The sequence below is a fragment of the Oncorhynchus mykiss genome, chromosome 15 (assembly GCF_057628025.1).
Source record: "Oncorhynchus mykiss isolate SJ-2025 chromosome 15, ASM5762802v1, whole genome shotgun sequence".
Taxonomy (NCBI): domain Eukaryota; kingdom Metazoa; phylum Chordata; class Actinopteri; order Salmoniformes; family Salmonidae; genus Oncorhynchus; species Oncorhynchus mykiss.
In genome coordinates this window covers 48,886,330-48,958,418 of record NC_143036.1, presented here as the reverse complement: position 1 = coordinate 48,958,418, position 72,089 = coordinate 48,886,330, and the positions used below count along the sequence as shown (strand labels likewise).

General features: G+C 41.9%; 1 protein-coding gene and 1 long non-coding RNA gene across 3 annotated transcripts in view; both read left to right on the top strand.

Annotated features, from left to right (window-relative positions):
• Window positions 1-15,075: 15,075 nt before the first annotated feature.
• Window positions 15,076-48,334, top strand: LOC110490142 (uncharacterized). Of its 2 annotated transcripts, XR_002468665.3 has the most exons (5): window positions 15,121-15,658; window positions 16,664-16,762; window positions 40,869-40,975; window positions 45,213-45,267; window positions 48,141-48,334. It is a non-coding gene; the product is annotated as an uncharacterized LOC110490142 (long non-coding RNA). The 2 variants fall into 2 exon arrangements; XR_016486722.1 differs by lacking the exon at window positions 48,141-48,334 and having other exon boundaries at window positions 15,076-15,658; window positions 45,213-46,487.
• Window positions 48,335-72,065: 23,731 nt separating this feature from the next.
• The window catches only part of pparaa (peroxisome proliferator-activated receptor alpha a), a 4,377-nt gene continuing 4,353 nt past the window's right edge, over window positions 72,066-72,089 (top strand). The window contains exon 1 of the mRNA XM_036945541.2: window positions 72,066-72,089. This exon is cut by the window's right edge and continues 909 nt beyond it. The gene's annotated coding sequence lies outside the window, so the exon portion shown is untranslated.

The following is a 72,089-nucleotide window of genomic DNA, read 5'->3' as shown; positions in this document are numbered from 1 at the left end:
ACCTCTCACTCAATGTCGACAAAACAAAGGAGCTGATCGTGGACTTCAGGAAACAGCAGAGGGTGCACGCCCCTATCTACATCGACGGAACCGCAGTGGAGCAGGTGGAAAGCTTCAAGTTCCTCTGCGTACACATCACTGACGACCTGAAATGGTCCACCCACACAGACAGTGTGGTGAAGAAGGCGCAACATAGTTTCTTCAACCTCATTCGGCTGAAGAAATTTGTCTTGGCACCTTAAAACCCTCACAAACATTTGCAGATGCACAATTGAGAGCATCCTGTCAGGCTGTATCATAGCCTGATACAGCATCTGCACCACCCGCAACCACAGGGCTCTCCAGAGGGTGGTGCGGTCTGCACAACGCATCACCGGGGGCAAACTACCTGCCCTCCAGAACACCTACAGCACCTGATGTCACAGGAAGACCGAAAACATCATCAAGGACAACAACCACCCGAGCCACTGCCTGTTCACCCCACTATCATCCAGAAGGCAAGGTCAGTACAGGTGCATCAAAGCTGGGACCGAGAGACTGAAAAACAGCTTCTATGTCAAGGCCATCAGACTGTTAAACAGCCATCACTAGGCGGCTTCCACCCGGTTACGTAACCCTGCACCTTAGAGGCTGCTGCCCCATATACATAGACTTGAAATCACTGCCCACTTAATAACGGAACACTAGTCACTTTAATAATGTTTACACATTTTTGCTTTACTCGTCTCATATGTATATACTGTATTCTATTCTACTGTATTTTAGTCTATGCCACTCCTACATTGCTCATCCTAATAGTTATATTTTCCTTAAAACTTCTTTGGGACTGGGGGGCAGTATTGAGTAGCTTGGATAAAAAGGTGCCCAGCGTAAACTGCCTGCTACTCAGGCCTAAAAGCTAGAAAATGCATATTATTATTAGTATTGGATAGAAAAGACTCTGAAGTTTCTAAAAATGTTTGAATAATGTCTGTGAGTATAACAGAACTCATATGGCAGGCAAAAACCTGAGAAAAAATCCAACCAGGAAGTGGGAAATCTGATGTTTGTAGTTATTCAAGTCATTGCCTATCGAATATACAGTGTCTATGGGGTCATAATGCACTTCCTAAGGCTTCCACTAGATGTCAACAGAACCTTGTTTGAGTTCTCTACAGTGAAGAGGGGGGAATGAGAGCTGATTTAACCAGATGTCTGCCAGAGTGGCATGAACTGATCACGTGTGCACACATGAGAGCGACCTGCGTTCCATTGCATTTCTGAAGACAAAGGAATTCTCTGGTTGGAACATTATTGAAGATGTATGTTAAAAACATCGTAAAGATTGATTCTATACATCGTTTGACATGTTTCTACGGACTGTAACGGAACTTTTGACTTTTCGTCTGGACCTAGTGATCGCGCCTTATGAATTTGGATTACTGGGCTAAACGCGTGAACAAAAAGGAGGTATTTGGACATAAATTATGGTCTTTATCGAACAAACCAAACATTTATTGTGGAACTGGGATTCCTGGGAGTGCATTCTGATGAAGATCATCAAAGGTATGTGAATATTTATGATACTATTTCTTACTTCTGTTGACTCCACAACATGGCGGATATCTGTATGGCTTGTTTCTGTGTCTGAGCGCTGTACTCAGAATATTGCATGGTGTGCTTTTTCCGTAAAAAAAATTTGAAATCTGACACAGCGGTTGCATTAAGGAGAAGTGAATCTAAAATTCCATGCACAACACTTGTATCTTTTAGCAATGTTTATTATGAGTATTTCTGTAAATTGATGTGGATCTCTGCAAAATCCCAGAATGTTTAGGAACTATTGAACAAAACACGGCAATGTAAACTGAGATTTTTGGATATAAATATGAACTTTATCGAACAAAACATACATGTATTGTGTAACATGAAGTCCTATGAGTGTCATCTGATGAAGATCATCATAGGTTAGTAATTAATTTTATCTCTATTTCTGCTTTTTGTGACTCCTCTCTTTCGATGGAAAAATGGCTGTGTTTTTCTGTGACTAGGTGCTGACCTAACACAATCGTTTGGTGTGCTTTCGTCGTAAAGCCTTTTTGAAATCGGACACTGTGGCTGGGTTTACAACAAGTGTATCTTTAAAATGGTGTAAAATACTTGTATGTTTGAGGAATTGTAATTATGGGATTTCTGTTGTTTTGAATTTGGCGCCCTGCAATTTCACTAGCTGTTGGGACGCTACCGTCCCACATATCCCAGAGAGGTTAATTCCATTATTTTAGGTTGTGTGTATTGCGTGAATTGTTATATATTACTGCACTGTTGGAGCTAGAAACACAAGCATTTCTCTACACCCACAATAAGATCTGCAAAACATGTACACTACCGTTCAACAGTTTGGGTACACATAGAAATGTCCTTGTTTTTGAAATAAATGCACATTTTTGGTCCATTTAAATAACATCAAATCGATCAGAAATACAGTGTAGACATTGTTAATGTTGTAAATCAATTTGATGTTATTCTAATGGACCAAAAAAATGACATTTCTAAGTGACCCCAAACTTTTGAACGGTAGTGTATATGTGAATTTTTTTTACATTTAGGCCCTATGACTGGGAATACAGACTGGGAATACAGATATGCATAGGGGTGTGGATCAGAAAACAAGTCAGTATCTGGTGTGACCGCCATTTATGTTATGCAGCGTCACACATCTTCGCATGGAGTTGATCAGGATGTTGATTTTGGCCTGTGGAATGTTGTCCCACTCCTCTTCAATGACTATACGAAGTTGCTGGATATTGTCGGGAACTGGAACATGTTGTCATACACGTCGATTCAGAGCATCCCAAACATGCTCAATGGGTGACATGTCTGGTGAGTATGCAGGCCATTGAAGAACTGGGACATTTTCAGGTTCCAGGAATTGTGTATGGATCCTTGCAACATGGGGGCATGCATTATCATGCTGTCACATGAGGTGATGGTGGAGGATGAATGGCACGAAAATTGGCCTCAGGAACTCATCACTGTATCTCTATGCATTCAAATTGCCATCGATAAAATGCAATTTTGTTAGTCGTCAGTAGCTTATGCCTGCCCATACCATAACCCCACCACCACAATGATGCACTCTGTTCACAACATTGACATCTGAAAACCGCTCTCCCACACGACGCCATACACGCTGTCTGCAATCTGCCCGGTACAGGGATTCATCTGTGAAGAGCACATTTTTCCAGCGTGCCAGTGGCCATCAAAGGTGAATATTTGCTCACTGAAGTTGGTTACGACGCCGAACTGCAGTCAGGTCAAGACCCTGGTGAGGACAACGAAGATTCAGATGAGCTTACCTGAGATGGTTTCTGACAGTTGGTGTATAAATTCTTCAGTTGTGCAAACCCACAGTTTCATCAGCTCTCCGGGTAGCTGGTCTCAGACGATGTCGCAGGTGAAGAAGGCAGATGTGGAGGTCCTGGCCTGCCATGGTTTCATGTGGTCTGCAGTTGTGAGGCCCGGTTGGACGTATACCAAATTCTCTAAAAGACATTGGCGGCTTATGGTAGAGAAATTAACATTACATTCTCTGGTAACAGATCTGGTGGACATTCCTGCAGTCAGCAATCCAATATGCACTTTGCATTAGGCCTTCCTCAACTTTAAAGCATAACTTATGTATATCCTATAGTCAATCACACATTGTTTGTGTGTGTGCGAGCGAGTTAGTTTGTGGTGATATTGTTATAATAATGGGTTGGAGAGTTTTGTTGATGTGAGTGAACTTTTTTATTTATTTGTACCTAACTTTATTTAACTAGAATAAAAATCTTATTTACAATGATGGCCTACCGGGGAACAGTGGGTTAATTTCCTTGTTCAGGGGCAGAATGACAGATTTTTACCTTGTCAGCTCGGGGATTGGATCCAGCAACCTTTCGGTTTCTCCCCCTTCCATCTGTGGAGCCAGGGCAACCGCCACGTAGTTGATTGAAGTCCCGAACCGGTCTCGAATCCAGGATGTCCCGGGCAGGCAACTCCTCGGGGCCGTAGCCCTCCCAGTCCACCAGGTACTGCAGGGTGCCTCGGACCCGATGAGCCTCCAACAGACACCAAACAGTGTAGGCCGGGGGGCCACCAACAAGTCGAGGAGGCAGAGCGCAGGTATAGGGCGAGAGAAGGGACTGGTCCTTACCAGCTTGAGATGGGAGACATGGAAGGAAGGACAGACCCTCATAGACCTGGGAAGCTGGAGACGATAGGTGACCGGGTTGATGCAACTCAAGATATTGAATGGTCCTATGTAGTGTGGAGGGTGCTTCCGTGAGTCCACCTTTAAGGGAAGATAACGGGTGAACAGCCACACCCGGTGACCAGGTTGGAGGAGGTCTTTAGTGCCGGTTTGCCTGGTTTGGTGACGGGCAGAGGAGCGGAGCAAGGAGGATCCCGCTCTGATCCAGGTGCGGCGACATCGTCAAATGAAAGCCTCGGCAAATGACACCCCCGTTTCAGCCTTTTGTTCAGGATACAAGGGAGGGGGTGAACCCGAACTGATACTCGAACGGCAACAGTCTAGTCGACGAGTTTGGCAGTGTGTTGTGAGCATACTCCACCCAGACGAGGAACTTGCTCCAGTTGCTGGCCTGGGTGGAGACAAAACAGCGGAGGAACTTCTCCAGCTCTTGGTTGGCCCGCTCCGTTTGCCCATTTGACTGTGGGTGGAATCCCGAGGAGAGACTCACTGACGCCTCCAAAAGGGAGCAGAAGGTTTTCCAATACCGTGCGACAAACTGGGGCCCACGATCCGAGACAATGTCCTGGGAAAGTCTGTGTAGTCGATAGACATGGGTAATCATGAGATCCACGATCTCCTTTGCTGAGGTCAACTTGGGTAAGGAGAACCGATCAACGACCACCAGGATAGTGGTAAGCCCTTTCGATGGAGGTAACCCTGTGACAAAGTCTATGGACAGGTGGGACCAGGGCCGGCTGGAGATGGGCAGAGGTTGGAGCAACCCAGCCAGTCGCTGTTGTGAGGACTTTCTTTAGGCACAGGTGGAACAGGCCGCAACAAAGGATTTCACATCCTCAATCATGTTGGGCCTCCAGAATTTCCGCCTCAGGAACTCCAGTGTCTGATTAACTTGTTATGGCTGCAATCCCCCTATCAGGATAAGTGTCATCAACAACCGCTGAATAGCATAGCGCTACATTCAATAAATATTACTATAAATATTTATATTCATGAAATCACAAGTGCAATATAGGAAAACACAGTTTAGCCTTTTGTTAATCCACCAGTCGTGTCAGATTTTGAAATTATGCTTTACAGCGAAAGCAATCCAAGCGTTTGTGTAAGTTTATCGATCGCACGACAAAACATTAAGTACACTTAGCATCGGGAAGCTTGGTCACGAAAATCAGAAAAGCAATCAAATTAATTGTTTACCTTTGATGATCTTCAGATGTTTTCACTCACGAGACTCCCAGATACACAACAAATGTTCCTTTTGTTCCATAAAGATTACCTTTATATCCAAAATACCTCCGTTTGTTTGTCGCGTTATGTTCAGAAATCCACAGGAAAGAGCGGTCACGACAACGCAGACGAAAATTCCAAATAGTTTCCATAATGTCCACAGAAACATGTCAAACGTTTTTTATAATCAATCCTCATGTTTTTAAAATATATAATCGATAATATATCAACCGCAAATGTCTTTCACAGTAGGAATATTTTGACAGTTTTGGAAATACTACTAATAATATGCATATATTAGCAGCTGAGACTGAGGAACTGGCTGTTTACAATGGGCACCTTTTCATCCAAGCTACTCAATACTGCCCCTGCAGCCATAAAAAGTTAACCCCTGGATGCCCAGTTAAGTTAGAGTGGTGTCCCCATTGTAGTACTCAGGAATGGGCTGATCGTGGAATGTAAAGTCTGCTAGTGGGTCCCCCGCCGGGGTCAGGTTCACGGGCTTGTCGGACCATGGTCTCAATACTCCATATGACAGGGGCCAAAATGCGGGAGCTGGGGATGATGGGCTCGGAGTCCCTCACCTTATAAAAGACATCGTGTTGGCGGGACAGTGCTTCTGCTTCTGATTCTTGGATCCCGGGCGATAGGCTAGTCTGACATCAGACCTGTTAAAAAACAGAGCCCACCTAGCTTGGCGAGCATTCAATTTCTTGGCTTCTTGAATGGAGACCAAGTTTTTATGTTCTGTCCAGATCACGAAAGGATGAAGTGCACCCGCCAACCAGTGTCTCCACCCCTCAAGGGCCCACTTACCTGCCAAGAACTCCCGGTTGCCTACATCGTAGTTGCGTTCCGCTGGCGAGAACCGCTGGGAGAGAAAGGCGCTTGGGTGCAGTTTCTTGTCCTCCTCATTCCGCTGTGAAAGGACCGCCCCTGCTCCAGTGTCAGAGGCGTCCACCTCTACCATAAAGGGATGAGTAGGATCAGGATGAACGAGGATGCGTCCAGAGGTGAAACGTCCTTTGAGCTCCATGAATGACCTCCCTGTTAGCTCAGGAGTCCAGCAAAAACGGGTCTGGGACTTGCGGGTTAGGACCATGAGAGGCGCTGCCACTGCACAAAAGTTGCCTATAAAGGACCTGCTTGAGTGTGGTGGGACGGGGGCAAACGGCATCCATCTCAACCTTTATGGGATCCATTCGCATGCTTGCGGTAGAGATAATGTGACCCAGGAAAGACACTTGGGATACGTGGAACTCTTTTCTATCTTGACATATAGTTGGCTCTGCAGGAGGCGTCTCAGGATTTGGCGGACTTGCAGTATGTGTTCTGGAAGGATTTTGGAGAAGATCAGGATGTAGTCGAGGTAAACAAAGACGGACCAATTCAACAAATCCCTAAGAGTGTCATTGACCAATGCTTGAAAGACTGCTGGTGAGTTTGATAATCTGAAGGGCATGACTAAATATTTATAGTGACCACTAGGGTTGTTAAAGGCAGTATTCCACTCATCTCCCTCAATGATTCTCACCAGATTGTAAGCGTTGCGGAGGTCCAGTATGGTGAAGAATTGGGACCCTAGGGCTAATTCGAAGGCGGTGGACATCAGGGATAAGGCGTAACGATTCTTGATCGTAATCCCTTTCAACGCTGTATAATCGATGCAAGGACGCAGGCCTCCATCCTTCTTACCCACAAAGAAGAAGCCTGCACCAGCTGGGGATGTAGAGGGGCGAATGAAACCTGTCGCTAGAGTGACTCCCGGATGTAATTGTCCATGACTGCTGCTTCAGGGGTCGAGAGGGAGTACAGACGGCCCCGATGATGTGTGAAGCCGGGTAGGAGATCTATGGCACAGTCGTATGGACGATGGTGGGAAGGATGATGGCTTGCCTCCTAATGAAGGCCTCCCAGAGGTTGAAGTATTCAAGAGGGAGAGTGGAGAAGTCTTGGTCTTCAATGGATGCAGGAGGACACGACGAGGCTCTTGGTGGGGGTCTTAGAACGTTTAGTCTGTCAGTCCTTATCCCAGTCTAGTAGGTGTCCTGTGAACCAGGAGAATAGTGGGTTATGTAACGCTAGCCAGGGGTACCCTAAGATACGGGGATTCTCGGGATCAGTGATCAAAAGAAAACTAAGAGTCTCTTAGTAGTTCACCCCAACCTGCAGTAGAAAGGGCTTGGTCTGATATTCCACCTTTCCGGAGCCAATGGATGGAGTCCATCGAGGGCTTGAATCTGTAAAGGGATGGGACACTTCACGCAGGGGATTTGAAATTCTCTGGCAAAGTCCCGATCAATGAAATTATCTGCGGCCCAAAGTCCACGAAGGCTTGAATCTGGTGCTGATGGTTGTCCCAGTGGAGGTTAGTGACAGACGATGACTGGGTAGCCGGGTGGTAACTGCACAGCTCTTCAGGGTCTCCACTTGTCCTGGCGAGCCTTGTCGTTTCCCGTCAGCTCTGGGCATGTAACACGGAGATGGCCGAGACCTCCGCAGTAGAGGCAGCAGCAATGCACATGAGCATTGGCGCTCTCACTCGTTCTGGGAAGCTGTTGTCGATCCTGATTGCCAGCATTATCAGGGACTCGAGGTCCTCTACCAGTTCCCGAGAGGCCAGTTCATCCTTAATGGAGTTAGACAAACCCTGGTGGAAAGCGGTGACCAGGGCCTCCTTATTCCACCCACTCTTGGCGGTGAGGGTGTGGAACTCAATGGCAAAGTCAGCCACTGGTCTGGCCCCTCAAAGTGGAATTATGTTTTTTTCAATGTTTACAAATTCATTAAAAATCAAAAGATAAAATGTCTTGAGTCAATAAGTATTCAACCACTTTGTTATGGCAAGGCTAAATACGTCCAGGAGTAAAAATGTGCTCAACAAGTCACATAATACTCACTCAGTGTGCAATAATAGTGTTTAACATAATTTTTTTATGACTACCTCATCTCTGTATCCCAAACATACAGTTATATGCAAGGTCCCTCAGTCGAGCAGTGAATTTCCAACACAGATTCAACCACAAAGACCAGGGAGGTTTTCCAATGCCTTGCAAAGAAGGGAACCTATTGGTAGGTGGGTAAAACATATAAAAAGAAGGCATTGAATATCCCTTTAAACATGATGAAGTTATTAATTACACTTTGGATGGTGTATCAATACACCCAGTCACTACAAAGATACAGGCATCGTTCCTATCTCCGTTGCTGGAGAGGAAGGTTTTCACCGTGAGGCCAATTTGAATGGGTGTGATAGTAGAAAACTGTGGATGGATTAACAACATTGTAGTTGCTCCACAATACTAACCTAATTGACAGAGTGAAAAGAAGGAAGACTGTACAGAATACAAATATTCCAAAACATGCATCCAGTTTGCAACAAGGCGCTGAGGTAAAACTGAAAAAAATGTGACAAAGCAATTAACTGTTTGTCCTGAATACAAAGTGTTATGTTTGGGCCAAATCCAATACAACACGTTACTGAGTACCACTCTCCATGTTTTCAAGCATAGTGGTGGCTGCATTATATTATGTGTATGCTTGTAATCATTAAGGACTGGGGAGTTTTTCAGGATAAAAAAGAAACAGAATGGGGCTAAGCACAGGCAAAATCCTGGAATAAAATCTGGTTCAGTCTGCTTTCCAACAACAGATACTGGGAGATTAAATCACCTTTCAGCAGAACAATAATGAAAATCTAAACTGAATTAATTAAACTAATAGTGAAGACATCAAAACTATGAAATAACAAATATGGAATCATGTAGTAACCAAGAAAGTGTTAAAAAATCAAAATATATATTATACTTGAGATTATTCAAAATAACCACCCTTTGCCTTGATGAAATCTTTGCACACTCTTGGCATTCTTTCAACCAGCTTCATGAGGTAGGAATGCATTTCAATTAACAGGTGTTCCTTGTTAAAAGTTAATTTGTGAAATTGATTTCCTTCTTAATGCGTTTGAGCCAATCAGTTATGTTGTGACAAGGTAGTGGTGGTATGCAGAAGATAGCCCTCTTTGGTAAAAGACCAAGTCCATATTACGGCAAGAACAGCTCAAATAAGCAGAGAGAAACGACACTCAATCATTACTTTAAAACATGAAGGTCAGTCAATCCGGAAAATTTTGAGAACCCAAGAACAGGAAAGGAAGACCCAGAGTTATCTCTGCTGCTGAGGATAAATTCATTACAGTTAACTGCACCTCAGATTGCAGCCCAAATAAATGCTTCACATAGTTCACATAGGATAGTTATCAATGTTTAAGTTTACTGCGGAGCCCCTAGTCCCACACAACATGCCTCAGATACCTCCTTTGTCCCACCTCCCACACATGCGGTGACCTCACCCAGCATAACTAGTACGTCCAGAGATGCAACCTCTCTTATCGTCACAAAATGCCTGGGTTTACCTCCACGGTACCTGCACCCCACCATCTCTACATTATGCCCTGAATCTATTCTACCACGCCCAGAAATCTGCTCCTTTAATTCTCTGTCCCCAACGCACTAGACGACCAGTTTTGATAGCCTTTAGCCGTACCCTCATCCTACTCCTCATCTGTTCCTCGGGTGTTGTGGAGGTTAACCCAGGCCCTGTGTGTCCCCAGGCACTCTCATTTGTTGACTTCTGTAACTGAAAAAGCCTTGGTTTCATGCATGTTAACATCAGAAGCCTCCTCCCTAAGTTTGTTTTACTCACTGCTTTAGCACACTCCGCCAACCCTGATGTTCTTACCGTGTCTGAATCCTGGCTTAGGAAGGTCATCAATAATTCTGAGATTTACATCCCCAACTACAACATTTTCCGTCAAGATAGAACTGCCAAAGGGGGAGGAGATGCAATCTACTGCAGAGATAGCTTGCAAAGTTCTTTCATACTGTCCAGATCTATGACCAAACAGTTCGAGCTTCTAATTTTAAAAATTAATCTCTCCAGAAATAACTCCCTCACTGTTGCCACCTGTTATAGATCCCCCTCAGCTCCCAGCTGTGCCCTGGACACCATATGTCAATTGATTGCCCCCATCTAGCAACAGAGTTTGTTCTGTTAGGTGACCTAAACTGGGATATGCTAAACATCCCGGCAGTCCTGCAATCTAAGATAGATACCCTCAATCTCACACAAATCATCAAGGAACCCACCAGGTACAACCCTAAATCCGTAAACATGGGCACCTTCATAGATCTTATCCTGACCAACTTGCCCTCCAAATACACCTCTGCTGTTTTCAATCAGGATCTCAGCGATCACTGCCTCATTGCCTGAATGTGCTATGGGTCTGCGGTCAAACGACCATCCTCATTACTGTCAAAAGCTCCCTAAAACACTTCTGCGAGCAGTCCTTTCTAATCGACCTGGCCCAGGTATACTGGAAGGATATTGACCTCATCCCGTCAGTCGAGGATGCCTGGTCGTTCTTTAAAAGTAATTTCCCCACCATCTTAAATAAGCATGCCCCTTTCAAAAAAATATAGAACTAAGTACAGATATAGCCCTTGTTTCATTCCAGACCTGACTGCCCTCAACCAGTACAAAAACATCCTGTGGAGGACTGCAATGGCATCGAATAGTCCCTGCGATTTGCAACTTTTCAGGGAAGTCAGGAACCAATACACGCAGTCAGTCAGGAAAGCAAAGGCTAGCTTTTTCAAACAGAAATTTGCATCCTGTAGCTCTAACTCCAAAAAGTTTTGGGACACTGTAAAGTCCATGGAGAACAAGAGCACCTCCTCCCAGCTTCCCACTGCATTGAGTCTAGGTAACACTGTCACCACCGATAAATCCCCGATAATTGAGAATTTCAATAGGCATTTCTCTACGGCTGGCCATGCTTTCCTCCTAGCTATCCCAACCCCGGCCAACAACTCCGCACCCCTCGCAGCTACTTGCCCAAGCCTCCCCAGCTTCTCCTTTACCCAAATCCAGATAGCAGATTTTCTGGAACAAATTGCCAAAATCACTGAAGCTGGAGACTTATATTTCCCTCACTAACTTTACCATCAGCTATCCGAGCAGCTAACCGATCGCTGCAGCTGTACATAGCCCATCTGTAAATAGCCCATCCAATCTATATTGTTTTTATTTACTTTTCTGCTCTTTTGCACACCAGTATTTCTACTTGCACATCATCATCTGCACATCTATCACTCCTGTGTTAATTTGCTAAGTTGCCTATTTATTGACTTACCTCCTCACGCCATTTGCACACACTGTATATAGACTTTCTTTTTTTCTATTGTGTTATTGGCTGTATGCTTGTAACTTTGTGTTGTTGTTTGTGTCACACTGCTTTGTTTTATTTTGGCCAGGTCGTAGTTGTAAATGAGAACTTGTTCTCAACTAACTTACCTGGTTAAATAAAGGTGAAATAATAAAAAATGACAATTAAAAAGTCATCAACTGTTCAGTGGAGATTGCGGAGGCCTTGCTGCAAAGAAACCACTACCAAAGAACACCAATAATAAGATTGGCTTGCTTGGGCCAAGAAACACAAGCAATGGACATTACACTAGTGGAAATCTGTCCTGTGGTCTGATTGGTCCAAATTTTAGATTTTTGGTTCCAAATGCTGTGTCTTTGTGAGACTCAGAGTAGGTGAACGGCTGATCTCCACATGTGTGGTTCTCACCGTGAAGGATGGAGGATGATGTGTGATGGTGTGGTGGTGATTTGCTGGTGCCACTGTCTGTGATTTTTTTTAAATTCAAGGCGCACAGGTAGTTTCAGGGTCAGGGCAGGAAGGGGTCAATAGCCTAGTGTGGTGGGTCAATAATCCAGTGTGGTGGGGCAAGGTACAGGACGGCAGGCAGGCTCAGGGTCAGGGTAGGCCGAATGGAAACAGGAGACAAAGGGCTGTTAGACATGGGTTTGATTTCAGACACATGAAAAGGGGTTGTGTATATGGAGGGTACAGGGCCACAGAAGACGAACAGCAGAGGGGCTAATGACCTTGGAGATGGGGAAAGAGCCGTTAAACTAGGGGGAAAGTTTGTGGGACTCCACCCACAGGGGCAGATCCTGGGTGGACAGCCATTCCTTTGTCGTCGATACCTGGAGGTGATCTTGAGAAGGCCCGACCGTGCTCACTTCCAGGTATGACGACAGCGGCGGACAAACATCTGGGCCAAAGGTATGCCGACCTCTTCCTCTTGCTGAGGGAAGAGCGGGGGCTGATAGCCCAGGGAACACTCAAAGGGTGAGAGACCCGTGGCAGAGCAAGGAAGGGTGTTGCGGGCGTATTCTACCCACACAAGCTGCTGGCTCCAGGTGGTGGGAATGGTGGAGACCAGGCAGCAAAAAGGTTTTTCCAAGTCTTGGTTAGCTTGCTCTGACTGGCCGTTAGACGGGGTGGAACATCCCCATCTGGGCCCCCTCGGGGTTTGGCTGGGAACGCTGCACCTCATGGACTTGCTTCCCTTATTCCCAGCTGAGTGCCGTCACCAGACATGGGGTGGGAAAGACGGTCTCGGAGTCCCAGGGTGTAGCCGCGGGGTTATTGCGGCGTGACAGCGCATCCGGCTTGATGTTATTGGATCCCGGTCCGTAGGAGAGGGAGAAGTTGAACTGGGTGAAGAGCAGGGCCCACCTAGCTTGCCTGGAATTGAGACTCTTGGCTGTGCAGAGATATTCCAGGTTCTTATGGTCGGTCCACACAATGAACGGATGTTCCGTCCCCTCCAGCCAGTGCCTCGAGAAGCTCCCGAATCCCCCATAATTCCTCTCCATGACATTGAGGCAATGGGAGAAGAAGGTGCAGGGATAATGAGGGGAGATGGGAGACACCTGGTGGGGGGTGGAGACAAGCACAAAGACAGGTGAAACAGATCAGGGTGTGACAGTTTGGGATGAGTTGGACCGCAGACTAAAGGAAAAGCAGGCAACAACTGGTCAGCATATGTGGGAACTCCTTCAAGACTGTTGGAAAAGCATTCCAGGTGAAGCTGGTTGAGAGAATGCCAAGAGTGTTCAAGAGTGTTCAATGCTGTCATCATATTTTGATTTGTTTAACACTTTTTGGTTACTACATGTGTTATTTCGTAGTTTTGATGTCTTCACTATTATTCTACAATGTAGAAAATAGTAAAAATAAAGAAAACCCCTGGAATGAGTAAGTGTGTCCAAACATTTGACTGGTACTGTACATCTACTTGAAAATATATGGCAAGACCTGAAAGTGGTTGTATAGCAATGATCAACAACCAAAAGGATAATGGGAAAATGTTGCACTATCCAGGTGTGGTAAGCTCTTAGAGACTTACTTAGAAAGACTCGCTGCCAACTGTGCTTAGGCAAAGTATTGACTCAGGGGTGTGAATGCTTATGTAAATGAGATATTTTTCTATTTCAATTTCAATACATTTGAAAAAAAATCTAAAAACATGTTTCACCTCGTCATTATGGGGTACTTTGTGTAGATGGGTGAGAAAAAAAATTCAGGCTGTACCACAACAAAATGCGGAATAGGTCAAGGGGTATGAATACTTTACGAAGGCAGTGTATCTCATAATAACGACCCACTGTCTCATAAATTGTCGTCAGATTTTGTTGGGGGGTGGCTGGAACTGGCTTCCATAGAATTTGGAATAAGTATGAGTAAAACTTTATGTAGGCCCTAACATATGTTTTTAGCATTCTAAAACCAAATACATTTGTAGAATTTTTTTTCCTGAACTGCGGGCCTATGGGAGCCCTGTTATCCAAATTAAACAACGGGAGCACGGTAGCCTATAGCCTGTAAAGTCACCAGAGTGTGTTAGAGCCATTGGCTAATTATGGGGAAAAGTGTCTTCTTGTCTTGCACCACGATCCTTTACAATACCTTTATTATACCACAAATGAGCTACCACTCATCTATCATTCCTATAGACATGTTGAACCCTCGTACAGTATAACAGAGTACAATAGCTACGTCATATCTGTTGACATGGAGTAATATAGCCAAATCAAATCCAGGCATGATATCACCTGACACTGCATGCATGGAGGAAGAAAAATAACTTATAGCACGTGCTTTATTCCAGTTGACACAGGTAGGCTAAACAGGTGCATTGGGCCTAGGCCTATAGCCTACTCGTTTATTGGGTGCCTATTTGGTTAAGGAATTTTGGGGAAATAGGCTAGGTCTACATGTCTGGAAATGATTATGAAATTGTTATGATGGCCTACATTGACAGAATGTGTGTTTGAGACCTAGCCCTATGCCTCTCATTTACATTTAATTGAAACTGCCTCGGTAAAATGACCAAATATGCTGACAGTAGGCAAGGCTAGCCTGTATGAACATGAGACTCAAGTCTATTCTCGTAGGTATACATTGGTAGTTCAGGACTCCATTTAACACTTGGATAGACCGGACGAATTCCGATTGCGTTATTGAAAGGCAATGTTTTCTTATGGAACAACTACAGTGTGGTACACGCGTAATACAAACTAGTGTAATAAACAAATTAACAGGATTAGCCTAAACGTGGTGCCTCGAGTTTTTCATAGCAATATTCAATCGGATGCGTGTGCATTGCCCTTTTGTTCGCAGTAGGCAAATGCTCCACACTATCGACATCTCTTATCTTTTGTAAATATGTCATTGTAGTCGGCCTATGCTAGGTCCAGTGTGTTTCATAGCTGAGATAGTGCAGCGACAGGCAGGCAGCTGCGAATCACATTTCACTTTAGCTGAACTTCTCAAATCTATTTGAGCTATGGCAGAGGGAACACAGTGAGTCTGTCCGGTCTACTAATAGTCCGGCCCCGCCGCGGATGTGGCAAGCGAGGACATGCTGGTAGCCTATTCTTTATGATTATTTCTTAAAGAGCCGGCGAACGCAACACAGCTCAGTTTGCTATGGATGCTTATTCTTTGGCCGAAGTTTATATAGGCCTACTTTGCTACACTGTTACAATGTATCGACACAGAGCACGGATCACTACGTAGCTTAGTCGTCTTTTCTCACACTCGCATCATTGTTGCCGCTGTGCAGCGAGGACACGATAGTTACGGGGGTAGACAGACGAAACACAGCGTGACTGTCGCTCAGGACTTGAACTTGAACTTCATTTTGAAATCGGCGTCCATGTGTGATCGACGTTAGTCTTCGTTTTTTCCATAAGCAATATTCATTATTCTGTGATTCATTGACAAACTACGAGGAGAAATGAGGAAAATACAGATGTTTTGAAGACAATAAACTAAACGTAAGTTAATGTGCTCCATAAAAATACTAAATAAACCGCATTTATTGAAGGGAATAGCCGTTCCAAATCATGTGTTATCTTGCCGGTGGATTGCATGTATTTTCAGTGGGGTGGATGACACGATTCAAAGACTGAGATGTTCTACAGTCGTAGGCAAGTATGAATTAAGTTTTCGCGGGTAGTTATTTCAAACGCAAACTAAATCGCCCCCAAAATGTTTATGTTGATCCTTAACAATGACATAAAACAAAACAAACCAAGATCAATGTATAGTGTATTTCTATTTTGATTAAAGGGGGATGATCGGCTATAGCCGGAATTTCACAATTGCAGTTAAATAAAGAAAGAGGTCAGTTTTAGTGCATGGTTTTATATGATACCTTTTCTATTGGTTGTTCTTAACAGAGAGCTGAAATACAATGCTTATAGCCTTACCATCTCTACTAATCCACCATAAAGACGACACATTTTAAAATGTGTATTTGTGGCATTTGAACAAATGTGCATTTAATAAAACAAATGTTATTTCGCCAATTTAAGCTGTTTACTCGTAAATTACCCGACTCAGGGGTATGATTTGATTGTGTGGTTTTGCGATCTGTTTCCATGTGGTTTTCCCTCAAAAATATATTTTTAATGGATTATAGCCTATTATACTGTCATTGAAAAGTGACATTTGGGCATCAAGCCTCTATAGGTCTAAGCCTTTTATTATTTTTTTGAAAAAGAGAACTATTGAAAGTTGAGAGACAATTGCCTTCTTTGAAGAGTTGAAATGAGTTGGAGTTTTGGTATGATGTTGATAATAATCTCAGAAATGCATCCTGTGTGTATGTGGAAGAAAATGGCCTACTATAGCCTAAAATGATTTAGCTGTAAGTCATCCTCAGAATATTTTTACTATTTGCCCTTTTTTGCTGTTGATCAATTGTCATTTTCAGATGCAAAGATACAAGGGTGTTCCTGTTAAAAGTGCTGAAATGTGCTGTGATCTCTGTGTTTCAGTGCTGGCTGCTCCACCTCGGACATTGAAGAAGTGGACATTTCATATCAACAGAAAGTAAAAGAATTGAAGAATGCATGTTATAGATGTTGTTATAACAGGTAGGTTTTTTTATACTTTTTATTATGTAACTATTCAGTGACACAATAACAGTTTAAATCGTAATGAGACACCTTCCAAAATATTATTTAAATGTGCTGTAGTTGCTGGGTGAAACATTTTGTAATATGATTGATTCAGTGCATAATGCATTACATTTTAGATCTGCACTACAAATGAAAAACATTGAGTGAAACTTGTATTTCTTATTTATAATGATTGTCAAGTAGTTGTTATTAGTTCTATAGAGAATGTATAAGCTTATCATTTCTAAATCAAATAGGCAGTGGGAAAACCTGTTAATGTGAAAAAGATCACATACTCTGACTATACGCCCTGACCATCCTTCATCTATCTAAAAAGGCCTATGTTTAGAGACATTGATCTGAAATATCTCCTGTAAACGTGGCAGAAAATGTTGATTACTTCTTAATTTGAGCCTTGAGCCTTGAACCTTGTCAGTCACAGCACTGGGGTCGGTACTCAGAGTAGGCCCTACACGACAGGTTTACTCTCACAGCCAAAGCTGTCACCTGCACAATTCAACTGAGAGAGAGATTATGTATTTATCTATATATTTATATATACTGTATATATATTCTTTAAAGAATGATCAATATTTAGAACTAATGCCCCATCTTCATTTACATTAACAGCTTTAAATCAAACATTTTCTAATTGACAGTATTAAGGGAAAGTTTTACTCTCTGACAACTCTTGGGAAATCAATCGGTCAACCCTGAGACTTTATTTCCATTTGTTTAATAGTTGTCTCTCACTGCTCTCCTGCTTCTGTCAAAGATAACATTCAATTTGCTCCTCCTGTCATTCGGTTGGCAAGCTTTTTTTTATTTTACACAATCAAAGTTATAAGTGTCATGGCCTGGGCCAGACGGGCCTAATAAGACAGTCATAGGTTTTCTTTCTGCACATCTGGCTATTTTAGTGCTGCGTCTGCAACTGGAAGTTTATTTTGTTGCCTGGCCTAGTGCTCTGGTACTCTGGTGATGCCGAACCCAGCTTGTCAATCGCACTGAAGCGATGTTTCCCAAAATTCTGGGAGCCGCAGCAACGGATGACAGAAACTTGGCATTTGTCGTCGGCCACATTCTCTCCTCTCCTTGCTGCTCTCTGGAAAGAGGAGCAGACAGGGGCCAAGTATGTAACGGATCATCATGACCCTGTGGCCCCTGATGGCTCAGGGTGATAGGCATCTTTAATGTGATATATTAATAACCAGTATATTGCACGTTTATAAAACACACTTGTGGCTATAAACAGGAAAGCCATTGTGCTCTGGGGAAACGAGGCAACGAGGCAAACGCAGGTGGCTGGAGACAATGGACAAGGGCTGGTTTCTCAGATCCTAAGCAGTAAAGAAAGAGAGAGAGAGCCTGTGGACTTGTGATTGGCATGACTTTGCCAGTGGCATGATTTACCCTCAGTTTACTCTAGAACAGAATAACAAAAAAATGTCTTGATTGGAATGAACAGGAGACCAGTGACACAAGGCTATCTCTCTCGCACTTCGCCAGTCCTGACCATTCTCTATGCCGTTGTTTTCACCCCCAGAAATTGATTGAAACCTAAACTAAGGCACAGAAGCCCTGATATTCTTCTCTATGAATAGTTTACTAGATATGAGGATGCATTGGATTGTGTCCCTGTAAGGGCATTTCAGGTCAAGGACAGGGCTGTGCTGTTCTGAGATATTCTGTTCTGCATCATAATGATTTCTTAATTTGAAAGAAGAACATGTTTTTTCAAAGAGAGATGATGCTGCAGCTTTTGGTCAGCCAGGTTTCTGCACAAGTTGAAACAGTAGTTAGTTTCGACTTTGTGACAGGAGTTTTAAATGTTACAAAGCCCTCTGTAGCAGTGTGAAGCTAAAGTACGGATAATCAAATCTACATGTATTTGTCACGTGCGCCGAATACAACAACCTTACAGTGAAATGCTTACTTACAGGCTCTAACCAACATTGCAAAAAAAGTATTAAGTGAACAATAGGTAAGTAAAGAAATAAAAACAACAGTAAAAAAGAGGCTATATACAGTAGCGAGGCTACATACAGGCACCGGTTAGTCTGGCTAAATGAGGTAGTATGTACATGTAGATATGATTAAAGTGACTATGCATATATGATAAACAGAGAGTAGCAGTAGCGTAAAAGAGGGGTTGGTTGGTGGCGGGACACAATGCAGATAGCCCGGTTAGCCAATGTGCGGGGGCGCTGGTTGCCAATTGAGGTAGTATGTACATGAATGTATAGTTAAAGTGACTATGCATATATGATAGAGAGTAGCAGCAGCGTAAAACAGGGGTTGGGGGGGGGGGGGGGGGAGACAATGCAAATAGTCTGGGTAGCCATTTGATTTCTTGTTCAGAAGTCTTGTGGCTTGGGGGTAAAAACTGTTGAGAAGCCTTTTTGTCCTAGAATTGGCACTCCGGTACTGCTTGCCATGCGGTAGTAGAGAGAACTGTCTATAACTGGGGTGGCTGGGGTCTTTGACAATTTTAGAGGTCGAGGTCCTGGATGGCAGGCAGCTTAGCCCCAGTGATGTACTGGGCCGTACGCACTACCATCTGTAGTGCCTTGTGGTCGGTCGGAGGCCGAGCAATTGCTGTTCCAGGCAGTAATGCAACCAGTCAAGATGCTCTCGATGTTGCAGCTGTAGGAACTTTTGAGGATCTGAGGACCCATGCCAAATCTTTTTAGTTTCCTGATGGGGAATAGGCTTTGTCGTGCCCTCTCCACGACTGTCTTGGTGTGTTTGGACCATTCTAATTTGTTGGTGATGTGGACACCAAGGAACTTGAATCTCTCAACCTGCTCCACTACAGCCCCGTCGATGAGAATGGGGGCGTGCTCGATCTTCCTTTTCCTGTAGTCCACAATCATCTCCTTAGTCTTTGTTACGTTGAGGGAGAGGTTGTTATTCTGGCACCCCCCTGCCAGGTCTCTGACCTGCTCCCTATAGGCTGTCTCGTCGTTGTCGGTGATCCGGCCTACACTGTTGTGTCGTCTGCGAACTTAATGATGATGTTGGAGTCGTGCCTGGCCATGCAGTTGTGGTTGAACAGGGAGTAAAGGGGGGGACTGAGCACGCACCCCTGACGGGCTCCAGTGTTGAGGATCAGTGTGGCAGATGTGTTGCTACCTACCCTCACCACATGGGGGTGGCCCGTCAGGAAGTCCAGGATCCAGTTGCAGAGGGAGGTGTTTAGTCCCAGGATCCTTAGCTTAGTGATGAGCTTTGAGGGTACTATGGTGTTGAATGCTGAGCTGTAGTCAATGAATAGCATTCTTATGTAGGTGTTCCTTTTGTCCAGGTGGGAAAGGGCAGTGTGGAGTGCAATAGAGATTCCATCATTTGTGGATCTGTTTGGGAACTATGCAAATTGAAGTGGGTCTAGGGTTTCTGGGATAATGGTGTTGAAATGAGCTATTACCAGCCTTTCAAAGCACTTCATGGCTACAGACGTGCTTTGAAAGGCTGGCAATAGCTCATATCAACACCATTATCCCAGAAACCCTAGACCCACTCCAATGTTGAAAATATCAATGAAGACACCTGCCAGTTGGTCAGCACATGCTTGGAGCTCACATCCTGGTAATCCGTCTGGCCCCGCAGCCTTGTAAATGTTGACCTGTTTAAAGGTCCTACTCACGTTGGCTACAGAGAGCGTGATCACACAGTCATCCGGAACAGCTGATTCTCTCATGCATGCCTCAGTGTTGCTTACCTCGAAGCGAGCACAGAAGTGATTTAGGTCATATGGTAGACTCATGTCACTAGGCAGCTCGCGGCTGTGCTTCCCTTTGTAGTCTGTAATAGTTTGCAAGCCCTGACACATAAGACGAGCGTTGGAGCCAGTGTAGTACGATTCAATCTTAGCCCTGTATTGACTCTTTGCCTGTTTGATGGCTCATTGGAGGGCATAGCAGGATTTCTTATAAGCTTCCGGGTTAGAGTCCCGCACCTAGAAAGCGGCAGCAATACCCTTTAGCTCTGTGCGAATGTTGTCTGTAATCCATGGCTTCTGGTTGGGGTATGTACGTACAGTCACTGTGGGGACGACGTCATCGATGAACTTATTGATAAAGCCAGTGACTGATGTGGTGTACTCCTTAATGCCATCGGAAGAATCCCGGAACATTTTCCAGACTGTGTTAGGAAAACATTCCTGTAGTTTAGCATCTGCTTCACCTGGCCACTTTTTTATAGACCAAGTCACTGGTGCTTCCTGCTTTAATCTTTGCTTATAAGCAGGAATCAGGAGGATAGAATTTTGGGCGGATTTACCAAATGGAGGACGAGGGAGAGCTTTGTACGCGTCACTGTGGGTGGAGTACAGGTGATCTAGAATTTCTTTCCCTCTGGTTGCACATTTAACATGTTGATAGAAATTAGGTAGAACTGATTTAAGTATCCCTGCATTAAAGTCTCCGGGCACTAGGAGCGTTGCCTCTGGATGAGCGGTTTCCTGTTTGCTTATTTCCTTATACAGCTGAATGAGTGCGGTCTTAGTGCCAGCATCCGTCTGTGGTGTTAAATAAACAGCCACGAAAAGTATAGCTGAAAACTCTCTAGGCAAATAGTGTGGTCTGCATTTTATCACAAAATACTCTACTTCAGGCGAGTAAAATCTAGATACTTCCTTAGATTTCGTGCACCAGCTCTTGTTTACAAATATGCACAGACCGCCCCCCTTCGTGTGCTGTTCTATCTTGCCGGTGCAGCGTATTTCCCGCTAGCTGAATATTCATGTCATCATTCAGCCACAATTCCATGAAACATAAGATATTACAGTTTTATGCCCCGTTGGTAGGATATTCGTGATTGTACCACGTGTCATTTATTGTCCAAATGATTGCAAGTCGGCGAGTAAAATTGACGGTAACGGCATCTTTCCCACTCGCCTTCTGCGAATCCTTACGAGGCACCCCGCTCTGTGTCCTCTGTACCTGCGTCTCTTCCTCTTGCAAATAACTGGGATGTTGACCTTGTCGGGTGTTTGGAGAATGTCCCGTGTGTCCTGCTTGTTGAAGAAAAAATCTTTGTCTAATCCAAGGTGTGAGATCGCTGTCCTGATATCCAGAAGCTATTTTTTGCCGTAAGATACGGTTGCAGAAACATTAGGTGCAAAATAAGTTACAAATAACGCGAAAAAAACACATAATAGCACAATTGGTTGGGCGTCCGTAAAACTGCTGCCATTTCTTCCGGCGCCATTTTACTCTCAGACACGGTAAAATACGCCACTCACCTCGGAGTGGCGTAAAACATGCCACTCACGTTAGTTTCTTCTCCGCAATGAGTCTGGAGCGTTTTGTGGAATGCAAACACATTCTAACTGTTCTGATTGGTTCCAGAAACCGATGGGTTGGGCCAGAACCAGAACACCTGTGGGTTCACCCCCTCATTTTGACGTCACAACAAACAACTTCAACGATGGCAGTCTCAGTCTGAGGTATGTAGCAAACATAGAGCAGCGTGCAATTCTCTTTTATCGCATGTGCAATGCAGTGACTTCTATGTTGTTGTAATTTCGCAAACGGATTCCGGCTTTGACCTAATTTCTCAGGCGTTCGGTGAAGAGTTCAGGCAGTAGCGAGAGAGAGAGGGTAGGGAGTGAAAGAGATCCCTGGCATGTTAGTTTTCTTCCAGGGAGGGGGCGAGACACAGAAGGCCTACCTCTGTCAACCAGTGTGACTGAGCTCTCTGCTCTCTCTCCGCTCTGTTCAGCTTTGGGTCGTGTTTATAGTGGACACCGTAGCGAAAGGTTTTGCAACAGAAAACAAAAACAAGCGTTTCATTTTGAGTCCGTTTTCTTCTGTTTGGTGCCTAGAGAATATGACCCTGCTCTCTGCCTCTCTCTGCCTCTCTTTCTGCTCTGGGTGTTTCCTCCTCCCAGCCTATAACAGGAAGCTCATGTTCAAGGTCATGTGAGGACAGGGAAAAGGGCTTTTCTTTCCACTGTGAGTCATTTGGGAGAGAGAGGAGGTAAGAAAAAGAAGAAAAAAACGAAAAACCCAAAGCCTTCCTGCCTTGCACTGAATCAACCCTCTGCAATCTGCCATGTTTTTTTCCTCTCCCCTATATTGCTTTATTGTCTATTTTGGCTGAGTGTGCTAAGTTATTCTCGCCCTATTCGTGCCAATATTTTTTTTTTTTTTGAGGATAGGACGTAGTGAGTGAGAGCAGAGTTGAGTTCCTGAGTTAAAAGAAGAGTTCATGAATCCTGTAAGCAAATTAAACAAATCTCTGTGGGGAGCTCCGCAGGTTCTTCCGGTTTGGTTCTAAATTCCTGAGAGAACTTTGACCCGTAGTTACACACTGGAAAAAACAACACACTCTCTGCATGACTTTATACATGTTTGTGATATCTAGACTGCGTGGTCAATGTTTAGAGAGTGTCTTTGTGCATATACAAAGACCTGTAAATAAGGAATTTGACATGGGTGAAAATCTGGCATGTGATAACACTATAGTACATGGAGGAGTACATGAAATACTCTGACATTTTTTGTTCTTCTCTCCAAGTCAGAGGTGGCTGAGCATTTGGAAACAGTTAAGATGAGTGATACAGTGCTAGAAGTTTGTATAGTCAATTGCAGTATGGTTTAGATGTTTTGATATTTTCCCTGTACATGGTATTTCTCAGCACAACCAGAGGCCTTTTATCGAGACAAACCAGACCACAAGGAAGACATACCCACTCCAGTGCATTGCAGGTATACCAGTATACCACCATGTATGCATTGAAGGTGGCCAGACTGTCCATTCCCCGGTGCTGAAGCAACTTTATAGCTTCAACATCAACTTCAGCTTCAGCTTTTCACCCCCCCGTTTACTACTACAGAGTGTACAAAACATTAGGAACAACTGCCTAATATTGAGTTGCACCCCTTTTTGCCCTCAGAACAGCCTCATTTCGTCGGGGCATGGACTCTGCAAGGTGTCGAAAGCATTCCACGGGAAAGCTGGCCCATGTTGACGCCAATGCTTCCCACAGTTGTGCCAAGAGTGGTTTTTGACTTTCTCTGAATGTATCATTAGCATTTTGTACTTGGAAACCAAAGCTTTAGGGATTTCAGTTATGACCTGCACACTGGAATTATATTAGAGGGAACAAAATGGGGTTTCAGTTGGACCCAGTTGAATGACATCAAGGACAAGTTAGTATATTATAACCTTTATAAATGAAAGTGAGCATGCTCCTCTTGAAGGACAGATGGAAGTCAGTTATGGCATATTTTAGGAGAAGGACATTTTTCAGGCAAAGGTGGCCAGGTATACTGAGGGAATAAGACTGATTAATATAACCATTTTTGAGGCTTTTGAGTCCCCTTGAGTCCCCATCATTTCTCTCTCTCTCTCTCTCTCTCTCTCTCTCTCTCTCTCTCTCTCTCTTTCTCCTTCTCCCCTCTATTCTCCCTCTTCTTTCTGTCCGAGAATCGGTCCTTATCATGCTCCTCCCCTTCGCTCTCTCTCAATTCAATTCAAAGGGGCTTTATTGGCATGGGAAAGATATGTTTACATTGCCAAAGCAAGTAGAATAAACAATAAACAAAAGTGAGAAGAAACAAAAAAACAACATTAACAAAAAAATGTAAAGTAAAATGTAAGGTTTCAAAAGGATAAAGAAGTTTCAAATGTTATGTTATCAGCTCCGTACAGTGTTTTTAACAATGTGTTAATAGTTGTAGCATGAAAAGTAGGGGAAGATAAGTAAACAGATAAATATGGGATGTATTTACAATGTTGTTTGTGTTCCCCTGGTTGCCCTGTTTGATTTGTTTTCAAATTATTTTGGGGTCTGTGTGATCTGTGAGAAATACAGTGACAGCCTTATTCTAAGCAATCTACACACATTACCCCATAAGGACATAGCGAAAACAGGTTTTTAGACAAATAAAATAAAATACATAAATACCTTATTTACAGAATAAGTATTCAGACCCTTTGCACCCTTTGCACAGATTCAAAATTGAGCTCAGGTGTATCCTGTTTCCATTGATCATCCTTGAGATGTTTCAACAACTAGATTGGAGTCCATCTGTGGTCAATTCAATTGATTGGACATGATTTGGAAAGGCACACACCTGTCTATAAAAGGTCCCACAGAAGTTTGGAACCACCAAGACTTCCTAGAGCTGGCCGCCCGGCCAAACTGAGCAATAGGGGGAGAAGGGCATTGGTCAGGGAGGTGACCAAGAACCCGATGGTCATACTGACAGAGCTCTAGAGTTCCTCTGTGGAGATGGGAGAACCTTCCAGAAAGACAATCATCTCTGCAGCACTCTACCAATCAGGCCTTTATGGTAGAGTGGCCAGACGGAAGCCACTCCTCAGTAAAAGGCACATTACAGCCTGCTTGGAGTTTGCCAAAAGGCACCTAAAGACTCAGATTATGAGAAACAAGATTATCTGGTCTGATGAAACCAAGATTAAACTCTTTGGCTTGAATGCCAAGCGTCATGTCTGGAGGAAACCTAGCACCATCCCTACGGTGAAGCATGGTGGTGGCAGCATCATGCTGTGGAGATGTTTTTCAGCAGCAGGGACTGGGAGACTACTATGAACGGAGCAAAGTACAGAGAGATCCTTGATGAAAACCTGCTCCAGAGAGCTCAGGACCTCAGACTGAGGCGAAGGTTCACCTCCCAACAGGACCAGCCAGAGCCCGGATTTCAACCTGAACATCTCTGGAGAGACCTGAAAATAGCTGTGTAGCAACACTCCCCATCCAATCTGACAGAGCTTGAGAGGATCTGCAGAGAGGAATGGGAGAAACCCAAGCTTGTAGCGTCATACCCAAGAAAACTCGAAGCTGTAATCGCAGCCAAAGGTGCTTCAACAAAGTACCGAGTAAAGGGTCTGAAAACTTAATATAAATGTGATGTTGATTTGATTTGATTTGATGTTTCAGTTTCTTTTTTCTTCATTTGCAAAAAATTATACAAACCTGTTTTTGCTTTGTAATTATTTTATTTTAATTTCATATTTTTGTAACTAGGTAAGTCAGTTGAGAACAAATTCTTATTTACAATGACGGCCTACCCCGGCCTAACCCGGACGACGCTGGGCCAATTGTGCGCCGCCCTACGGGACTCCCAATCAAGGCCGGTTGTGATACAGCCTGGAATAGAACCAGGGTCTGTAGTGACACCTCTATCACTGAGATGCAGTGCCTTAGACCGCTGCACCACTCGGGAGACCATTGTGGGGTATTGACGGGGGGGGAAAAAACTATTTAATACATTTTAGAATAAGGCTGTAAAGTAACAATATGTGGAAAAAGTCAAGCGGTCTGAATACTTTCCGAATGCACCGTATGTCTCTCTAATATGGTCATACCTTTGGCAGGAGGTAAGGAAGTGCAGCTCAGTTTCCACCTCTTTTTGTGGGCAATGGGCGCATAGCCTTTCTTCTCTCGAAGAAGAAGAAAGGCCAGGTCTGGTTATGGTGGCCTCTCTCAGTAACAAGGCTATGCTCACTGAGTCTCTACATCTCGCTCTCTTGCTCTGTATCACTCTCTCCCCTATTTCTTGTCCCTCTCTTCTTTCTGTCTGAGACTCAGTCCTTATCGCCTCATCATCTTTTTTTCTCCTTTCTCCCCTCTCTTGCCCCCCTCCCTCCTTTTCTTTCTCTCCTCCTTCCTCTTTCCCCCCTGGACGGTTCTTTCAGGGTCATGTGGCTGTTTGTTGCAGGTGTTCTACAGATGTGGCTGACTCAGCACTACAGATCCCTGTCCATCATTAAATCCCTACTGCTGGAAATGTACACATCATCACAAATGTGTTGGAAATGAACATCATTGTATTAACGTTGTATTGTAATTTATATACATTTTTGTCTAGTTTTTTGTAGTAAATACATTTTCAGTTTTCCGTTTATTGCTAGTTTTTTGCAACTAGCAGTTTGCAAGTTTATTACAATTATGTTGAACATTTATTTGAAGTTGAAAACAGTGGAAGTAAATCAATTACATTTAGAAGAGTTATATCAAATGTAAACTCTGTTTGCTAACTAAAAGAGAGTTCCTTAGACAGAGTTAGCTGGTCAGATGGGCGTGTGTATATATGAAGTCATGGAGGAGAATTAATGAAAGTGGATGGCCCCTCTGCTCTGTGCCAGACGGCTGGAGCTTGAGCTGGAGGAGTGAACCATGTGACTGTGAACCAGCTCCTGGGAGGCTAGGTTTGCGTCCCAAACAGCACTCTATTCCCTATTTAGAGCACTACTTTTGACCAGAGCACTATGGGCCCTGGACAAAAGTAGTGCACTATAGGAAATAGGGTGCTATTTGGGATACACCCTGGGCCTTTGAGTCCCCAGTCTGGAGCTGCACTGCGGGCCGGGCACCAGCGCTGCTGCATTGTTGGCAGGCCCTCGTTTGAATAGGCCTTTAGTGTTTCTGTGTGAGCAAGTCAGCGCCATTTGCATTTGTTCCAGTCACAAAGGTTTACAGGTCAATAGGGACTGCCTGGAAGAAAACTAACATGCCAAGGAACTCTGTGGTGTGTTCAGGCAAGGCTCTTCTGCCCTTATTTTGTGTGTGTATTCTTTTTGTGTGTGTGTGAGAAAACGGACATATTTAGTGTCATTTGCAATACGGGAATGGGAAGGGGGCCCCATGGTAATCCTGAAGCAGTATTTACAAAAGTTAAATGAACATACATTTTACAGTGTTCTGATTGTATAAGAGACATATGAGCAGAGGGAGGGGCTCTTGTGCATGGACATGTATGTGTTGTGTAGATAAGCATCTTAATACGTTTATCTACCACCACCACACCCTCTCTGGTGTATGTGGAACCATTGATGCTGTAAACCTCATTTCCTGAGCCTGCGATTATTGTTTTATTGCAATTTATAGAATAACAGCAAACAATGGTGGGCAATTTGAGGTAACTCATTTCTCCAAAATGGATTTGCCACAACATGATGAATGTTATTATGCTTATTAAAGACTAGGAGGAACTTATTGCAAAACAATTAGCTCAAATATCACCACTGACATTTAGACTTAGTATTTTATAGCAATATCCCAGCAAATGATGTAGTGAGAACATTTTATTTTCTTGTTAATACCTAGCCTCCTGTTGATTTTGGAAGCACTATCTGTGAAATAGACATCTTTTTGAATATACAACCCTTTTGAGGATATTTTACTAGTATGAATTAGGGTTAGAGTTATTATATTTTAAACCAGGAATACAAAGCTTAATCCACATCCGTAAATTGTTCCTTATGTGTTTTATGTGTGGACACAGGAAGGCAGTGTGTGTGTGTGTGTGTGTGTGTGTGTGTGTGTGTGTGTGTGTGTGTGTGTGTGTGTGTGTGTGTGTGTGTGTGTGTGTGTGTGTGTGTGTGTGTGTGTGTGTGTGTGTGTGTGTGTGTGTGTGTGTGTGTGTGTGTGTGTGTGTGTGTGTGTGTGTGTGTGTCTCTCTCTCTGTTTCTCCAGTCAGAGGGGCAGACAGACAGACGCAGACCTGGCATGCATCCCATGGCCGACCTGCGTTATGTGAAACGCAGCACACAAAGGAGGCTCCTTTATCTGTATGCACCCAACATAGGGGACCTTTTGTTGCTGGTGGCGCGCACATGACTGTTAGCGTCTTAACTCCTTTGAGCCGCCCCACCTCATTGAAAAGATGGTGTAGACCGTTGTGTATTCATGGATGACAAGGGAAGAAAAGAGAAAACAGCATACTAAATAATTCATATTTCGTCTCTCTGTGTTTCATACATTTTCTTCAATTTGCAAGAGTTCTGCATGTCACACCGGAGAAAGCATCGGAGCGATCGAAACAGCGCCCCTCTGTCTCAGTATGTGTAGCGGATCTATCTGATGCTGTCTGGTCAGAAAAAGTATGACATTGTTGCCGCCCATAGCATTGAATGCAAGGGAAGCCAGCAAGCATTTGGTCTCCCTTGATTAAAAAAAAGTATACAATATTAGCCAATCAGCTAAACTGAGTGAGCTCAGCTGTGAATGGTTCTGGTGCACCAAAAAAAGTGTCAAGGGAAGACAGTTTGGATTTGGCTTCAGACCAATCACATCACAAGCCAAACTTGAATTGTTGCATCTCATGGTGTTATTGTCTTCCGGTGGCTAGCTAGCTAGCTAAAATCATCCCGAAATTAGCCATCAATGGAGATAGGGATTTGGACTTGTGGTTTTACCTAATTCGCCATACTGGCCAATAATTTTAATGTATATTCTAATCTAACCATAAATTCATACATTGTGCCCCTGGCCTGAGGAAATAGTATGGAAATAGTATGCTAATGTTAACTAATGTTATGCTAAGGTTAACTAGTTGGCCTGGCGTATCGTTGCCCATGAAAGGAAGTTAGGCTAGCGAGCAAGTATTTTAGCCAGGTAGTACAGGACAACAAAAACTAAAAGTGTGTACTATATGACATAGTTATAGAACATAGGCATGAAAGAGTAGGATGACGTTGGTGTTTCTCTGCAAATAGGGTGAGTCACGCATGCACACACACACACACACACACACACACACACACACACACACACACACACACACATACACACACACACACACACACACACACACACACACAAATCAGTACCATTGACAGCTACCATCATATATAGCTTACTTTGTTTGGACTAAATCGTTTTTGGTATCTCTTTTAGTTGTCACTGTATTAGACTAAGCAGAGGTGATTTGATGATGTTGAAGTTGAAATGGTGCTGGAATAGTGGATCGAGCTCATGCTTTCTTTGTGACTTGCGGTAACACTGTGGTTCTAAATAAATAGTTGTTTAATAGTTTGCTGCATGCAATATGTTTCGTGAACTTCACAGGAAAGATGTTGCTCTCCGGTTTTGTAATGAAACAAATGTGTTGTTGAATCTATTCTGCCACTGTGTCTGTCTTCTTATTGTCTCAGCCACAGGCCTATATATCACGGTGTCAAGCCATTAACAGGTTATAGAGCAAACAGTGCAATTATCACAACCCATAGGTTGTAATATGGCTTTTTCCCCCTGGATTTTACCAGCGCACCGCTAGTGGGTATAGGCTACAGTTACATCATCAAAACAAATCATTTATGTTCATTAGGATACTAATTTAAAGCAAAAACCAAGACCTTTTATATATTTTTAAGACTATGTTTGTAAAAAAAAACGTTCTGAGCTACAATCAGAATCATGACTCCAACAGTATAGCGTTATCAAAAAAAAACACAAAATAATGCTATATCATTATGCACCACTTCAATAAGAAACATTTACATTTAAACATATTAGCAAGTAAACAACAAAACCAAAAACTATTAATTGTAGGCTATTGACTGTTTAATTTGGGGTTAAATTGGATCAGTATTAATTACATTTAATCAGAAGAAATTAAACAAAAACATTTCAATATTTGTTTATATATTTGAAATGCATATGTACGTTTATCCATGTGTATTGTATGTATACATTACACATATACTGTACAATAGATAGAGATGACCAGGTGGAAGAAGTGAGATACTGCAGAAAATAACATAAATTAATCCTATGGTTGAATGTTTTAGGCATTCTAATTACAGTGTTAATTTGCTTCAAGCTAAAAGTATAACTATTAGAATTTCTTATTGGCAGAAATGAGATGCTTGATTCCCATAGGGTGATCCCTTACTAAAATACAATTATAGACAAATAACTAATATACTACAGAAAGACTAGATGGTGTCTACAGACTCGTTGACCTATTAGCACTCTTTCATTTTTCAATTTTAGGATATGCCCTCGACCAGCTAGGTAAGTCATGATAACATTACACACTTTGAAAGAATTGGTGAAGCTATTATGAGCAACACATTCATTGTGCTTAGTTGTCTTTGTCTTGATAAACAAATATCATCAACCCATTATATAGAAAGTGACATTGAATGTACGCTTTGAGTACATCAAATCTATATAATTTTGTTACTACATATTGCTCTCTCAAATATGGTTTAAATATGGTTTACCACAATCCCATTTATTTATAATCTATACCCTTGAAGAATACTTACTTCAACCACATATACATAGAATTGTGTACATACTGTATATTATATGATAAAGTCAAAGGAGAGAAAAGTTTCCATTGAAATATGAAGAAGAATATGAATTAGAGCCCTGCGCTTCGGATTTGGCTACCCCAGAACGTGGGTGTGGGTCGAGTTTATATCCATTGGCCTATTTGAAAAATGCTTCCTTCCTTCCTTCTTTGAGGTAATCAATGACCTAACACAAGTTGGATTAAGTGGGATAAATTCAAGTTAGGATACAGTTACTAGCTTTCACCAATCCAGTCATTGCCTTAGTCATGATGTTAGATCAGTTATTACTTCAAGGAAAAGATGAAGGAAGGAAGGAAAGAAGGAAGGAAGGAAGGAAGGAAGGGAGGGAGGGAGGGAGGGAGGGAGGGAGGGAGGGAGGGAGGGAGGGAGGGAGGGAGGGAGGGAGGGAGGGAGGGAGGGAGGGAAAGAAAGAAAGATGCATTTTTTAAATTGGTCAATAAGGGCCCATGTCTCTTTCTCTGAGCTCCCCTGGGTAGTTCTGGTGTGTAGTACTGTTCGGGGGCGTAAGGTGTGGAGGGCTCGATTGGGTCGATTCCTCTCCTCACAGGCCTGTCCTCGCCGGAAGAGCCATGACGTGGCACCTGCCAGAACCAACGGCCGGCATGAGTCTTTAAGAGGGACAACCAAGAGAACTTCTCCCCTAGACCCGCCAGCCTGGCTTGCACACAATGTACTAAAAGAGGAAGAAATCATTGCTGTTTTTCTGGTGCTTTTTTTCGAGGTTGACCGAGAGAAGATATGAGCCTTGTAAGGATTGCAGGTAACAAAGATATGGGGTTGTGGGGGTATGTTTTCTGATTGTACAAGACTGATTAGTTCAAATGAGTTACATTTGTTGGAAGTGGGTTAAAAGAATTCCCCTTGTGTGGAGTTCGTTACTGTTTCTGCTATAATTGACAATGTATTAGCTATCACTTTCGGTTAATCACAGGTTCCAAATACTATGAGGAACAATATATTACAAATCATGAATCTCTCAAGTGTTTTACCTTGACACAAGTAATTCAGAGGTAGTTCAGATAAAAAAAATATATATATATATTTCTATTCAAATCTATGTTTCTTGTCATTTTTGCTATCTTAATATGGACTCATGATAATGAGCAATTTCATCTTAGGTCCTCGATGAAGCATTACCAAAAATCAGAGCTGCACATCTTTGATGTGATGGGTAAGGTTTTAATTTTGTTTATGTCCGTGAGATAGACAGTTTGCTTTCCCAAGTTAAAAACGAATACAAGTGTAAGTGTTTTGTGCTGATAAAACACTTAACTGGAAAATCATGTAAAATGGTAGTCACATGGTTAAATTGAAAGTATAGGGCCGAGATCTAAGAGACGATCTGCGAGGAGGCCAATAATAATGTTGTTTGGATCAGTCTGTCTGGATAAAGTGTGGCAGTCCTGTCCTGGACACTTACTGTATTTCCAGCTCAGAGCAGTTCAGTTCTGTCCCAGCCTCCACCTTAGCAGCTGAGTGAGCTTTTAAAGGTGAGTTGTTTAATGATTATCAAAGAGAGAGGACTGAATCACAAATAAGTTATACCTTTCACTTTTTGTACTTACCTTTTTCAGTATGAGGTTTTAGTCTCAAGCTATTGTTTTCTTTCAAGATAATGTATTTCGTATTGCTAAAATCCCTTTTTACGTCATTCACCATAGGTTTTTTTCACCATCGTCCATTGTTTGATCTTCAAAGTACAAAAAAAAATAAAACAACAGACACAACATTATTTATTTTAACTTGTAGTGAACAAAACATAATGCAACTATTTGATATAAGAATTGTGTTGCTTAAAAGTGATAAAATAGTACAAATTATTAGAGAATATATGGTATTCCGGCACCACCAAAACTCTTGGTCAGTGTTCACAGATTTTCAATTTACTACAGTAATGTTCAGTAAAACAAGAAGAGCAAAAGTTTTTGAAAGTTACACAAAAAAATAAAACAACAGTTTAGAAGATTTTGAAACCAAATAATTGAAAAGAATATAATGAATATCTCTAGCATCTATGTAAGACGCTATATCATTTTTCATTTTAGTTAATTTTGTAAAAAAAAATTTTTATTTATTTATGTTGTTTATTCTTCTTCACTTTAAATAGTGCTAACACTTATTATGAATTATACATTTTATTAAACCCATTTACCTACTTACAACTTCTTTATATCCAGTGTGTATATCACATGCTTGTATATACCTTTTAAGTTATAAAATACATGTCTATCCTTGCATAATTAAATACATTAAAATAATAAAGATGTATAATATGGTTTACATTTTTGTTCCTAAATGGTAGTTTACGTAAGCTATAGTGTTGAAAATAAGCCATTTAAGGTAATATAGTTAGTTATATTTGCCTCAAACATATTTGTATCTTTCTAATATCACGATCAGACTTAGATGTTTTTTTTTTTCTGAAACCAACAAATGTAAGACTTCGTTTTCCCACTTAGGAAAAACTACAGTAGTTCATTAAAAGTTAGCACTTCACTCCTGGTATAACAAGGGTAGACATCAGATCAATTTCACTTCACATTACAGAATGTGTTAATTTTTTACCATTCACATTTCATGCATATTTTTCTAATCTTAGATTTTTCTATCTAAATTAAACCAAAACATCTTAGGTTGTATCAACCAAAATTTGAGTAAATACTACAGCATTCTGGGTATTTTTAAGTACACAAATTCATTATTGCTAAAAGCCTTTGGCAAATGAATATAAATATAAATATGATTCATATAATATCGTATTTCTTTATTTTTATTTTCTAATAACTTGAACAAATAATGTTATTTAATTTGGTAATGTATTTCTGGAGAACAGCATCTCCTCTTAGGCTATATTTATATTTAAATTACCACTCTAAATCCATAGGTGCCCATTTACCTGTCCATTCTGAATGAGTTATACAATATGTTTATCCGTGAAATACTCTTATGTTAATCATTATTTGTGTTTGAAATGATTAACCAACATTAGGAGTGAAAATTATTTCAAGCCTTCCCTCTTATCACTCTAGAGACATAATACAATTAATAATTTGACCTTTAAAGCAATACATGTCTTCATTCATCCTTAGCCACTTGAAAAAGCAATACTAAAGGCAACAAATATATATATATATGTTAAAATTGTCATATTGTAGTTTATTTTCTTTCATATATTGATGTAAAATATTTGCATTTATCCCCAGACAAATATTTTACATTGATTGCAAATAATATAATTATTAATATGTTAGTTAGAACCATTTGCCTTTTCAATTGGAATGGACAGAGTTAACCTTAACCCTATTCAAACATGAGGAAACTGTAGAAAACTGCTGTTTAGAAAATACTTAACTTCGATACCATGTCTTTGGTATATTTATAAAAAAAGATATCAGGATATACTTCTTTAGATCTCTTATCTGAATTTGCTTAGGTGAATCAGCAATCTGTATTGCTACTTCACTAGTATCCATGTTGTCTCTGTCCTCCATTTTGATTTTTCAGTTCTGTGTTCTACCTGTTGATAACAAGACTGTTTATATCGATGCCTGAACACTTCATAATCATAACATTTTGTTTTTTAATTCTGTTTCATCTAATGCATTTACTTTATAACATAACATTTTCAATAAGAATACCATTTAATTGGTTGTATACCTGCCAATATCGAGGCTGTATTCTCTGATGGCTTTCTGTTCTCTGAGGTATAACATTTTGGCATCTAATAATTTAAATTGTCAATCTGTTTTTGAACTTCAGAGGTTTTCTATAGAAATACAATTCAATTGATTAGGGAAACATGTCAATACACAAAACAATACAGTTCTTAAATTCATGTTTTACAAATCTTGAATTTGCAAACAGTTCAATCAATCAAATGTGTTTATAAAGCCCTTTTTACATCAGCCGATGTCACAAAGTGCTATACAGAAACAGTTGAAGATATCAGCCATATAGGATCAGCAGTCACACCGGCAAAGCCCCGCTCTAGCCTCTTGTAAGTGACCTGTCGCCCCTAAATGGCTGCCGGAGGTCAGGGAGGTTAACAGAGACTGATGTTACTAGTCCCTTGAGTGACATCCCTGAGGAGATGGGCCCCTTAATCCCTATTAGTCCCCTGTGTTAGTGATCTTTACCTTCTCTGAGCCAACACCATGCTACCTTGTCAATGGGGCCTGGCCGGCTCCCGACTTAACACTTTTGACCTCAGGGGTCTCGCCCTTTGTTCCCGTAGCAACAGAGGGTGACCCCAGGGGTCAGGGGTGTAATCGAGAAGTTGTATGGCCACGTGGGCTTGAGGGGCCCCACCATAGACCACCAAGTAGAGGTGGTGGTTGCACTTCTGTCTGGTCAGTACTTCTCTCTGGGTAGCAGAGAGAAAGTCTCTCTACATTGTATGAGGTAAATAGAAAGGGACAGCACTCCAATAAATACTCTTCAATTAAATAGTCTTCAATCATTTCTTTATTCATTAATTGCACTGCATATATGCGAGTCACAGCCCATTCTCTTATGGAATATGCCAGGAGATGCCGATTCTGCAGGTACCTGATTACGTTTGGATCCGGCGAATTCTCGAAGCTATTCGCCAGGTGCAACGTGAGCGCCTATTACATCTAGTAGACTTGCTGCTTGCTAGGGCGCTGTGGATGGGGATGATGGATTGGCTCCGAGGGTTGTGTGTTCGGAATGAATGCCTAAACTTAAGCTTAATCTTATCCATAACCATTTGGAATGAATGCCTAAACTTAAGCCTAATCTTATCCATAACCATTTGGAATGAATGCCTAAACTTAAGCTTAATCTTATCCATAACCATTTGGAATGAATGCCTAAACTTAAGCTTAATCTTATCCATAACCATTTGGAATGAATGCCTAAACTTAAGCTTAATCTTATCCATAACCATTTGGAATGAATGCCTAAACTTACGTTTTAGTTTCACTTTTTTCGGCGTTTGAATGACAGTCAAGAGACGGCACCAAATGGCGTAATTAAAACGTCAAGCCATGGTGTAATTCCTGTTACTGCAGTTACGCCACAGGTTCTCGTTTTATTTGGAGATTGGGTTGGGCGATTCAGCCTCCGTCTTCTTCGGCGTGCGGTGTCAATGAGATGAACACATGTCATTTGTCATGGACAAGTAAACAATAAAGGGTATGTGTTCTTCTTTACCCTACAAATGAATGTGATATATATTATATGTGACACAAAGCAGTGTACTATTTATTTACACGGTTATTATTACAGGTATTGGGTAGCGTACATACCCTGCAGAATAACTCTCCCATTCTCCAACTGTTTGTAATTACTCTGCTTCGGTGTATTTCTTTAATTGTTCAACCAACACTACAGGTTAATTGTTCAACCAACACTACAGGTTAATTGTTCAACCAACACTACAGGTTAATTGTTTAACCAACACTACAGGTTAATTGTTTAACCAACACTACAGGTTAATTGTTTAACCAACACTACAGGTTAATTGTTTAACCAACACTACAGGTTAATTGTTTAACCAACACTACAGGTTAATTGTTTAACCAACACTACAGGTTAATTGTTTAACCAACACTACAGGTTAATTGTTTAACCAACACTACAGGTTAATTGTTTAACCAACACTACAGGTTAATTGTCAACCAACACTACAGCTAATAAAAAGACAACATTACCTCTGGGACCCCCCCCCCCCCCCCCCCAAAAAAAAGGATTTTAGTATTTTGATATCATTTAAGCTTTAAAGCTCCGTTTACATTAAGTTATCATTATGCTGCGAATCATTTTTGTTCTGTTCTCTTATGAGTGTCTGTGGTGATTGAGGTGATGATTGAAGAAGCAGCCATTTTGTTGTTGTTGTTGTTGTGATTAAATATTTTCCCTTACGAGTTGCCAAGTTACCCTCTCGGGATAGTTGGGCAGCAATATGATTTGTAGTTGTGTGGGAAAGGATGATATAGCCTTACGTGATTAGGAACTTATTTTGGCATGTTTTGTTCAAAATAGTAAAGCTCCTCCGATGACATGGAACTCCATCAGAATGCTGAATTCAGATGGAGTCACATGTCTGGTCACAATTGAACAAAAAAAAACACATGCACTGTTTAAAGACAACACGTATTCATTGTTTTACTAAATTGCTTTGAGAGTATGTGCATGATGAAACACACGATACAGCATTGATTTAGAAGTCTACAGCTAGATGAAGTGCGCCAATAAAGTTCCGCGCTACAGCTGACGGTTGTACGACTCCTAAAGAAGGTGTCATAAAGAGATTGTTAATATTGGAGTTTGATCAATGGCAGACTTACGCAGGCAACTCAGAGCTCTCTGAGAGGGGTGAGGCCTTCGAGAGGCTCACAGTGTCAGGTCTTGGCAGCCTACCCAAAACCAGAACTGTATCCTCGAATGAACTCTCCACAACAGCCCTGCCAAGTTTTTTGAATTCTTGCTACATGTAAAATTGTAAACAACAATTTTACAACAGTCTCTCTTCAGACTAGAGTAGTGAAATGGGCCTGATAGTCAGAATGGAACAAAACGCATGAGTGAAAAGAGTATACTTTTGCTTATCTTAGTATTTGATCTATGTACTTTGTGCAATGCGGTTTTTAGTCTTGAGGAGTAGCGATTGGCTAAAGAGGTGGCGAGATGTGACGCAGTAGGTTTAACCTCATGTTTGTACTGTAGATGCCCCATCAGCTTTTTTCATAAGAAGACATGGGAGAAATATAGTTTAATTTAGCATATTCAGCTGTACCGACTCCATCTTTAATGTTTCTCCACAACTCCCATGTAAACTGGATTACACGCGTTTCTGAATATGGCAATATTTATATTTTATTATATACTGGGTCATTGCAGAATGGGCAGAGTTAATGCTGAGGGTAGCCCAGATTTTAGTGCCGGGCTGGAGTGTGTTCTGTCTCCGTCCCACCTCCATGGCAGGCGCGCACACACACACACACACACACACACACACACACACACACACACACACACACACACACACACACACACACACACACACACACACACACACACACACACACACACTGGGATAGAGCCAAAGCAGCCATGTTAGCTCCATCTTCTTTTTTATTCACCATTTTAAAATATATATATACACAAGGAGAAAACCAGGAAAAAATAGATCCCTAACCTTCATTTTAATGCATGCAGTCCTTCTTAATCTCAAGTAGCTAATGTACCAAAAAGGAGAGAAATTAAATTGCTTAGCGCTCCACTTTTTTCTCTCTCATTTGTGCTCCTGCTACTTCAGGGAGAAGGGAGAGCTTCTGGGAGCTCTTGGTTTTTAGGGAACGGGAGGGGGACGGTAGCCTAAAGAGACAGGAAGTTGTTATAAAATAGCCTATCTGTCACAAACTTCCAAAGACCCTTGCTGTGGTTGCAAGCAGCCAGTCCAGAGAAAGTGTAGTAGTGTGTGTCCTAGTAGGGTTTGGGGAAACTGGCAATAATGTTTCATATTTAGATGATCTGTTACATGAATGATAGGCCACATATTTGTGTGCGGCAACAAGGACTATCTCGTTACAGAGGGATTAAGACATGGTTTGTATGATAGATACTTATGGTTCAGTGAGATGAGATGTGTGGGTATGCGCAACTGTGTATAGGATGTGAGTCCATTTTTATCGTGCGCCCCTAAATCGAAGACACCCGTCCCCCTCTTACCCTCCCTGTAGATCGTATTTACTAGTGCAGCCATCTGCATCGTCACTGTGAATGTGAGGAGGATCTCACGGTGCACTAAGCTTTGTGTGTGCGTGAGTACGTTGTGTGTGTGTGTGTGTATAAAATCACAGCCAATGCTTTACTGCTTCTCCAGCCTGCAGCCTCGGTGAAGCAGTCTCACCCCAGAGGCTTATCTGGGTTTCGACTCCTTGTCAAAATAATTGCAGGGGCCGAGCGCATTTTAAACTAAAAAAAGTTCCCGAGGTGGGGTGGATAGGGAGTCGACGCTGCTGCAGTCACACTCTAAGTTGTCTGTAAAGGTGTTAATAAAAAAAAATGTTCCATTGTGATGAGCCTCAACCCCCCCCCCCCCCCCCCGTTTTTATAAGAATGGATTCGTCCGTCTCTGAAAAGGTTCCAAAACGTGCCTTTTGTCAGAGCTGTAGCTGCATGGTTGTGGAACAGATTTAGTATGAAGTTTGTTTTAATCATGCACTAGATGTGTGTAGGGCCCTGGAATGATGACTGGCAACTGTGTGTGTGTGTGTGTGATACGGGAGTAGTTTGCCATTCTTCCACCCTATCGATCGTCTCTCTTGCTCTCACACAAACACGTTGTGTCCAACCTGTGATAAAAATGCGTCTTCCTCACTTACTTCAATGCGTCCCTATTTCATCATCAGCTGAGCTCCATCTCCTCCACTCACAGCTCTTTATTTCCCTCCCTCCCCCCTATCTCTCTCTCTCTCTCTCTCTCTCTCTCTCTCTCTCTCTCTCTCTCTCTCTCTCTCTCTCTCTTCATCCGTCTCACTCTCCCAGTCCCGGCCACATGCAAGAGGGAGACTAGCGATATGAAAAAAGGGAAAAGCGTCTGCTGCTATTTCTAAAGCTAGATCCTCCCCTTCAGAACGACTGTGCCAGGAGGAGGAGGGCTTTTACTACTCTGGGGAGTTTAACCCTCTGCCTCTATCTCTCAGCTCTGCCTCTAACTCTCAGCTCTGCAAGCAAGTCCAGCTACTAAATACCCTGCAACAAGTAGCTTTTGGGCCTCCGCCGTTTGACTTTAGGTTTGGTTGCCCTTTTGAAAACGTTTGTTTTTTTCTTGCAGCAGATTCCATACTTTTGTATATTATTTTGAGTTATTGTGCATTGCGCTTGGATAATTTTATTTTTTTGGTAGCTACTGCTTTTAACATACTCCACGGTGTGTTGCATTGCCTGTTCGCCATGTCGTCCCTCTTTGGAAGATCAGGATGTGCTTCTCCATGCTGAAGATGACGATGGCTGTGTTTTTGGCGACCGCTGTGCATCTGTGGTGGCATTAGCTTGTTTAGTGTCTTGTCACGTCGCTTTTTGCTTTTTCTGCCTATTTTGTTTCTCGCTAAGAAAAAACACACACACACACATACTCCTAGACTTTTTCATCCCCCTTACCATTTATTTCCCCCTCTCCCTTTCTCTCCCAATTCCTCTTTCTTTCATCCTTTCTAACTTTCTCTCTCTAGCTCTCCCACTCTCTCTCTCCCTCTCTCCTTCCTGTGAAAGGAGAGTAGGAGGGCGGTGCAGCAGTGGCGGAGTTTTTTTTTGGGACAGGTGCCAATTTCAAACAAAAGACACAAAAAGGCAATGAGTGAGAGGCCTCCAACGAAATAAAAAAATATGTTGCATGTTGAAACACAAGAAGTGATTTGTAGTGATCGTGTACTGTATGCGCGCGTGTGTGTATGTGCATGTGTGTGTGTGTATGTGTGTGTGTATGTGTGCAAAAACAAACTCTTGCAGGATTCCCGAGCGCCCGATTGAGTGAGCGAGCGGAGATTTAGAATTCTCTCTCTCTCTTTCTCACTGTCTTGTGGAGGCATTTGAGTTTCGGACTCGGAGGGAGGGGTGGTGGGTGAAAAGGGAAGGGGTCCTCCTTTTTGGTTGCTGTTGAATTATTCACATTCCTGGGCCAACCAACCCAATGCAGAGACGGGACTGGCTGACTGGCTGTAGCTGCTGCCTTTAGCAATCATTCGACATGCAGCTTGTCTGTTTGCTAACATTCCTCATTCAAATACTTTTTAACTGCCAGACGGGGATGACCATGCGCCTCCCAGGCACGAACATGGACTCTTGTGGCGCAGCCCGGTGATAGAGCGAGACAGACTAGGGGGTGGCAGACAGGAAGACAGCCCAGATATGATTCACTGAGCTGGTGGAAAAGGCAGCACCCTGTCATCCTTCTCTGGTTCTCACCGGGAGTCTGAATCTAACTAACTAACTGGCTGACTGACTGTGGCTGCCCTCTGTCTGTCCCTCTCTACAGGATAACTACATTATGGTTCTGGATCTACTACCCTGGATTTCAACATCCTGTATTTCGCATCCATAGTTGTTGTGTGCTGCTGACTGTCTAACCATGTCCGATTTGAGGTAAGTGGATACATTTCTAAGTGTGCTTCATTGCGTGAATGTGTGTAAACTAGTCTGTTTAAACCACACATGGGAGTGCACATTATTTCAATATTGTTTATTTTTAGCTTAAGGATCTCAGACTCATGCAGAGATTGACTTCTCAATAATACACTATACAGATAAACATCAATAACAATAACATACACTACCACGTCCCCAAACAATCCAGCATTTTGATGTTGCCAATTTGTACTTCGCTGAAGAAACTGCCAATGTAGTTTACGATGTAGTTATAGTTCCTGCTTCCCTCGTGGCTGTGTTTGCAGTGGTCATCGTTTGGGGTCAAAAGAGGAGGACAGTTTCTGAGGGACCAGAGCTGAGTGTGGTTGCTGTAGTTTTGGGAGACATGCCAAAGCATGGTAGCAGGTCTGTGACTCTCTCCCAGAGTGGCTTTTCAGTGAACCACTGCAGCTAAGAGGCGGCAGGGTAGCCTAGTGGTTAGAGCGTTGGACTAGTAACCGGAAGGTTGCGAGTTCAAACCCCCGAGCTGACAAGGTACAAATCTGTCGTTCTGCCCCTGAACAGGCAGTTAACCCACTGTTCCCAGGCCGTCATTGAAAATAAGCATTTGTTCTTAACTGACTTGCCTGGTAAAATAAAAATAAAAAAATAAAGAGAAAGCCATCAGAACGTGATTTAAGCGCTTACAGATATTGGCCGATTTTATTTTGTTTTTCATCCGTAAATGCGGAAGATAATCCAAAACAGTCACATGATGGTTTAATTGTTTACATCAATGTCTTTTTATACTGTGCAAGTCAGTTTCCATTTTTCAACAAATGTTTCATTTAACTTTAATCGACAAACAATATATTATTTTCTCAAGTGTATTTGCTCAAGTGGTCCTGCCACGTGACACATTTAATATAGCAACATTTCTATGTATAAAATTTGGTTTATATCATTTCTTAGAAAATACGTCCCTTTCAATGTTTTCTCTTAAATGGGCTTGAAAAAAATAATAGGCCCCAAAAATCCATTGATAGTAGTTGTGGTATGTCCAGTGTTCATGCAGATTCTGATAGACCTTCACCAATAGCAGGAGGGTATTTTGATTTAACCAATAGCAGTTGACTTAGAGGTAGGTGAGTCATCACAGATAAAACACACGAGAACCAACATATATTAGTTGTCCAATACTCTATTCTTCACCACATAACACTGGAACAGTATAAGACTTACAGAACACCGAAATAGATTATGTTTAGGCCTATTACATTTAGTTTTCTTTAACAAATAGAAATGATCCTTCATACGGTAAGATACTAACTCTTATTTTATTATTGTAATGTAGCCCCTCGTAATAAATTGTTGTTTCAATGCCATTAAAAGCAATCATACATTGTCTCGGAATACCGTATTAAAAACTTTATCATAGGTGTTAACTATGGCAAGATGAGGGACAGTGTGTTGGACTAGAGAAGGGTGATGAAGATATGCACGTGTAGGCACAGGGCGTACCCCCTCTGTCTCAGGCTTTTAGAGGCCTGGTGGGAAGGAGCGAGCCGAAACCTAGGATCACAATGTGTTTCCAGAATGTTCTAGAATTTGACGAGGTGTTCCAGAAACTGGTGAGGCATTCTAGAAGGTGTTATAGTTGTCATTGTACCTTCACCATTACATATCATCCAACACCTAAATACAGAAAGATGATTTTTTTGGCACGTGTCTACTGTACCATTTCTTACTTCATTTCATCAGCGGGTTGTACAGTTTCAGGGTATAGAAAGGAAAGATCGTAAAAGAGGACACAGTGGATCGGCCCTCCAAAGTTAGTAATGGGTGGGTATTTATAGTTGTATTGAAGCGCATGTAAGCATAAGATACATTTCAGACATACTGAGCCCATTCCTGGGGTATGCCAAAGGGACTGCTCATGTAAGCAGACACACACACACATATACTGTCACGTAGAGGCAGCAAACACCCAGGCACACTCGATGCCATGTGCTCCACAATGGACCCTGGGTTTAACGATGAATGGAGTTCCCACGACACTGTAAAGGAGAGGAGGGCGCAAACCCCTCCTTTTAGCATTCACATACACAAAAGCAAAATAAATGGCACATTTACACGCAAACATACACACTATTTACACACACACTTATACACTTACATGCGATCACACTCAAACACAAATACACTCCACACACTCAGAATGTGAAAAAAATGTGTAAGAAGAGACACTTAATTACCATATTATGATTTTCGAAACCCTGTGTTTTGTTAATACTCATAAGCAAAATAAAATATAAAATATTGACAGAGAGAAGTGCAACACCACTGCATTCGTGAGAGAATTGATTGATGAGAAACAGAACAAAAATAAATGTAGGCCAGGCTAAATTGCATTCAGACAATTTTTTAAGATGTGATTGTGAGGCTGAGTAAGTGTTTGCGTGCACATTGTGTGTGTGTGAGAGAGAGAGGGACAGACGGAGGGAGGGAGAGCCAGAGGGAGGTAGAGAGGGGGAGAGGGAGAAATAAATGGTAATAAAGCTGGTTTGGTGGAGGGAATCTAAATGAAGCATTGAAACAAAATATCCTTCTGCGCTTGGGTCTATGGGAAAATCTAACAGCTTATTCAAGTCCAAAGACTGTGTGTGTGTGTGTGTGTGTGTGTGTGTGTGTGTGTGTGTGTGTGTGTGTGTGTGAGACTGAGCCAATAATAATATGTAAGTCCATTTTTTCAATATTTACATTATTCACAGTTATTTAATTATGGCGGTTTGCATGATAAAAATGTCTTATCAATTATAATGTTTGGGTCAAAATGACAAAAAGTATTGTAACTTACAGTATTTGCCTTTACATTACATTACATTGGTATAAACATATCCAGACTTCAATCAGTATTTTAAAACAAATTTACATTTGCATGAAATTCTGGAAGGAAATATATTTTTTAAATTGAACAATAAAAAGCTGTATAATATTATTTTATAAAATTATAATTTTGAAGTGTTAGCCTTTGCACATTTACGTTTACTTACTCTCACATAGTTTACAATTGACTTGTCATAAACAAACTGTTCACACTTTACGACATAACTGTGTATTGTGTTGGATGGTCAACATTTGAAATAGGTGCAACATTTCAGGTGTGTGTGTGTGTGTGTGTGTGTGTGTCCATACACATTCCAGTTCTATCCTAATGAACTGTTAATTTATCAACATGTAGACGTTCTAATTTGAAGAGGTGGAGTATAAAAACAACTTTAGTGCGTCAGTTAGACAATTTATTTGACTCGGCAAGTCAGTTAAGAACATATTCTGATTTACGATGACGGCCTACACCAGCCAAACCCAGATGGCGCTGGGCCAATTGTGCGCCGCCCTATGGGAGAAATCACAGCCGGTTGTGATACAGCCTGGATTTGAACCAGGGTGTCTGTAGTGACGCCTCAAGCACTGAGATGCAGTGCCTTAGACCGCTGCGCCACTCGGGAGCCCAAGTTACCTCATTATATATAATTAAAACCATGCGTTTCGGGTTTGTTTACAGACATTATGTTGACTTGTGTACATCTATATAGATTTGTCTTATGTTTTCCTGCTATAGTGATCTAATAAAAGTTTTGACCTGTAATTTCAGTCATAATACATGACCCTTGATGATTAGAAATCACCTCAGTGATGAAGGTCATAGATAAGCAAATGAGGACACAAATCAGGATACACCCGAAGGAAAGACAGAATAACAGACATATTTCTATTCCAGTTTTAAATAGACATTTACAGTAATAACCCATACGATCTGTGAACTTCGGTATGTGGGCCAAAATAGCAATGCTCAATACAGAAAGTTACTTTATGGACAGAGACACCAGATAGAGCGAGCGTTTTACTTTGTGCAACCGCTTGCATTTGATGCCACTCGGGCCAGTAACTGTCCAATACTGTAGTCCATTTTGGTACAGTCCTGATCACTTCAGCATATGGGAATTCAGTCTTAATTATATATTTGAGCAGAGGTTCGGGGAAAGCATAGGCCTGGGAGTGCTCCTGTACCAGTCAACGTGAAGTGAACTTGTACTGGGCAGACAAGCTATATACAAACTATATGCCAGTTTTTACTAAATCAAACGGTAATACATTTGTTTCTGTGTTTTTGGTTTGCTTCACGAGCGTTATTGTACTTTCAGACTTTTAGAAGATTTTAAGTTGTTTAAATGTGTTGTTTTATTTTTTGCAGGTTGATTGGATCTGGGGGGCAATGTATAGAGACGGAACAGACCCCGGATTAAAAGGTGAAATTATGTTTCATTTAAATATTCTTGTGTCTTAAACTTATTGAGGTACAGTTTATATTGGTTTGGTATTTGGTTTGCTTTCCATTGTGTGATTTTCATTGTACACTAAGTCAAATCAATGGCACTGTGCAGCTGTTTGGTTTAACCTGAAATGAAAAGCGTCTCGCCTCATTGTTCCGTAGCCCGCAGTTGCACAAAGTTAGTCAAATGTTTATGGTGCAGTTGTTTGCTTTGAATAAACCCTCGCACTCACAGTTACAAGAGAAAAAAATCTCAGCTAGTAGACTGTGGTTACGGTAATGTTAGTGATCTGTACAGTACAGTAGAAGCGGCTCATACTCTGAAGCTGCCAAAGAAATCAGTGAAAGAGGAAAAGTAAATCCAGTACCTCAAAGGTCAGATGAAGATGAAGAGACAGTTGGCTCCCTGAGAAGTGCAACCCACAGTGAGTTGGCAACCTGAACTACACAAAGTCCCTATTGTCAGTGGGTGCACTGCAAACAGCACTCAATAGAGCTATAAGGCCTACGGCTCCAGTCCTGGGGGGAAAGCACCACCTGTTGGCCGTTTGGTAATATACTGCAGATTGACGAGGCAAGTTCTAGAATCATGCTTGTGTGAGGAGTAACCTTGCCTGAAACCTGTAGATTTATGCTCCCTTAGTGAATGCCCAGCCTTTAGCTCAGTGGGATAACACAGTCTTTTGGCATTCTGGAGACCCAGGTTCAAACCCGGCCATTCAATATTAGTGTCACATGTTCAAAACATTTCCACTAAAATGGCCTGCCCGTCAGCACCCCGAAGAATGATGTCTGTTAATGATGTGACATTAGAAATAGTACAATATTTTGTCTGTGAGTTTTGTGAGTGTCCTTACCCTCAGTGGAGTTGTGAAGTTCAGCCACGGTTCAGCTCCTCTTCTCCACAATGGAGAATGAATCTGCTCCATTCATATAAAGCTAAATGAAAGCCACTGACTGTGCGGGAGGTTTCACAAAGCTAGAGGCAGAGCCAGGGTATTGAAGTGTGACACCTAAAGTTTCACTTCCACATGTTATTATAACCCTGTTAGTATAATATAATACGCACTTTCCTGGACACAGACCAAGCCTACTACTGAACTAAAAAGCATTCTCAATGGAGAATCTCTATTGAAAGATTTTTTGTTGTTCAGGACTGTGCTTATGTGCCCAGGAAACCGAACCAATATAACCAAATACAAATACATATTATAATCTATTAGTATAATAGTACAACCCTATTCGTTTAATATGGTCTCACCCATCCAGGTTGGAATAGGAGGAGTAGCACTGAACCGACAGTGGATTGCTACGGAGGGATACACTGTGACTGTGCCAAAAAATGTTAGAAACAGTGGTAGAGTCTATTTACTTCAATTGCCATGGGGTTGTGTGTTGTCCTAACATTAGATTGGCTAAAGAGGGCATCTCTGGACACTGGCTGAATGTGACAATGTGATTTCTCTTCTCAGTCAAAGCCCTGTTGTCAGTTACATTGATAACATATACACTGAGTGTACCAAACAATAAGAACACCTTCCTAATATTGAGTTGAGTTGCACCCCCACCCCCCCTTTTGCCCTTCGAACAGCCTCAATTTGTCGAACATGGACTCTACAAGGTGTCGGAAGCGTTCCACAGGGATGCTGGCCCATGTTGACTCCAATGCTTCCCACAGTGGTGGACCATTCTTGATACACACGGGAAACTGTTTAGTGTGAAAAACCCAGCAGCGTTGTAGTTCTTGACACAAACTGGTGCACATGGCACCTACTACCATACTCCATTCAAAGACACTTAAATCTTTTGTCTTGCCCATTCACCCTCTGAATGGCACATATACACAATCCATGTCTCAATTGTCTCAAGGCTTAAAAATCCTTATGTAAACTGTCCCCTCCCCTTCATCCACACTGATTGAAGTGGATTTAACAGGTGACATCAGTAAGGGATCATAGCTTCCAGCTGGATTCACCTCTCAGTCTGTCATTTAAAGGTGTTCTTAATGTTTTGTATACTCAGTGTACATTGATACAGACTGTTAAGATACATTGACACAAATAATTCAACTACACGCAACAATGTTTCACCCCACTCCTGTGTAAAATGGGCCACGGTTTACTTGACAAAGAGGCATGGATCCGTGCAATGGACACACACACACAAAAGCTGATGTGTGTGTGTGTGTGTGTGTGTGTGTGTGTGTGTAATTCGCGACTGTGCGTCAGTCTCACTCCTCCTGAGGCCTGTGACTCACCTTTGTGGTTGTGACTCCCCCGTCTCCCCCTTTCTGAGGTAAACCACAGTGCTGCCCACAGCCTATGTCACAGAGAAAACTCCCAGCGTTAACCACAACCTTTCACCTCTCGTCTCACCCCCTCCACAACCCCAACACTAAACCATCACCAGATTTAAAACCTCCCTACTTGAGTCACTTGATAGTCTCCTAATAGTAACTCTCTAATATGGCCTTGATTTGTCAGTGTCACCTTTTTTAAACCTTTATAATATAGACAAACTCTTGATTTGAGTCTTGGCTGTAACAGTGAAATCAACAACATAGAAAAAACAGAGATCCTAATGGCTCTAATATGCAATTATATGTAATCCGATGATTGAAAACATCAACGACATTTAATGTTAACTGTGTTACATGTGCCAACATGTGAGGCTTTAGTAACTTAGTTGTGTGGAACAGATATATCTGACCCTGGTCTGGTCTGGTCTGCCTGGCTAAACTATAATCAAGGGTAGTTAATAATGTAGCAAGGCAACAACACAGCAGGTTTAAGCCTAGCTGTCCACTCAAGTAGCTGTTGTTAACACACTCTCCTCTTTTGAGTCTTACAGATGGTGTGAACCTGAGATGGGTCAAGGAGGAACAGGAGGCAAAATATGAGATCGGATATGGACTCATTGCATGCTTCTACACCTGCATTGCTTGCTGTTTGGGGTTTTAGGCTGGGTTTCTGTACAGCACTTTGTGACATCACCTGATGTAAGAAGGGCTTTATCAATAAATGTGATTGATTGATTGCATGCAATTCACCTTTTCATGTCTGTGCTCTCACATGAGGATCACGTTAAGGGCCACTCGGACTGTTCATCAGAGAGAAACCAACTGTCCTTTGGTGTGAGGTAGTAGGTTGTATAGTTTTAGGGTCACACCCAAGCTGTCAGATGACTATACAACATACTGTCTTTCCTGAAGTGGCTGTAATATCATCACAGACTCTCCACATGAAGAACCCTCGTCAAAAGCTGCAATGAAAATGTACCTTTCGTGCCTACGTTATTACCATTATTACAATATTAGTACATCATTGTATTATTATTAATTTCATATTTGAACAGGAAATGGGATTTCACATTTTCTGGTTGGACTCCATCTCTAACCAACTGGTCAATCGGATTGTGACCGGGTCGATGGTTCATGGTGTTCGCACAGAGTGAGGTAGTAGGTTGTGTGGTTTCAGGGTTGTTATTTTGCCCCATCAGGAGTTAACTGTACAACCTACTGCCTTCCCTGAAGGGCAGCAACACAACGCTACGCGCATGGCCACAATGGAGCTCACTGTCTACTGTGCTGCTTTTAAGTGGAGCGAAAAGTAAAGAAGGTAAGCTATCTCAAATCATTGCCTTGGTACTTTTTTATTTATTTAACTTAACTAGGCAAGTCAGTTAAGAACAAATTCTTGTTTTCAATGACAGCCTAGGAACAGTGGGTTAACTGCCTTGGTTGGGGATAGGACAACCGATTTTCACCTTGTCAGCTCAGGGATTTGATCTTGCAACCTTTTGGTTACTAGACGAACGCTCTAACCACCTAGGCTACCTACCAAAATGTGCTAAACAGAGTATTTTATGTATTGGAATTTGGAAATAGACCTATTGTTTACATATCTTCAATTTTGTAATAATCCATACTGTACTAAAAGTCATAATAAAAAGTGAGTAGTCTTAGTCACATGTGTGTCGACTCCTTTTGGTTGTCAAGAATTGGAAGTATATAGTTAGGAATGTTCCTAGAAATACTGTATGTGGCCATTTCTTATCCTGGACATGAAGACTGAAACATCTGCTGTGAGAATGGATCAATCAATACATAAAGAAGGATACATGTCAGGATAAAACAAGGCCAACATTTTGTAACATTGTGTTTGAAATCTACAACGTTTGTGTCCCCACTCTCTTCCCAGCCAGATTCCATGTCATTTATAGCTTTTATGGTAGATAAAATATGAGCACAGTCAGCCCGGACAGCCATTAGCCAGTGTATAGGGCAGACAGGCCCTCAGTCACAGATGCCTATGTCACTGCTCCAGAATTTATGACTGTCGGCTGGCACAGGCACACACAGTCCCAGACCGACAGAAGGAAACACGGCCGCAGGGGGAAGTGAGGGTTTGAAGACTGCGTTTTCTATACAAGGACACAACATCTCAAATAGCACCTTCTAACTGTTTTAACTGTGTTTATTTATTAAATGTGAATGAAGTGAGTTCACTGGGCGATTTGTTCATTGACAATTAGGTAACTAGGTAATTAGGTAACAACACCAGGTGGCGCCATAGATCATTGTATTTTCTGCAGCCAGGCAAGTTTTCCTTTCTTAATGATTTTACAGACCGAATGAGAATACATTTGTAGAGATATATAGAAGTAAATTCAGCCATTGCAGCCCAAAAAAAGCCACCATAAAGATATAGTCAGGAAGCAAACTATGGATGCATTTTTGGAATGACCAGACTATACCAACAAGCAATCGTTGAGAGAAAGTTAAAAAAAGTGGACAGTCACTTTAGCCTACTGTCTACTTATAGTAGGGTAGACTTGCCATCGTGCAGATGATATATTTAGTTTATGTCCACATCTCAGTGGATTTTTGTATTTTTTTCTTTAAAACTTATTTTAAGATTGACTGCCAGAGTTGACAGTGAATGATTTACAGTCTAAAAACCTGTTGGCCTATTCATGAAATGTTTGGAAATGTCATACAGACACTTCACATTCATACATACACTGACTCCTCTTTTATTTGCTATCATGTGTTGTAGGTGGCTTGATGGCTACTTGGCCTTCATCTGTCATTGTGCTTTTAAATTGAACAAGACAATTTCCCTATTGTATTATTTTCTATTCAATTGCATTTTGGACAGTGTTTTGCAATGCATTTAGTAGTGGGTGAAGGATTCTTTCTGTCATCTGGGGTTGATGAAACTGTAGGATAAATGAAAAGCTTTGGCATGTCTCTGTGGAGCTGGCCAGTGGGCATAATCTCAATTGTTACGGTTTAACAACAGGCTTTTATCAAATGGAAATCTCACCTGTGTGGAACAGGCAACTCTCACTGAGACCTCTGATTTCCAATTCGCTGAAACCATAGGTGTGTCAGGAGGGGTGTGCTTCTCCGGAGTGGTATTACTACATCATTTCCGAAAGGGAGTGTGACGGTTTTGACAGAGGGTACATTAGTTTTGACAGAGTCAGTGGTGAACAGCGCAGGCTTGTTTGTATCAAAGGGACTATATGCACCTGCCCCCTCCGATTTCACCTCTGACAGTCGTATTCAGCACGCTTTGCAACCATATGGCGACTTTGGATTGGACAGTCATTGTTGAGGTATAAACCCTCTCTCTTACTGAACAATGTTGTTATGTAATATTGTGATAATAGCCTACGCATTATGTACTGTTTGGATGAAGGAATTAAAAACTGCATGCTTTTAACCTCATTTTGATCAATTTAGATCAATATTTGACTTTAGTATCATGTTGAATTATTAATTATAAAATTAAACATCAGTTAAGTTAAATTGGAAAGTAGAGAAGGCAAAAATGAGAAACTTAATACAGACAATTGACCTTCCTTTTAAAAAGTATTCCTGTGTTCTGCATTGTATAATTCCCCATCTAATAGGCTAAAAAGTATCAGCTCTGCTTAAGATGTTTATTTTGTCACATACACCGGATAGGTGCAGTGAAATGTGTTGTTTTACAGGGTCAGCCATAGTAGGATGGCGCCACTGGGGCAAATAAGGGTTAAGTGGATAACAGAGCCGGCTCAGTTATTCAAACCAGCGACTATTTGGTTACTGGTCAAACGCTCCAACCGCTAAACTACCTGCCACACTCGTAGAGTTGGACAATGGGGTGGATTTCTAGTTACAATAACCTACATACAGTACAGTAGCCTAGGCTAAGCTATATTCCTATACAAAGTTGGCCTAATGCAAATGGTATTCACTGTATAAAGCATGCATTCATACATTGTTCTCAGAATGCCAGTGGTGTGACAGGAAACATTACCAACCACTTCCTTTCGTACACCTGTTCTTATCATAGTCTGTTGGCAGCCTTGCCGGCTCCATGTTTATGTTTTGAGTACTAGGCTACACAGACTTCTTTCTTAGGTGGAGCTAAGAGATGAAGGGGGTGTACGGTTATTGTATACAAGACTTGACCTAAAAGAAAGGTCATTGGTTTTAGCATACCTGATTCAGTTCATCTAGATCCTGATGACTATGGGCAGGTGTCTGGTTTACATTATCTAGAGCAACTTACATTAGTGAGTGCATACATTAACATATTTTTTGAGTACTGGTCCCCCATGGGAACTGAACCCACAACCCTGGCATTGCAAGTGCCATGCTCTACCAAATGAGCTACACATGAACATGGTTACCTTCTGTTAAAACAGGACAATACAGTATTATGGTCCTGCTATACACTGAACAAAAATATAAACGCAACATGAAACAATTTGAAAGATTTTACTGAGTTACAGTTCCTAAAAGGAAATCAGTAAATTGAACTAAATTCACTAGGCCCTAATCTGTTGATTTCACATGACTGGGATTTCACATGACATGCATCTGTTGGTGACAGATACTTTTTAAAAAAGGTAGGGGCGTGGATCAGAAAACCAGTCAGTATCTGGTGTGACCACCATTTGCCTCATGCAGCGCGACACATCTCCTTTCACATAGAGTAGCAGGCCGTTGGGTGACATGTCTGATGAGTATGCAGGGACATTTTCAGCTTCCAGGAATTGTGTACAGATCCTTGCGACATGGGGCCGTGCATTATCATGCTGAAACATGAGGTGATGGCGGCGGATGAATGGCACGACCATGGTCCTCAGGAACTCACATTCAAATTGCCATCGATAAAATGCAATTGTCTTATGCCTGCCTATACCATAACCCCACCAACACCATGGGGCACTATGTTCACAACGTTGACATCAGCAAACCGCTCGCCCACACAACGCCATCTGCCCACTGAAGTCAGTTACAACACCGAACTGCAGTCAGGTCAAGACCATAGTATTTGTATTGATTAGGGATCCCCATTAGCTGCTGCCATCACACATAACAGTACAGCATATAACATTATTACCCCACTATATATCTACAATACAAAGTGCATAATACCACCATACAACAATATATGTGTGTGTTGAGTGTGTGTATTAGCGTGTGTCTGTACCTGTGTGTGTGTCTCTTTACAGTCCCTGCTGATTCATAAGGTGTATTTGTATCTGTTTTTTTAAATATGATTCTACTGCTCGCCTCAGTTACCTGATGTGGAATAAAGTTCCATGTAGTCATTGCTCTATGTACTGTAGTACTGTGCACCTCCCATAGTCTGTTCTGGACTTGGGGATTGTGAAGAGACCTGGTGGCATGTCTTGTGGGGTATGCATGGATGTCCGAGCTGTGTGCTAGTATTTTAAACAGACAGCTAGTTGCATTCAGCATGCCAACACATCTTACAAAAACAATCTCTCCTCCACTTTGAGCAATGAGAGATGGACATGCATATTATTAATCTTAGCTATCTGTGTACCTTTAAGGGCCAGCCTCGCTGCCCTGTTCTGAGCCAATTGTAATGTTCCTAAATCCCTATATGTGGCACTTGACCACACAATTGAACAGTATTTGTTAAGTTTTGCAGTGATTTCACTCACTGAGATAGCAGACGTGTTTAGTGGTAAGTCATCCGCATACATAGACACACTCAAATCAAATGTATTTAAATAGCCCTTCTTACATCAGCTGATATATCAAAGTGCTGTACAGAAACCCAGCCTAAAACCCTAAACAGCAAGCAATGCAGGTGTAGAAGCACGGTGGCTAGGAAAAACTCCCTAGAAAGGCCAGAACCTAGGAAGAAACCTAGAGAGGAACCAGGCTATGAGGGGTAGCAAGTCCTCTTCTGGCTGTGCCGGGTGGAGATTATAACAGAACATGGCCAAGATGTTCAAATGTTAATAGATGACCAAGAGGGTCAAATAATAATAATCCCAGTGGTTGTCGAGGGTGCAACAGGTCAGCACCTCAGGAGTAAATGTCAGTTGGCTTTTTGTAGCCGTTCACATTCAGAGTGTCTCTTCCGCTCCTGCTGTCTCTAGAGGGTTGAAAACAGAAAAGCTATTGTATGATCTCTTATACACTACATTAGGCCTAGCCTTTGGAATTGTTGGTTTCCTAGATATGGCTACTATAATGTCATCACTCCATCTGATGGATTTTAATACTGTTTTAAAGCAATTGTATTGATGTATTGATCCCATGTATTGATCCCATTCCTGTGCTGTTTGTAACTGCCCCTGTAGGTTGACTGATAACCTGAAACAGGTTACAGTTAGTGGTTATGGTTTGAAGCTTTTTCTTGAGTGGGCATGAAAGCCAGTCAATATTTAAATCACCCAGAAAATATACCTCTACATTATCAAGCAATTCACACATATTAATATTATCCAGATACTGACTGTTAACACTTTTTGGTCCATAGCAGCTTCCCACAAGAATGGGCTTTAGGTGATGCAAATGAACCTGTAGCCATATTACTTAAACAGTATTTAACATGAGATCATCTCTAAGCTTTACAAGAATGTGGTTCTGAATATAGACCGCAACACCTCTCCCATTGGCATTTCTGTCTTTTCTATCGATGTTATAACCATGTATTGCTGCCACTGTATAAAGGTATTATCTAATTGAGTTTCAGTGATAATCCGAATATAAATGTAATCTGTTACTAGCAAGTTATTGACTTCATGAACCTTGTTTCGTAGGCTAAATATGTTAAGGTGGGCTAATTTTAGCACTTTCCTGGGATGTTTGATTGATTAGATTTTTTTTACTGGGAATCAGACATGCACATCTCATTTTTGTTTGAGCTGATCGTGCACTGCTGCACACAGTGGATTTCCTACTAGGACACACCGCTTCAGTGCTAACCGAATATCTCTGGTTCATAGGCACATGATTACTGCATACAATAGCTGTAGGATGAACAGAGGCATTCAGAACAGTTAGATGGACACAAATTAGGTTACTTACATTGTGTCTGCCAATGCCCCAGGGATAATGTGCATTTCCTGAATGATTATCATAATTTAGCGACACAATTGTAGGGATTATCTGAGTTGAGCTTGGGTCATAATAAGTAATTGTCTCAACACAGCCTTGAAATGTGTGGACAAAGTCCAGTTGCCAAGATGATTTGGATGAACTCCATCAACCCTGTAGAGCATTCTCTGTTTCAAGGTGTCAAAGTTATCTACAAAAGTGATTCCAAAAGAGCGAGGATGACAAGAATGGAAATGAGCTTCCCTTAGACAGTTTCTGACAGTTTAGAAATTATTCGGTTGTGCAAACCCACAGCTGTCCGGGTGGCTGGCCTCAGACGATCCCGCAGGTGAAGATGTGGAGGTCCTGGGCTGGTGTGGTTACACATGGCCTGCAGTTGCGAGGCCAGTTGGACCTAAAATAACATTGGAGGCAGTTTATGGTAGAGAAATTAACATTCTATTCTCTGGCAACAGCTCTGGGGGACATTCCTACAGTCAACATGCCAATTGCATGCTCCCTCAAAACTTGAGACATCTGTGACATTGTGTTGTGTGACAAAACTGCACAGAGTGGCCTTTTATTGTCCACAGGTGCACCTGTGTAATCATGCTGTTTAATCAGCTTCTTGATATACCACACCTGTCATAGGGATGGATTATCTTGTCAAAGGAGAAATTCTCACTAGCAGGGATGTAAAGACATTTGTGCACAACATTTGAGAGAAATTAGTTTTTTGTGCATATGGAACATTTCTGGGATCTTTTATGTCAGCTCATGAATTATGGGACCAACACTTTACATGGAGCGTTTATATTTTTGTTCCGTGTAAATACCCTGGTGGGGTTAGGGGTAAGAGTAGACAAGTTTGAATAGCAAAACAAAGAATAAGCACAGTAACAGGTCAGAGGTCGGAGAGGTTTTGGGGGCCTCACAGCATGCTAACAGCTCCTTAACTGTCACTTGAGGCCCAAGTTGATGATGTAACTTTTAGACAGTAAATATCAATTATTAGAGAGATACAGTTGACCTGAAGTAGGACTTCTTGACAATATCTCTGATAGCCAGCTATACTGTATAGCACCATGATGTTATCTGTTTTATATCATCAGTCTATGATGTAGCTGCAAGAATATTTTGAAGATAAATACACAACGCAGAGTTTGAGAGGACTAAAAGTTATAATGGTCAATAGTGAATTGTAAATAGGAGTTGGCTTTCAGATCAACATCTGTTCAGAATCTGTGGAATGTCACCCCTGAACTCAGAGCGATGTGTTCTACGTGGGCTAAGTTTTCATTGGTCTGTACAATGAGTCCAGGGTGGGATACTTGTTATCTGGCCATTGTCCAAGTTGTACTGCAAAGACTTCTAATTGGTCAATCCTAGGCTAGGGTGGGGGGTTATCAGTGGCATCCTGTCCTTAGTTCTGGGGGGAAAAGCTGAGGACAGGGGGACTGAATGTCTGACTTCCAGCATAATATCTTGATTTGTCCTCTCTGAATAAACCTATTTCTCCCCCTGATTTGCTTTGGAGTTTGTGTTTTGAAGAATAACATAAATTGCTAACTTAACTGACCATTTTTTTTATTGACAGGATGTGTTTTGCACCTAACAGTAGAATGTAGAAGTCAGGTCCAACATTGGCACCCTTGATAAAGATGTGCAAAAACGACTGTATGAAGTAAATAATACTGAGCTACAGTGCATTCGGAAAGAATTCAGATCCCTTGAATTTTCCAACATTTTGTTACGTTACAGCCTTATTCTAAAATGGATTAAAATAGTTTCTCCCCTCATCAATCTACACACAAACCCCATTATGACAATGCAAAAACAGGTTTTTATAAATTAGCGGAAATATCACATTTACATAAGTAATCAGACCCTTTACTCTGTACTTTGTTGAGGTACCGTTGGCAGTGATTACAGCCTCGAGTGTTCTTGGGTATGACGCTACAAGCTTGGCACACCTGTATTTGGGGAGTTTCTCCCATTCCTCTCTGCAGATCCTCTCAAGCTCTGTCAGGTTGGATAGGGAGCATCGCTGCACAGGTATTTTCAGGTCTCTCCATTCAATGACATTTAGACACTTGTTTAGACACTCCTGCATTGTCTTGGCTGTACGTTCGCACCCAGTCTGAGCTCTTTGGAGCAGGCTTTTATCAAGGATCTCTCTGTATTTTGCTCTGTTCATCTTTCCCTCGATCCTGACTAGTCTCCCAGTCCCTGCCACTGAAAAACATCCCCACAGCATGATGTTACCACCATCATGCTTCACCGTAGGGTTGGTGCCAGGTTTCATCCCGACACTTGGCATTCAGGCCAAAGAGTTCAACCTTGGTTACATCAGACCAGATAATCTTGTTTCTTATGGTCTGAGAGTCCTTCAGGTGTCTTTTGGAAAACTCCAAGCGGGCTGTCATGTGCCTTTTACTGAAGAGTGGCTTCCTTAGGGCCACTCTACCATAAAGGCCTGATTGGTGGAGTGCTGCAGAGATGGTTGTCCTTCTGGATGGTTCCCCCATCTCCACAGAGGAACTCTGGAGATCTGTCAGAGTGAGCATTGGGTTCTTGGTCACCTCCCTGACCAAGGCCCTTCTCCCCCGTTTGCTCAGTTTTGCCTTGGCGGACAGCTCTAGGAAGAGTCTTGGTTGTTCCAAACTTCTTCCATTTAAGAGTAATGGAGGCCATAGTGTTCTTGGGGACCTTCAATGCTGCAGAAATGTTTTGGTACCCTTCCCCAAATCTGTGCCTCGACACAATCCTCTCTCGGAGCTCTATGGACAATTCCTTTGACCTCATGCCTTGGTTTTTGCTCTGACATGCACTGTCAACTGTGGGACCTTATATAGACAGGTGTGTGCCTTTCCAAATCATTTCCAATCAATTGTATTTACCACAGGTGGGCTCCAATCAAGTTGTAGAAACATCTCAAGGATGACCAATGGAAACAAGTCTCATAGCAAAATGTCTGAATACTTACGTAAACAAGGTATTTCCCTTTTTTTTATTTTTAATACATTTGCAAAAATGTTTGTCATTATAGGGTATTGTGTGTAGATTGATGAGGAAAACATAGAATTGAACACATTTTAGAGTAGTAGTCTGTAACATAACAAAATAGGGAAGAAATACTTTCCGAAGGCATTGTATTTATTTATTTATTTTTATTGAACCTTTTTTTAACTAGGCAAGTCAGTTACGAACAAATTCTTATTTACAATGAAGGCCTAGAAAAAGGCAAAAGACTCCTGCGGGGACTGGGGCTGAGATTAATTATTATTTAAAAAAAATGTTAATAATATAAAAATATAGGACAAAACACACATCACGACAAGAGAGACAACACAACACGACATAAGAACAGGCCTAAGACAACAACATAGCAAGGCAGCAACACAAGGCAACTCAGCATGGTAGCAACACAACATGGTAGCAGCACAAAACATGGAACAAACATTATTGGGCTCCAAAGAAATTGAAATTACATGATTTTATACTAATACAATTGCTCAAATAAATAACAAGTGTTTAACAAGTGTTGAATTAGGGGTAAACGGGGTGTTGGATATGGGGTCATTTCAATTCAGTTAAACTGAGTATACAGAAGGATGGAAATGTTTTGAAAAGGTATTTAAATGGTTTCTGAAGGACAGGGAAAGAAAAGAGAGAGGAAACATTTTAATGGGGACGTATACTGACTTTTTCTCGTGAGGCCTGATCAATCTCACTAGAAATGATCGGAACAGGGGGGGTTTAGTTACAAAATGAATGAGAAACACCAGTCTCTAGTCAAATTGTGCCATTACTTTAAGAGCTTATTATTATTTGCGTAGGGAGTTATAAAGAGTTGTAATTATAAGTTGATTAGTTATTCGAATTTGTTTATTTTTGATTTAACATGTTGTTTTTGAATCACGTGTTCGACGGGGTAAATGACCCGTTCCCTGAGTTCCTGGTCTTTGGGTAAATATACAGAGGTACTGTGTTTAGTCTGCATATAGAAGGGAAAATATGTGTTAATAAGGGATGACAGTTATTTCAAATGGATTGTGATGTGTATTGCTGATTTGATTTTATGTTTTAGTTTCGATACAAAATTCACCAGATTGGGATACTGGAGTGTGAGATTCTGCAAAGGGTTAGGGTGCTAACTTCAGGATCTGGTAACTCTTCCAAGAGGTTGCCAGTTGAATAAGGGAGTATGGATCCATTTTGAAAATGGTTTTAGCCGTAACAGTATGTTGGTATGCTCTTTGACATTTGTCGTAGAGATAATGTTATTAAGAAAAGGTTAATGTAATAATTCATCATATAATCAATACTTGTCTGGATTTCCTGAAACAGAAATGAATTGAGCTAAACTGTTGTTGTGATCTGTGCTTTTTTTGAGATTATCATGGAAGGTGACGTCAGATCGTGTCTTAATGCATGGTAGGAATGATTTGACCGCAGACAGCATGTGTGAATCTCAAAACCCTCCCTAAGTGTATGTTCTAACAGGGATGATGTGTGCTAAATTGAGGAACTGGAATTCGAGTCCTGGACTCAACGTAAGCACTAAGGACTGTCATTCTAAATTTGGGTTGGATGATTTATCAAATGTTTTCGTTATGATTTGGATATAGCGAGAGAGAGTTGCTACAGAATGGGGAGGGGTGGGGGTGCTGCTAACATTTATTTGGCCGAGAGAGTCTCCAGAAACCTTATCTCTAAGTGTCATCCTAAAGGGAGGTGGTTTGTAATAATCAGTAGTAATCACTGGATGATAGCATGGGACAACCATGAAAGTGTTTTGTTCTCTTTTGTTTTACCATGTACTCAGAATGTGTATGTTAAATCGCATCAATAGGTGATGCTAAGTTATTAAACATGTACTTTTTCTCTTTCCTTTTCAAGTCAATATGTTTTTAGGTTCCGTGGAACATCAGAGTGATCATTGTTCCAGAGGAGGGACTGATGTATATTGACTGATTTGAGAATGTTTTAGTATGTTTATAACTGTGGAAAAGCATTAGGAGTAGTGACTAGTTTGTTATGGGTTAGGTGTAATGATAGAGGAGTATCATTCCCAGAGACTGTATATTGTTATAGGAGAAAGCTCTTAGGAGAGAGAGGACAGCTAAAAGCTAACTGTATACAATATGGGGATTTAACTGAACATTACACATACCCAAATCATGGTGAGAGTAGAAGAGATAGTGATGGCATTTCAGACACTATGGTAAACTTTCAGGAAACCTGTGACTCAGAGTTTTGTTATGGTTGGGCCATGTTAGTAGTAGCAGGGGTTACTTTAGTAGCATTGCTGAGAAGGGTCAGGCAGGTGGGTACAGAGTCCAGAAACAGACAAGGGTCAAAACCGGGAGGACTAGAAAAAGGAGAATAGCAAAAAGTAGAAGAACGGGAAAAACACTGGTTGACCTGGAAAACATACAAGACGAACTGGCACAGAGGGACAGGACGGGCGGACAGGTGTGGGCAGCTCGGTTGAAGAGCATGCATTTAGTTTTACTTGCATTTAAGAGCAGTTGGAGGCCAGGGAATGAGAGTTGTATGGCATTGAAGCTCGTCTGGAGGTTAGTTAACACAGTGTCCAAAGAAGGGCCAGAAGTATACCGAATGGTGTCGTCTGCGTAGAGGTGGATCAGAGAATCACCAGCAGCAAGAGCGACATCATTGATGTCATTCCATATAAAGGAGTGAGAAGTTAATGGTTCTCTGTAGAAAGACAGAGTGGCAGTGGAATGTGCTGGGTGGATGGGAAGGAGTCACGGGAGTGCCATAGGTGATATGAGAGGACATCTGTGGATTAGGTGAAAGAGGAGTTGAGGTCAAAAGGTCAGGAGGTCAGGTCAGATCACCTGAAGGGAGAAATAATGGTTTATTATCCTGTTACACTCTTCCTGTCAAACCATAAGATGTAAGGTTTGGAGAGAAGGAGGGGTGCCTAAAGTGGAGTATATATACTCTATGTCTTTGTCTGAATTACAGCTGTAACGACCTTTTGGAAAGAATAAAACTTGGTTAAGCTTCTCTAGTGTCCGTGAGTTGTTTACCCTGAAAAATTAGAACCTAACACAAGTAATATAAAATCATTTCCAACATGTTTGGAGCATACAATATATTTGTTTTATTTATTTCTTAAACTTGTTTGCTACTATCAAGGATGTCAATCATTTTTGACCGGACTGTAGTTATTTTTGCCTGTAGCTGTAAGTGATAAATATTGATTGTTAGAGATATATAGTAGACCAAGTCAACTTCTTGTCAATATCTGCTTGTTAGAAATACTACTTACATGTCATGCTTGCTGTTATTTGCCATGTTGGACTTTAGGCTATCCTTTGACATGGTCTGTTTTATTGATTTCACCTTATGATCTCAATCAACTTTGGTAATCAATGTTGTTGCCGTTCCAAATGGTCTAGTTTATAGAGGTATATTATCTGTTAGCATTTCTTGCTTTGCCTTGTTGAGCTTGGCTCAGAGATGTTTCTTCACCTACTGCGATCCAAAAATATACCTACAGGGAGTCTGGATTATGGACCCCTGGGGAATAGCCTAACTGAAGGCACAATGACCTCTGAAGTGATCGGGAGATAATAAAATAATATATAATAAAATGTATTTATAAAGCCCTTTTTACATCATCCGAAAGTCACAAAGTGCAATACAGTGCCTTGCTAAAGTATTCATCCCCCTTGGCGTTCTTCCCACCCTGCTGCATTATAACCTGTAATTTAAATGGATTTTTATATGGATTTCATGGACATACACAAAATAGTTCAAATTGGTGAAGTGAAAAAAAAATAAACTTGTTTCAGAAAAGTCTAAAAAATAACAAACAGAAAAGTGGTGCCTGTGTATGTAATCACCCCTTTGCTATGAAGCCCCTAAATAAGATCTGATGCAACCAATTACCTTCAGAAGTCACATAATTAGTTAAATAAAGTCCATCTGTGTGCAATCTAAGTGTCACATGATCTCAGTATATATACACCTGTTCCGAATCAGGTCTGTCTGTGATTACTCCCAAATATGTAGCCGAACACACACATACACGCGCACACACACACACTCACACATGGATTCAGTACAGGGGTGGGGAAACTCGAGGGCCACATCGGGATTTTGAAATTCAACGGAGGGCCGCATTTTGTGGGGGACTAATTGTTTGTTCAAATAATTTTGCAGGGGCCTCCTGGGTGGCGCAGTGGTCTAAGGCGTCACTACAGACCCGGGTTCAGTCCCAGGCTGTTTCCAGCCCGGCGTGCCGGATACTTTGTCCCCCCTTGATCTAGTAGCATGTGATGAAAAACAAACATCATATTTAAACTGAAGAGATCGTTTACTGTCAGGACTTGAGTGAGATGATGGTGTAATTGGAATTGAGGTAAACCGGAACTTACATGCTTCTGTCTCTGCAACAATACAGTGATTGTTGGCCTCTGCCCTGGAAGTAGTGAGGCGTTTACCTGGCATAGACTATGAGGGATTTGCGTCAGAGGCAATTCCATGGTAACAGAATGACACCGATTTTTCACCTTAAAATGTATGCCAAATAAAAACCAGTGATTACAAAGTTAAACATACCATACAACTCAATGCACAAGGACTACATTTAACCATTTCCACAGAAAATTTGACAAAAACAGCAGAGAGAAAAGAGTTTCCTAACAGAATTATGTAAAAATCTCCCTTTATGTGACAAAGTTTTTCAAAAACTCAAAAGATGTCTGCAGAAAGAATGGGGTGTCAGCTATGATATGACACCTTGAGTTTGAAAACCTATATTTTGTTTATTGAACTACAGTCAGTGAAATGGATTCAGAACTGGTAACAGAATGACATCATGTGTCCCTGATCTGTACTATACAGAAATGCATTATTATGCAAAGTACAGTACAGAACAGCACAGCAGAGTAGTTTTAATTCAGTACAGTATACGCTGAGTGTACAAAACATTAGGAACACCTGCTCTTTCCATGACATAGACCGACCAGGTGAAAGCTATGATCCCTTATTGATTTCACTTGTTAAATCCACTTCAATCGTTTTTCACACTCAACAGTTTCCTGTGTGTATCATGATTGCTACACCAGCCAAAGGACATCCAGCCAACTTGACACAACTGTGGGAAGCACTGGAGTCAACATGGGCCAGCATCCCTGTGGAACGTTTTCGAGACCTTGAAGAGTCCATGCACCCAACGAATTGAGGCTGTTCTGAGGGCAAAAAGGGGTGCGGCTCAATATTAGGAAGGTGTTCCTAATGTTTTATACACTCTGTGTAGTTTAGTAGATTACAGTACAATACAATAGCGTACATTATACTGTACTCTAATGTGCTCTACTGTACTGTTCTGTAATGTGCTGTCCAGACTTTTGAAACATAGATGGCTATGATTGGTTCAGATTTGGACTGACCAAATTTCAACCACTTGTTAACGTCCATGGAGCACGTTTTCGGTCAGTGCTCAAAGGTTGAGGACGCTGCCCCCTGGCCACAGACGTCAATTCAACGTTTATTCCAAGTTGGTTCAACGTCATTTCATTGAAATGAAATATAAATGTTTATATGAGTTGGCAAGGGTCTTAACTTCAACATCATTGTGTGTTGATGTATTTCTGATACCTTTAAAACCATTCTCTGGTAGATGTTTTCTAAGAGGACAGATGTGAACAGCTGGTTAATTGACTTCAGTCTCAGTTTTGGACGGAGCTCAGACGAAATCGGTAAAGAGTCTGGGATTGAGCGTCTCGGTAGATTTACTTGGAAATGTGCTGTTGCTGGGAACCTCTGTGTATGTCTGTATCAATCCGTGTTTGGAAAGATCCTTATTCATACTGTGATCTACAATAATTGGTGGTAGCAAAAAAGTGGATGCCGTAGCAGTAGCTTTATCTAAAGTGCCTATAGCTAACAAATAACAAAACTTAGATACAACTGCCTCTTGTGATCAACATCTGACAGCTGATCAATAACGATGAACCAAAGAACCCTAGACAGTATGTCCAGACCTTCAAGGGTCATTGCAGGACGAAGTGCTAGCTACAGAGGGGGGATATTCACCCACAGTGCTATGATGTCTCCGGCAGATGTTTCCAACCACAGAGTGAGAAGAGAGGCAGCTGTGTGTGTTTTAGTTAGTCAGATCTAGTCCCACGCAGTGGAACCACACAGAGATAAATAGAGTATTGCAGTGCTGCAAAGTCGTTTTTCATCACAAAAGGGGGCAGCTCCTTGTAATATGCTCCATCAAGCGACGCAGTGTTTTCCAGGGAAGTAGCAGTATGGAGTGAGTTTCGCAACGTCTGTCCCGCACCTGTGTCTACATCACATATTTTCCGGCATCCCTTCTGGTATAAACACTGAAGGGATGTACGTTCAGCTACTTCCCCTCTAACTACTTGCAAGCTACCCTTTTCCCACTTTTTATTTTGAGATCTGCTAAACGCAATTATGTCTATGTCCAGTTTGGAGGAGTGTCTGTGCGAGCTGGTGAGACAATTCGAGAACCTTTACAACCCTTCGATGCGGTTGTTTTTGGACAATCAAGCAAATGTCAACAGCTGGAGGGAGATATCACAGAATTTGAACACCGATACTGATATCAAAGAAACACGGAGAAAGATTCGGGACAGGTATGTTCACAATCTGAAAAGGGTGAAGGAGAAGAGGTGTGGAGCTGCCACTGGTGTGTGTCTCACCGATTGGCTTCGTGTTCATGTAAAACATTGTCAGCAGACACCGACATGCAGCGGAATCCTTTTGTACAGCTAGTGTGTTTGTGGCCTTATGTTTAGCAGACCTAGTTAGATCAATGGAAGTCAGCTGTTTTCTGGATAGGACAATTTGTGAGTGGGAAACATTCAGTGCCTGGGTTAACATAATGATAGCAGAGCTAGTTCAAACATCAGAAAACAGACAGTGTGCTGTGTGTGTGTGTGTTAATTAGATTGAGAAGTTTATGAAATCAGTTATTTTGGGTAAACATTTTAACTCAAAGGAGCCCATGGAGATATTTATAGATTGCTTGCATTGTATTCTAATGTATTTGCCATCTGCTTGTCGGGGGGAAGGGTTGGACAGTCCAGAGATTGAGCTGAGCCCTGAGGCCCCATCCCCGGCCACTCTCACCGACACCCAACCCACTGTCTCTCTGCCCTGCATCTCCATCAACCTCCAACCCATCTCCCCGACCCAGCTCCAATGGCTGGAAGAGGAAGACAGCTGAGGATCCTTTGAACACTGACATTATGCAGCGGGTGGATGACTTAATAAAGAAATGGCAGCAGGGGTTACAGAAACAGCATCAGTGTCCCAGCAAAGGCTGTCTACAACGTCATGATACCATGGATGGTGTCTATTCCTCCCATTTATCTCACCCCAAAAACTCTTGTGCGCTTTAAAAACATTTGTTTTATATTAGGGTGGTGGGTAAATTACTGGGGTTTTTTTGTGCATGTTTTTTTATACTTATTTCCTCATTGTCATGTTACTGGTGTTTACTTAGTTATTTCTCGTATTTCCCCTTTCATCACACTTTTCACCTGTGTACTACATTGTTTTACATTGCACTTGTGGCAGAAAATATTACTGTTTTGAATCAGTCATTCAGTAAACTTCTACTGCTTTGTACATGATTGTAGATCATTCTACCTCATTGTAGATGAGGTTAATGTCTTGAGATTCTAGCCTTATTGTCTACAGCTGGACAGATACTTTTATTTTTGCTATAGCAAGACAGTTCTCATTGAAAGGCCACTACACAACACAAGGTTAGTTAAATGTCTTGAGGGTCTAGCCTCCCGAAAAATATGAAAATCGAAGGATGAAGTAATTGTCATCATAGTACTCTTTGTGATTTGTAAAATGTGAATAAGAAAAAGAGCAAAACCAAGTGTGTAGCTCACAACATGACACAAGCAGTCATCCACCAGGAGAAGAGAACGTATTTGTGCACATATTTTCCAAAGCACACTCCAACATTTACAGTAGTGTGCCACGCGTGATAGCAACATCCTGGAAAGCCACTTGACCTGCTGGTGTGAGGAAGTAGTCCTTGAGGTTGTTGTGCACGTCTATGGCAACTCTGACGACATGTTTCTTGGGTCCAGAATGCTCGTGTCCCCTTATACAACCTGTCTCCACTCTCCTGAAAGCAGTTGGGTGTGGAGTGGTCAATAATCGTGGGGTGCATGTACCGTGTTGATGAATCTGTATTGTTAATGTCTGTGGTGCAAAGGTAGTTGTGGAAGGCCGCATAGGCATGCACAATGGTCTCGGCTTTCTCTGGGGCAACCTCAGGGGCTCGTCCCAGGATCCTCCATCTTGCAGCAAGAATCCCAAAGCAGTTCTCTTAAATTCTTCTGGCTCTTGAGGGGCGACAGTTGTAGATCTTCATGGTGTCAAGATGGCCAAAAAAAACAAGTGTTTCTATTACTATTGAACAGGAACATGAAGGCTATCAAATGTATACTGCAACAACTGTGTAGCCAATGCTTTAGACATAGGCCCCCACCCATCCCATGAACATGTCTCTCCTTGTTAACGCTTCACATAGGTTGGACAATTTTCATTGGCCTGGTGCGTGGTGCCGGCACCTCGCAGATGCGAGGAGCTGGAATAGAGCGCACCGGGCTAGAATAGCGCACTGGAGAGACCGTGCGCATCTCTGCATAACATGGTGCCTGACCAGTTACACGCTCCGCATGGTAAGCACAAGGAGTTGGCTTAGGTCTCCTACCTGACTCAGCCAATCTCCTTGTGTGCCCCCCCCCCAAAAAAAATCTTGGGGCTGCTAGCCGTGTACCCTCATAACGTCGCCGTTCCTCCTGTGCTTTCTCCACCTGCTTCCATTGCAGAGTCCTTTCCCCTCTGTACTTCTCCTCGTAGTATCGCCGCTCAGCTTTCGCTGCCTCTAACTCCTCCTTTGGATGGCGATACTCCCCCGGCTGTGTCCAGGGTCCTGCTCCATCCAGTATTTCCTCCCAGGCTGTTCCTCCTTATCACGCTGCTTGGTCCTTGTTTGGTGGGTGATTCTGTCTCATCCGTTGAATGGAGGAGACCAAGGCTCAGCGTGATGTGAATACATTATTCTATTTATTAATGAAGAAACACTAAACAAACTATACAAAACATCAAACACGAACGTGCCGCTATATATAAACAAGTGCAGACATAGACAATCACCCACGAATTACCCAAGGAATATGGCTGCCTAAATATGGTTCCCAATCAGAGACAACGATAAACAGCTGCCTCTAATTGAGAACCAATCTAGGCAACCATAGACAAACAAAACACCTAGACTAGTGAACAACCCCATAAACATACAAAAACCCTAGACAAGGTAAAACACCACAAACCACCCCTTGTCACACCCTGACCTAACCAAAATAATAAAGAAAACAAAGAATACTAAGGTCAGGGCGTGACAACATCAGACTAGCCTGACAAGTAGCTAGCATTTGTAAACAGGCATATACAGTTAAAGTCAGAAGTTTACATACACTTAGGTTGGAGTCATTAAATCTCATTTTTCAACCACTCCACAAATGTCTTGTTAACAAACTATAGTTTTGGCAAGTCAGTTAACACTGTGCATGACACAAGTAATTGTTTACAGACAGATGATTTGACTTATAATTCGCTGTATCACAATTCCAGTGGGTCAGAAGTTTACATACACCCAGTTGACTGTGCCTTTAAACAGCTTGGAAAATTCCAGTTAGAAGCTTTTGATAGGCTAATTGACATCATTTGAGTCAATTGGAGGTGTACCTGTGGATGTATTTCAAGGCCTACTTTCAAACTCAGTGCCCCTTTGCTTGATACCATGGAAAAATCTAAAGATCTAAATATCTGCTAAGACCTCAAAAAATGGGACCAGGCAGCCGTCATACCACTCAGAAAGGAGACGTGTTCTGTCTCCTAGAGATGAACGCACTTTGGTGCGAAAAATGTAGACCTCCACAAGTCTGGTTCATCCTTAGGAGCAATTTCCAAACGCCTGAAGGTACCACGTTCAACTGTACAAACAATAGTACGCAAGTGTAACACCATGGGACCACGCAGCCGTCATACCGCTCAGGATGGAGATGCGTTCTGTCTCCTAGAGATGAACGTACTTTGGTGCGAAAAGTGCAACTCAATCCCAGAACAACAGCAGAGGACCTCGTGAAGATGCTGGAGGAAACAGGTACAAAAGTATCTACATCCACAGTAGAACGAGTCCTATATCGACATCACCTGAAAGCTCAGCAAGGAAGAAGCCCCAGCTCCATAAAAAAACAGACTACGGTTTGCAACTGCACACGGGGACAAAGATTGTACTTTTTGGAGAAATGTCCTCTGGTCACAAAATAGATGGCATCATGAGAAATAAAAATTATGTGGCTATATTGAAGCAACATCTCAAGACATCAGTCAGGAAGTTAAAGCTTGGTTGAAAATGGGTCTTCCAAATGGACAATGACCCCAAGCATACTTCCAAAGTTGTGGCAAAATGGCTTAAGGACAACAAAGTCAAGGTATTGAAGTGGCCATCACAAAACCCTGACCTCAATCCTATAGAAAATATGTAGGCAGAACTGAAAATGCGTGTGTGAGAAAGGAGGCCTACAAACCTGACTCAGTTACACCAGCTCTGTCAGGAGGAATGGGCCAAAATTCACCCAACTTATTGTGGGAAGCTTGTGGAAGGCTACCAAAACGTTTGACTCAAGTTAAACAAGTTAAAGGCAATGCTACCAAATACTAATTGAGTGTTTGTAAACTTCTGACCCACTGGGAATGTGATGAAAGAAATAAAAACTAAAATGAATCATTTTCTCTACTATTATTCTGACTTTTCACATTCTGAATAAAGTGGTAATCCTAACTGACCTAAAACAAGGAAATTGTACTAGGATTAAATGTCAGGAATTGTGAAAAACTGAGTTTAAATGTATTTTGCTAAGGTGTATGTAAACTTCCGACTTCAACTGTAACACCGGATCCGAAAGTTCAAATGTCATCGCTAGCTTGAGTCAAAAAGAGTGCCACGGCTCCTCTTGCCTGGTAAGCTTTTCTGGTTCCCCAAGCCCCCTAGTGTATATACAGTGCCTTGCAAAAGTATTCATCCCTCTTGGCATTTTTCTTATTTTATTGCATTACAACCTGTAAATTAAATAGATTTTTATTTGGATTTCATGTAATGGACATACATAAAATAGTCCAAATTGGTGAAGTGAAATGAAAAAAATGTGTTTCAAAAAAATCTAAAATCAAAAATCCTGATAAGTGGTGCGTGCATATGTATTCACTCCCTTTGCTATGAAGGCCCAAAATAAGATCTGGTGCAAGCAATTACCTTCAGAAGTCACATTATTATTTAAATAAAGTCCACCTGTGTGCAATATAAGTGCATTACAACCTGTAAATTAAATAGATTTTTGATCTCAGTATATATAAACCTGTTCTGAAAGGCCCGAGTCTGCAACACCACTAAGCAAGGGGCACCACCAAGCAAGCGGCACCATGAAGACCAAGGAGCTCTCTGAAAAGGTCAGGTACAAAGTTGTGTAGAAGTACAGATCAGGGTTGGGTTATAAAAAAATATCCGAAACTTTGAACATCCCACGGATCACCATTAAATCCATTATAAAAAAAATGGAAAGAATATGGCACAACAACAACCCTGCCAAGAGAGGGCTGCCCACCAAAACTCATGGACCAGGCAAGGAGGGCATTAATCAGAGAGGCAACAAAGAGACCAAAGATAATCCTGAAGGAGATGCAAAGCTCCACGGCAGAGATTGGAATATCTGTCCATAGGACCACTTTAAGCCATACACTCCACAGAGCTGGGCTGTCCAGAAAAAAGCCATTGCTTAAAGAAAAATATAAGCAAACATGTTTGGTGTTCGCCAAAAGGCGTGTGGGAGACTCCCAAAATATATGGAAGAAGATACTCTGGTCAGATGAGACTAAAATTGAGCTTTTTGGCCAGCAAGGAAAACGCTATGTCTGGCGCAAACCCAACACCTATAATCACCCCGAGAACACCATCCAGTGTGTGGTGAAGCATGGTGGTGGCAGCATCATGCTGTGGGGATGTTTTTCATCGGCAGGGCCTGGGAAACTGGTCAGAATTGAAGGAATGATGGATGGCGCTAAATACAGGGAAATTCTTGAGGGAAACCTGTTTCAGTCTTCCAGAGATTTGAGACTGGGATGGAGGTTCACCTTCCAGCAGGATAATGACCCTAAGCATACTACTGAAGCAACACTTGAGTGGTTTAAGGGGAAACATTTAAATGTCTTAGAATGTCCTAGTCAAAGCCCAGACCTCAATCCAATTGAGAATCTGTGGTATGACTTAAAGATTGCTGTACACCAGCGGAACCTATCCAACTTGAAGAAGCTGGAGCAGTTTTGTCTTGAAGAATGGGCGAAAATCCCAGTGGCTAGACGTGCCAAGCTTATAGAGACATACCCCAAGAGACTTGCAGCTGTAATTGTGGCAAAAGGTGGATCTACAATGTATTGACTTTGGGGGGAGGGTGAATAGTTATGCATGCTCAAGTTTTCATTTTTTTTTTGTCTTATTGCTTATTTGTTTCACAATAAAAAATGTTTTGCATCTTCAATTTTTATGCATGTTGTGTAAATCAAATGATACAAACCCCCCAAAATCAATTTTAATTCCAGGTTGTAAGGCAACAAAATAGGAAAAATTCCAAGTGGAGGAATACTTTCGCCAGCCACTGTACACTACACAAGGTGGACTTCCTCTCTGGGTTTAACTCAACGAAAACAGTCCACTGCCCCAAACAAACAACTCCACCCACGAACATACACGTGCATAGATCTACACTCATTACCGGTGTAGACCCCTTAAGGTGAGTGCAATGAGGATACTTGCAAAAGCTACAAGCCAAATGTTCATCCAAGCACAGCTGTTTTGTAAACGTACTGTATGACCTTGTGGACGTGGAGATAGCACAGGGCCACCACACACTCACATGCGCTTGCTCGCACACACACACACACACGCGCACACACACACACACACACACACACACAGTGAGTTATCTACAATAGCTCTGTAGGGGTCGGGGGTTCAATGAGGTCAAAGCCACTTCTCAACGTGGGGCTGTTATAGACCAGTCACAGACAAGTGCAGCAGTTGCTTTCTTTTTCTACAATGGCAAACTCAATGGCATGTGTACAGTACTAGTCAAAAGTGTGGACACACCTACTCATTCCAGGGTTTTTCTTTATTTGTACCATTTTCTACTTTGTAGAATAATAGTGAAGACATCAAAACTATGAAATAACAGATATGGAATAATCAAAATATACAAATCAAAATATAATTTATATTTGAGATTCCTCAAAGTAGCCACTCTTTGCCTTGATGACAGCTTTGCACACTCTTGGCATTCTCTCAACCATGATGTAGTCACCTGGAATACATTTCAATTAACAGGTGTGCCTTGTTAAAAGTTAATTTGTGGATCATCTGTTACATCTTCTCCTGACACGCCCTCTACCCATCATCCTGTGTCTCCCTAACCTGCCGCCACTCCCCCAGTGCTTTCTCCCTCTCTGTGTGTGTGATTGTGTGGGCGGAGACAGGTGTGCTGGAGGCAGAGCTGATCCCCACCAGCTGCAACCTGTTCCATAATCAAGACCTCTACAAATACTCAGCCCTGCCACTTCCATGCTGCCAGATCGGAACCTCTACTCTGTGGTTTTTAGCCGGTTGTGCCTGCTAAGATCCTGGTTTCCCTTGCCTGACGCTGTTTTCCTCTCCGCTACAGTTCTGCCCGCTCTGACTTTGGCCCGTCTCCAGTCCCACATCTCATCAGTCCTGCTACTCTGTCCTGGACCCCCCCACTCCACTGCGTCCTGGGATTCCTCTCTGGACCTGTTAACCCAGTCCCAACTCCCCTCGCTCCAGCCTTAGCCTCCACACCTGCAACCCGCCGAGCTTCCCCTGGCCTGCACCCCATCTTCCCCCTGTGTTTCAATAAATACCTTGGTTACCTCATGCCAGTCTCCTTATCTGAGTCTGCTCTTGGGTTCCCCTGTTCCACTCCGCGTGGCAATTTATTTCCTTTTTAATGTGTTTGAGCCAATCAGTTGTGTTGTGACAATGTAGGGATGGTATACAGAAGATTGCCCTATTTGGTAAAAGACCAAGTCCATATTATGGCAAGAACAGCTCAAATAAGCAAAGAGAAAAGACAGTCCATCAATACATTAAGATATGAAGGTCAGTCAATCTGAAGCATTTCAAGAACTTTGAAAGTTTCTTCAAGTGCAGCAAAAACCATCAAGCATTATGATGAAACTGGCTCTCATGAGGACCGCCACAGGAAAGGAAGACCCAGAGTTACCTCTGCTGGTGCTTGGTTTACAAAGTTATTTATTTGTATGATGTG